General features: G+C 44.9%; 6 protein-coding genes across 8 annotated transcripts; 4 read left to right on the top strand and 2 right to left on the bottom strand.

Moving 5' to 3' along the window:
- Positions 1 to 10,253: 10,253 nt before the first annotated feature.
- On the top strand, positions 10,254 to 12,896 carry LOC123404123. Its single transcript, XM_045098047.1, has 2 exons — positions 10,254 to 10,894; positions 12,374 to 12,896. Exon 1 carries the CDS (start codon positions 10,262 to 10,264, stop codon positions 10,736 to 10,738), a length of 477 nt encoding a protein of 158 aa, XP_044953982.1. The 5' UTR covers positions 10,254 to 10,261; the 3' UTR covers positions 10,739 to 10,894; positions 12,374 to 12,896.
- A 123-nt stretch (positions 12,897 to 13,019) lies between these two features.
- LOC123404124 (glucan endo-1,3-beta-glucosidase 8-like) lies at positions 13,020 to 14,808 on the top strand. Its single transcript, XM_045098048.1, has one exon. The coding sequence runs from the start codon at positions 13,138 to 13,140 to the stop codon at positions 14,614 to 14,616; it is 1,479 nt and encodes a 492-aa protein (XP_044953983.1). The 5' UTR covers positions 13,020 to 13,137; the 3' UTR covers positions 14,617 to 14,808.
- A 776-nt stretch (positions 14,809 to 15,584) lies between these two features.
- Positions 15,585 to 18,768, bottom strand: LOC123404125 (putative F-box/FBD/LRR-repeat protein At1g78760). Of its 3 annotated transcripts, none has more exons than XM_045098051.1 (5): positions 18,544 to 18,768; positions 17,562 to 18,415; positions 16,948 to 17,001; positions 16,657 to 16,859; positions 15,585 to 16,059 (listed from the first exon to the last, which is right to left on the bottom strand). In XM_045098051.1, the coding sequence occupies exons 2-4, from the start codon at positions 18,384 to 18,386 to the stop codon at positions 16,689 to 16,691; spliced, it is 1,050 nt and encodes a 349-aa protein (XP_044953986.1). In that variant the 5' UTR covers positions 18,387 to 18,415; positions 18,544 to 18,768; the 3' UTR covers positions 15,585 to 16,059; positions 16,657 to 16,688. The 3 variants fall into 3 exon arrangements, with proteins under 3 accessions (XP_044953986.1, XP_044953984.1, XP_044953987.1); XM_045098049.1 differs by having other exon boundaries at positions 16,948 to 17,118; XM_045098052.1 differs by lacking the exons at positions 15,585 to 16,059; positions 16,657 to 16,859 and having other exon boundaries at positions 16,988 to 17,104.
- Positions 18,769 to 37,270: 18,502 nt separating this feature from the next.
- Positions 37,271 to 39,743, bottom strand: LOC123401126 (deoxyhypusine hydroxylase-B). The gene is made up of 7 exons (XM_045094851.1): positions 39,490 to 39,743; positions 38,797 to 38,930; positions 38,483 to 38,709; positions 38,257 to 38,395; positions 37,916 to 38,042; positions 37,703 to 37,821; positions 37,271 to 37,614 (listed from the first exon to the last, which is right to left on the bottom strand). The coding sequence occupies exons 1-7, from the start codon at positions 39,632 to 39,634 to the stop codon at positions 37,573 to 37,575; spliced, it is 933 nt and encodes a 310-aa protein (XP_044950786.1). The 5' UTR covers positions 39,635 to 39,743; the 3' UTR covers positions 37,271 to 37,572.
- A 229-nt stretch (positions 39,744 to 39,972) lies between these two features.
- LOC123401127 (bet1-like SNARE 1-1) lies at positions 39,973 to 44,075 on the top strand. Its single transcript, XM_045094853.1, has 6 exons — positions 39,973 to 40,080; positions 40,178 to 40,231; positions 42,462 to 42,606; positions 43,413 to 43,469; positions 43,559 to 43,618; positions 43,695 to 44,075. The coding sequence occupies exons 2-6, from the start codon at positions 40,218 to 40,220 to the stop codon at positions 43,782 to 43,784; spliced, it is 366 nt and encodes a 121-aa protein (XP_044950788.1). The 5' UTR covers positions 39,973 to 40,080; positions 40,178 to 40,217; the 3' UTR covers positions 43,785 to 44,075.
- A 2,875-nt stretch (positions 44,076 to 46,950) lies between these two features.
- Positions 46,951 to 48,409, top strand: LOC123403681 (AT-hook motif nuclear-localized protein 20-like). The gene is made up of 2 exons (XM_045097596.1): positions 46,951 to 47,087; positions 47,316 to 48,409. Exon 2 carries the CDS (start codon positions 47,321 to 47,323, stop codon positions 48,197 to 48,199), a length of 879 nt encoding a protein of 292 aa, XP_044953531.1. The 5' UTR covers positions 46,951 to 47,087; positions 47,316 to 47,320; the 3' UTR covers positions 48,200 to 48,409.
- Positions 48,410 to 71,037: the final 22,628 nt, after the last annotated feature.

Consider the following 71,037-nt stretch of genomic DNA (forward strand, 5'->3'; position numbering starts at 1 on the left):
TCCTTCCCTTCCCACCTCCTCCTTTTTTTTCTTTTCTCTTTGATTTTCTTTCCTAGGCGCATAGGGCCCTTTTGGGCTGTCCCACCAGCCCACTAAGGGCTGGTGTGACACCCTCAAGGCCTATGGGCTTCCCCAGGGTGGGTTGCCCCCCCCCCCCCGTTGAACTCCCGGAACCCATTCGTCATTCCCGGTACATTCCCGGTAACTCCGAAAACCTTCCGGTAATCAAATGAGGTCATCCTATATATCAATCTTCGTTTCCGGACCATTCCGGAAACCCTCGTGACGTCCGTGATCTCATCCGGGACTCCGAACAACATTCGGTAACCAACCATATAACTCAAATACGCATAAAACAACGTCGAACCTTAAGTGTGCAGACCCTGCGGGTTCGAGAACTATGTAGACATGACCCGAGAGACTCCTCGGTCAATATCCAATAGCGGGACCTGGATGCCCATATTGGATCCTACATATTCTACGAAGATCTTATCGTTTGAACCTCAGTGCCAAGGATTCATATAATCCCGTATGTCATTCCCTTTGTCCTTCGGTATGTTACTTGCCCGAGATTCGATCGTCAGTATCCGCATACCTATTTCAATCTCGTTTACCGGCAAGTCTCTTTACTCGTTCCGTAATACAAGATCCCGCAACTTACACTAAGTCACATTGCTTGCAAGGCTTTTGTGTGATGTTGTATTACCGAGTGGGCCCCAAGATACCTCTCCGTCACACGGAGTGACAAATCCCAGTCTTGATCCATACTAACTCAACTAACACCTTCGGAGATACCTGTAGAGCATCTTTATAGTCACCCAGTTACGTTGCGACGTTTGATACACACAAAGAATTCCTTCGGTGTCAGTGAGTTATATGATCTCATGGTCATAGGAATAAATACTTGACACGCAGAAAATAGTAGCAACAAAATGACACAATCAACATGCTACGTCTATTAGTTTGGGTCTAGTCCATCACGTGATTCTCCTAATGACGTGATCCAGTTATCAAGCAACAACACTTTGTTCATAATCAGAAGACACTGACTATCTTTGATCAACTGGCTAGCCAACTAGAGGCTTGCTAGGGATGGTGTTTTGTCTATGTATCCACACATGTAAATGAGTCTTCATTCAATACAATTATAGCATGGATAATAAACGATTATCTTGATACAGGAATTATAATAATAACTATATTTATTATTGCCTCTAGGGCATAATTCCAACAGGATACGCACTGGAGGATTTGCAATATGTTCATGATTCGCTTATAGTGGGTGGCGAGATTGACAGAAACTTACACTCGAGTAAGGGAGTTCTGCGCATATAGGAATAAATAGGACTTGATGTTTAATGCTATGGTTGGGTTTACCTTAATGATTTCTTGTAGTTTCAAATGTTTTCTAGAGGTCCAATCATAAGTGCATTTGATCCAAGTATGGAAAGTTTGTTAGTGTATGTCTCTCCCTCATTGCACATGATAAATATCTATCATGTTATATTCAATTGTCTATGGACACTATTTTTCTTGCGTTACACAAAAAGCTTTCTACTAAACAGCCCCAAACTTTTATTTCCATGCTCTTTATTTTCTTGCAAAACAGCACCTAACTTTTATTTACTTGTTCTTTATTATTTTGCAAATCTATCTATTACACCTACTAAGTACTTCTAGTTTTATTCTTGTTTTAGGTAAAGCAAACGTTAAGTGTGCATAGAGTTATATCGGTGGTTGATAGAACTTAAGGGAATATTTGTTCTACCTTTAGCTCCTCGTTGGGTTCGACACTCTTATTCATCGAAAAGGGCTACAAACGGCCCCCTATACTTGTGGGTTATCAAGACCTTTTTCTGGCGCCGTTGCCGGGGAGCAATAGCGTGGGGTGAATATTCTCGTGTGTGCTTGTTTGCTTTATCACTAAGTAGTCTTTATTTTGTTCTTGTTTTCTATCTTTAGTTATGGGTAGGAAACACAAAATACAAAAAAATAGTTGTACTATCGAACCAATGGTTGAAGAACCACCCAAAATGTATCATACTGCTGAAGCTTTCTACTTGGATCATCTTTGATCCCTATGTGCTCGTGATGATACCCCAATTAGTTTAGTTGAGGTCAAATCATTAGATGAGCATGCTTATTATGTGCGACACCACTTATCTCAAAAAGGGAAACTTTTATGACATCATATTAATACTTTGCATTACAGTGCTTGGAATTTATGTGAAATTTATGATTTTACTTGTTCTTCTAAAGACCCTAAGAAACACCTTCCCTACCAATGTGAGTTTAGTGATAATGGAATCTTATCTTATTATGCTACAGGTGTTTATAGTTATTATGATGTTGAACAGATGGAAGAATTGGTTGCTTTTAAGGGTGCTTATGAAATTGCTTCTTTGATTGAAAAGTATGATGCTACTCTTTAAAAATCTGAAAAAATTACCATACTTAAATATAGCTATGAAAACTATGCTTCTAATGCTTATGTTAAACTATATATTGAGGACTCCTCTCTTGTCCAAGAAGAGATTAATATTTTGCAGGAGCCTATGGAAGAAGAAATTGATGAAACTGTGAGTTCATTGGATGAAAAAGATGATGAGGAGAATGAAGAACAAAAGGAGGAAGAGCGGATTAGCTACACGTGCCCACCTTCTCATGAGAGTAACTGTTCAACTCATACATTGTTTAATTTGCCTTCGTGCTTACCGAAGGATGAATAATATGATAACTCCTATGATCCCATTGATTCTTCTGAAATATCCCTTTTTGATGAAATTGATGCTTGCTATGCTATAGCAATTTGATCGGTGATTCTATTTGCTCAGGCTTGGAATCTTTGGGAAGATGGAAAAGCAACCAAATTTGTGGACCGCTTGTTATAATATCTTTAATATGGATTCCTCAAAAACATCTTCAATATAGGATCAAGTTATCTTTGAGATATCTGTGAAACATATTTAATATGACATCCTACGAGAATAAGATGAGGTGGGGGCGGGGGCCTTGGCCTCCTCCCCTCAAAAGCATACACTAGGTTATTAGTTCAATTATGTTAATCCCAGTTTAGCCCATATGTTTGTGGCTCCCTGTCATTAAAATGTGCCCGGGATCAAGCCATTAGAGATATTTATAGGACACAACGAGCATCTGGAGGTTTTCATCGAACCCAAGAAGTATGGTACAACGCCGACGCGGTTGCAACTGATACGATCGATGAAGCAAAGTCAACGGGCAACGTCCATCCTCTGGATGACATGTTTAGTATATTGTTCCAAAGGAAGATGTGGATAACATTTTCGGGGCATGTGAAGATGTCTTGGGTAGTTGACCCAAAGTAGTTTTTGTCGAGGTTGATGTGATGGAGGCTGGACCTGCCATGGAAGGAAGGGAGTGGATGAGAGAGGGAGTTCTTCCTGAGGTTGATGTTCTGCAGATATTCAAGGCTGGAGATGCTTGGAGGTAGGTAGACCACAAGGTCTATAGATTGGAGGTTAATGCTTGCAACATGCCCAACAGGGTTGCAAGTGACCCCCTTGTCACCCTGGGAGCGTGCTTTGGTCGGTGTGTTTTGGCCAAGACAGAACCTATGAGTTGGTCATTGCTCTTTCAATGTCGTGGAGAACCATCACGTCACTTGGCTGATGGTGGCACCGGCATGAGGCATGGCGGCCTAGAGGATGAAAGTGGTGTGCCCTTGCGTCTACAATAGAATGGACATGCGACCATGGAAGGATGGTCGAGGCGGACATCAAACGGATGATGGACGATGAGGATAGCGGGAATAAGATGGGCGAGGAGGAAGAAGAAATCACAGGTGGTCTTGCATTCGGGTTAGGGCAGCTTCCGATCACATATTTGGGGACACCAATACATTATCGGAGACTCACAAATGCTGAATGGAAACACATTGAGGAGAGACTGCAAAAAAGACATAGCAGTTGGAAAGGTAAACTGCTGCCTCTCGATGGAAGATTGGTCCTCATAAATTCAGTACTAAGTAATATGGTACTATATATGATTTCCTTCTTCTACTTGCCGAAAGGAGTTTTACATAAATTGGATTATTTTCAATCAAGATTCTTTTGGCAAGGAGATAGCAAGAGAAAGAAATGCCGACTGGCTAAATGGAGTGTGGTTTGCCGTCCCAAAGACCAAGGCGGCTTGGGCATTCATGACCTTGAGGTTGATAATAGGGCCCTCCTCGGCAAGTGGTTGTTTAAACAGCTGACGAAAGATGGTGTGTGGCAAACCCTCCTAAGGAGGAAATATGTGGGTTCCAAGGCGGTATCCCAAGTATACTAGAAGCCTGGGGATTGTCACTTTTGGGCGGGACTAATGGCTACGAAGAAATATTTCTTCTTCTATGGATCCTTCTCGATTAATGACGGCTCGGAATTAGACTCTCAGAGGACAAGTGGCTAGGAAATTCCCCACTCCAGGAACAATATCCGCCTCTATACAATATTGTGCGCCACAAGGGTGATACTATTGCCATGGTAATGGAATCATTTCCACCAAATGTGACGTTCAGAAGAGATTTAATTGGACCCAGACTCCAATCATGGAACATCCTATTCCAGCTGTTGTCCACGGTGCAATTGTCATCTGGGTCTGATTGCTTTCAATGAAATCTCCATGGGAACGGACAATTCTCAGTGGAGTCTATGTATAGAGAGTTAATCCAGTCTGATGTGCCAGTTGATAATAACAAGAAGATCTGGAATATGAAGATACCTCTTAAGAATAAAATATTTGCATGATATCTTCGTCTTGGAGTCATTCTTACTAAAGATAACCTTATTAAGAGGAATTGGCATAGAAGTCCGCAATGTGTCTTTTGTCATCATGATGAGACAATAAAACATGTATTCTTCCGATGCAAATTGGCTCATTCTATATGGTGAGTCATTCAAATAGCTTCTGGCTTGTATCCTTCCTGTAGTGTTGCTAATGTATTTGGCAACTGGTTACATGAGATTGATCACAAGTTTAGAACTCTTCTCAGGATGGGAGCGCTTGTCGTTATTTGGTCACCTTGGTTATGTAGAAATGATAATGTTTCTAACAATAAAAGTACTTCTTCGTTGCAGGTTATCTACATATGTACCGACATTCTTCGTTTATGATCCTCTCTACAACGCGTGGAGAATCGAGACCTATTTACGGAGGTGTGTACACGATTAATTGAAGGCTACGACGAGGGATACTTTTACCCAACATGGGTGGCAGCATGATCTTAGGATTGGCCCCCTCCGCTTTAGGCGTTATATGGACTCTACATGTTTCCTTGTATTTCGCCTTTTTATTTATTGTTTGTGTCAGAGGAACTTTTTGGCTATGTGTGTCTTGATTATGCAGAGGCAGGGTATAATGCTTAAATTTTTTAAGTAATAAAATGCCTTTTTTCAAAAAAAAAGGTTTTGCATTGACAACTCGTTCCTTTTGATGGTTATATGGTTCAATCAGTCACCCATCAAAATTTGGCGCTCATCGGACTAACGCGAAGTGCGTGAAACGTAGTTTAATGACTTTAGATTTCAAAATTTTAGAGGCTAGGGCTGCTGATCCGTATCTCTTACAAACAATTACAAAAGCGGTAAATAAATGGCACATACACAAATGTTCAATTTTTGCATGATAATATGTGTCTCACTTATATTATAAGATCATAATACAAACGTTTGCACAAAGAAACAACAACCAAGAAATAAAATTACAATCAAGACTAAAGAATCATCTGAGTTTGACACCTCGTCCGTCACGTGCCTTCAACACTATCATAGCAGTTGCCTAAGAAAAAATAACTAATCGCCTCCTCATCCAAGCTTGACGCGTCTCCATCATGGATATACATAATGTTTTTGTTTTGTTACGCAACCATTCAATTGGTAATTCTTATTCATAAGTAAGTACCTATACTAAAGCGGGAAGCTTTCCTTTTTCTTGGTTTTCTTGACTTCCTTTCTTACTGCTACTTTTCAATTATGTGTTCATTAGTGAACAGTAAATACAAAAGTGTCAAGTTGTGAATGGTATCGAGTGTCAACAGTAGTCAACGGTGAACAATATTTTGGAGACAAAAATACACACTACCTCAGATAAAAACCCAGATATTTTTATAGGTTAAGATTTAGGGTTTTTCTAAATATCATTCTTCTCCGCGGCGTACAGATGAAGAGCCGCCTTGATCGTCTCCCGCTCCTTCCTGGTGATGGTGCTATCGAGGCGCAAAACTGTAAATCGGAACAATACATTTGCATGAACAGTAAACTGTGAGGAAACTAGTTCTTGGCTAGATTTTTTACACCACAACAACATTGAAAAGTGCAGCAACATTTACACGTACAGAACCAAACAATATCCAAATAAATCAAGAACTCCTAACCTAATAGCCCAAATAAACCAAAACAACAATAAATCATAATAGTAAACAGGAGTAAATGGGGATAATAACCGACATACCGTTACACCAAGTAGCAAATCACTGGACACCAATAATTGCTATTTCCAAGTGCAAGCCATAGAGAATATGATGAAGATAGAGCTTCTAGCTCAACTGCCATTAGGTAGCGATATGTATCCATGCCCAACTAAACAGTCTTCTTCGTCCAATTAAATACCAAGTATCAATTGATGCGCCACAAAATAATCTGCTTGCAAACCCAACATAAGCAAATTTGCTTCGTAGAATAACCTACCTGAAGCAAATTGGCTTCGTAGAAAAATGAAATACCTCAGTCACAAGGAAACGAGATATTGACAGACAACGTATAATTTACAATATAATTAAGAAATAATATAGCATTGATTCTGCATCCCTTAATTAATGTCAACAGGCCTCACATGGTGAAGAAATTTTACAAGGACAAAAATCTAATGATTTACCCTCAGACAACAACTAAAAAATGATTTTCGATTTGTTGCACCATATCTAGAATAATTTGTTCTACACCGCACCTGTATCATGTTACCCTTTGCCATAAATAAATCACTGTCGTTCTAATTCTTTTAACAAGGATGCTTTGTTCAAAACTCCAATCACATTCTTTACAAAAAACACGAAATGGACGGTACCGGCAGCAATCTTTTCCGCTCTATACAAAAACAAGACAAGCATTTCTACGCAAAAGGACAAAAATAGTAACTCCAAAGGATGTAAAGATTTTATAAATAAACCTATTGCACCGATGGACTTTACTAATACGAACCTACACCTCCTTTCCTTCCAATAAAATCCTAACAAAACAAAACAAGTCCAACTGACAAAACATGAAAAGAGACCTGCATGCAATAAAAATAAATTTAAAGTATTTATCAAAAATATAAACGAGGCTTGCCATGGACGCGACATGCGCCCCACATCTTTGGCGCTAGTTTTGTAATGAAGACGCTAGACCGTCCTTAAACTGCAATACTGTCCATATGTACCATATCACAAATTGCTAAGGTTCTTTGACACTATTGAGATGGTATGGTTTTATGCCCACTTAGAAAACAAATGAGGTATGGTTTTATGCTCACTTAAAAAACAAATGACTACATAAACGAAAAGATGATAATCATCATTACCTCCCATGGTTTCTCTTTGCCCTGGACTCATCTTCAATCAATCAAGCCCTGGGAAGAAACGAAAAGGATTATTTGCATATATCATATATATGAAGAGTGGCAGTACAAACTTAACTTTTTCCGAATTTTTACTTCCTCACAATGTAGGTGGTAAAGGAGTGGGGTGGTTACATAGGTTTATGACAGTTTGTGATTGGTCATTGGGTGAGGGAGCCAGCTCCACCCCCGTGAAGGGGGGGGGAGAGATTAAGGCAGCTGCTATGAATCAGCAGGATGATTTTTCAAAAATCATCCTACTAGCCAGCCATTGGATCAATGTGGTGGTGGACATTGGATCGCACGCAACACCATGGTAGCAGCAATAACACAACAACTTCAAACGAAGTGGTGCTGTCCCGGCAAAGCACCACTACAGCTCTCATGGTGCACCGATGCTTCCGATGAAGCTCCAACGCAGCACGGATGTGTCCGGCGAAGCTTCATTGCAACTCCGGAGGAGCTCCAATGCAGCACCAATTTGTCCAGCGAAGCTCTATTGTAACTCCGACGAAGCTACGTAGCATCGCCATCTATGCTTCTGACAGACCGGCGTTGCTCCATTGCAGCTTCAAGTGAATGTCGTCTGAGCTGTCGTGCCCCGGTCGTCCTCTCGACGCGGTTACCATCGCAGCATCGATCGATGCTCCATTGCACCACTGGACGGCCTTGACGGAGCTTCATCGCAATCCCCACCCCACTCCCCCGCCTAGTGAAGATCCATCGGTTGCGACGGGTGCTGCGACGCAGCATGGAGGCCATGGCGGAAGCTCCATCGCAGATGCTCGACGCAACACGTGGTGACGACGACGGAAGCTGACATGCAGCATCGGCGGCCATGGGGATGTTGCGGTGCAGTTTGCCGGCGACGAGCGCTCAATTGCAGCTCCGCCGCATGTGACTTGCAGCACCAGCCGCGTCGCCTCGAGGTTGCACCGCAGAGTTGTGCCATGGATGAGTTGCTACACCGGCGCACCAACAGCCGTCGTCGAGCACCGCATCACATCATCGGTAGTGCTGACAAGCGCCCGCCTCCCCCTGTGTGCATGTCATCTCCATGGAGTTGCAACACCCGTGGAGGTACCGCCCGGGGCTCCATCGTCCTTCATTACAGCACGGGATGCAGCAAGGTGGTTAGCGTTGTCGCTCCTCCTCGCTCGCTTCCATAGATTTGCTGCATTTTGCGTCGCTCTGGAAGCTCTTTACGAACGAAGATGGGGAATTAATGAGTGGAGGAAAGAGGACGCGAAAGGATAAGGATGTAGCTGAGGAAGGGATGGACGGACCCGCAGGGCACGTGTCGATCAGTGGGTGCGGTTTATCTTTGCATGTTATTATCTTGTACTCCCTCCGTTCATAAATATAAGTCTTTGTAGAGATTTCACTAGTGGGCTACATACGGATGTATATAGACATACTTTAGAGTATAGATTCAATCATTTTGCTCCGTATGTAGATCCTTAGTGAAATTGCTTAAAAGACTTATATTTAGGAACGGAGGGAGTAGATTTAAAACGTTTTTTCTCTTCCTAATCTCTCCCAAATGATAAAGCACGGAGTGCTTTCCGTCGTGGTCGTTTTACAGGAAACCCCTTACTGTTTTCCGAAATTAACCCGCAGTCCGAATTTAAGTGAGAAACGAATCTTTTTTTTGTATTTTTACAGGAAACCTCCTGTGGTTTTCCGAAATCAACCGCAGTACATAATTAAGTTACAGAACGAATCGTCTTTTGAAATTTTTGTAGAAACCTCCTTCAGTTTTTATAAAATAAACCCGCAATACATACTTGAGTAAAAAAACAATACATACTCGAAAACACCCCTACAGTTTTTAATTAATTCATCTATAGTTTAATTATAAGTCCAAAATACTTTAAAAAATCATATATTTTAAACGGTAACTCGAATTTTACATTATTATATATAAAATTTTATAGAAAAATATGTAAAATCTGAATATAATGCTAGTTTATCTATTTAATTTTCTTTATTCTGTTTATAATGTAATTTTAATTAATAGTGACGCGCACAATCTGAATATAATGTTATTTTATCTATTTAACAATTTTAAAATAATATTAATGCTGTAATTTTAATCAATAGTGTACGATCCATTTTTCATAACGAGGCATATCCATGTTGTTAATTAATCCACGGTCTAATTATAATTAACAAATACTTTAAATATATATATCTTTTAAACTGTAACTCTAATTTTAAATTATTACATATGAACTTTCATCAAAATATGTGTTGAATCAAAATATAATGTACCTTACCTATTTAATTTTTAAAATTTCTATTTATAATGTAATTTGAATCTATAGTGATGCGTACAATCTAAATATGATGTTATTTTACTTATTTAACAATTTTTAAATTCTATTTATGTAGTAAGTTTAAGTAAAGGTCTCAAGTCATGATTATTAGGTTAAGACGTGTTGTATGGTTTGCTCCCGTTGCAACGCACGGACTCTTTTGCTATCGATGATTATTAGTTTAAAATAAAGTATCGATGGCTTTTGTCGTCTTCATGGCAGTTTTACAGAAAAGCCCTTCTATTTCCTGGAAATCAACCCGCAGTCCTTTTGTAAGATAAAAAAACGTTTCGCTTTTACGTAAACCTCCCTCGCAATCACCACGCGTCATGGCTTATCCATTCCCATCCTCCACCGCTGGGCCGACGGGCAAGAAGGCGATGGAGCTCTGGGAGCCTCCGGAGGGGCCTTCTCGTCGGCGAAACGAGGCCGAGGGGGCGGGCGGAGGCCAAAGCGGGGCGGCACGGGTGGGCAGGGGCGATGCGGACGGTCGGGACCGCGCGAGCGCGCGGAGGTGGAGAGGGCCAGGCGTGGTGACGCGGAGAGCCAGGCCGAAGCGGGGCGGCGCGGGAGGCCAACGGGTGGGGGCGGTGCGGACGACCGGGACCGCGCGGGGCGTAGTGTCGCTGGGGCGGCCGGAGCGGCGAAGTCCACGGCGCGCACCACACGCCACCGTCAGCTGCTCGCTACCGGCTGCGTTCGGGCCGATGCTGCGCTCACGGGAGGAAGGCGCGGCTGGCTGCGGGCTGGCGCTGCGCTCGCAGGAGGCAGGCGCGTCTGCCGCCACCGGCGTTCGCCGGCCGTGAACCATCGCTAGACCATGTCTGTGCCTTTGACGAGCACCAACGGCTCGTTTTCGGGCCTTCTCCCCATGGACGAGCAGGACAACGAGTCCGGCCCCATCAGCGGTTGCTGCTGAATTACAACAACCACGGTGGTTGTTGTATGTCCCAATGTCAAAGGTTCGGCATTTGTTGCTGGTGAATTCTGAATTATCATCCTCTTTTCTGGTTGCTGTCGAATGCTTAATTCTGGACCAATATTCAGTCAGAAATCAGTAGCAACATTGTAAGATTGGAATTATGACAGAAAACTGAAGATTATCACTGAATCTGAAGTCTCCAAAATTGGAGCCTGTCAAACTATAATTGAAGTTTAACTGAATTCATCCACATAACTGAATTTTTAGCTTCTTTTTCTTCATGTAGTAGCTGATGGAGTACAGTAGCTGGCATTTTTATTTACTCCATTGGGACTATAAATTGATGAGGAGTACAGTAGTAAGGCACTGTAAATTGATCATAATTTTTTTATTACAACATGGGAGTCGTACATGACTTGTAGAACATCTAAAGTTCTGTTAGATCAACTTCTTGGAGTTTATTTGCCAAGGACCGCCACACTGAATTTTGACGTTCTTGGTTTTTAACCTTGTGAGCTGCTGGAACTAGAAGCATCCAAATTTTAGAGGAAATAAAAAAGGCCGTATTTGATATGCATCTTGAAAAGGTGCCCAGACCGGATAGTTTCACCTGTCTTTTTTCAGGAAATGTAGGGAATTCATCATGGGTGTTGTAACGCTCCATTATTGCGATTCTAACAATAAAAAAATAATCAGGCTGGTCAAGGTGAGGGGAATGTGCCCCCTCCAGTATTAAATTACATATGATACTATCTAATTAGATGCATGCTCACTATAATGCCTCATTTTTCTTGTAATTTGCAAATTTAGCATTCTACCCACAAGACTTGCAGTTATCTCTGTTTAATTTAAGATTAGGAGAGTTGGCTAATCTCTTATGCATACATACAGTGTATATTTCTCAACATGGAGAGTAACAAATTGTTTTATCTCTTTGGTGTTGGTATATAACATATTTTTTGTCTTTTGTCTATTTATTGCATGTAATGTTTTGTTACGGGATTGTAAATTTAATAGACATCGAGATCCGTTTGTATCTGTGAGCAAGAATTATCTTCACCTTGTCGTGGCAATGATCAAGATTTCATCGGAATATCTGTTCACAGAGCCTCTCAGATCAATACATATTTTATAATTCTGTAGAATAATTCTTCATACTAAAGGTGAGGAACAAGGCCTAGATTATGAGCAATCCAGTAATCCACCCTTCGTTCTAATGGTAGCAATGTGTTCTGAACTCTGATCATGCTTATATTTGAATTTTCTGTGCAAGTAGGGACATATTTGATTGATGGTGATTATGGTTTGAGCAATCAAAGCGTTCTGTCCCCTTTTCATTTTCATTTGCTTTTTTCTCTCTCTTAAGCAAAGAATAATGAATGATTCATATCTGACTGAACATCCAAATCTGTATTATCTATGTAATGTAAACTACTGATAGAATTCAAGACTAACAGTTAGGCCCTTCTGTTTGTTTCAAGACATCTTTGAACTCTGATCTGTGACTATGCATGAACAGAAACTACGATGGCGGATGGTTCCGGAAGGCAGGCCGTGGCCGGTGCCGTGGAGCTCGCCCCTCTTCATTATAGCAAGCCACATCGGTAGATATATGCTGCAAGTTGTCCAGAGAATCAACATGGTTGAGGCTAGAAGATCGGTGGCTGCATTTACAAATAAGAAATACACAAACCTTAGATTCTTGATTTGAGTCATAACAAAAGGAGGATGAGGCTAGAAGAATCAATAGAAGATCGGTGGCTGCATTTGCAAATAAGAAATAAGAATCAAGCAGCAGCCAGGAACTGAAGAAAGATCATAGCAGGTCGGAGTAACGTATTAGCCTATTGTGCAAAAAAAAGTTGATCACTTATGAATGTATATTTATATACACCTAAAAAATTCTTCCGTTGCAACGCACGGACATTTTTGCTATAAAGATTAATAGGATGGAAAGAGCCCGTATTTGCCCGTACGTCTAGCATTTTTGGTAAAGGAGACTGGGAGAGATTGATCAATATACTTGCACCAGTTTGGATTAATCAACCCGTAATTATTTCAAGTTGCAAGTGTAGCTAAAAAATAAGTTACATGCATGTGTGCATGCATGGAGGAGAAATGGGTGAGACTCCAACCGCTTTCCCCGCCATTTTCCTCTCCTCTCCTCTCCCCTGCTTTCCACAGCCCCGCGAGGAGGAGGGACACACACCACGAGCACCACCAGACCCCAACGTACCAAAACTAGCTACGATCACGCCGGAGCAAGGAATCGATCGCCCTGGCATGGCTCCGCCGCTCCTGCGGCTGCTGGCCGGCGTGGCCGCGCTGCTACTCGCCGTGGACGTGCCCCCGGCGTCGGCCTCGAGCTCCACCGTCGACCTCGGCGTGAACTGGGGATCGCAGTGCACGCACCCGCTGGACCCCTCCGCGGTGGTCAAGATGCTCAAGGAGAACGGGATCATGAAGGTGAAGCTGTTCGACGCGGACCCCTGGCCCGTCGGCGCCCTCCTCGACTCCGGCATCGAGGTCATGCTCGGCATCCCCAACGACATGCTGGAGACGATGACCAGCTACGGCAACGCCGAGGACTGGGTGGCGGAGAACGCCACCAGCTACGGGGACAGGCTCAAGCTCCGGTACGTGGCGGTGGGGAACGAGCCGTTCCTCAAGAGCTACAACGGCAGCTTCATGAAGACCACCGTGCCGGCGCTCAAGAACATCCAGAAGGCGCTGGACGAGGCCGGGCTCGGCGACAAGGTGAAGGCCACCGTCCCGCTCAACGCCGACGTGTACGTCGGCGACAAGCCGTCCGAGGGCAAGTTCCGGCCCGACATCGACGACGTCATGACCGACATGGTCAAGTTCATGCACGACCACGGCGCGCCCTTCGTCGTCAACATCTACCCCTTCCTCAGCCTCTACCAGAGCGACGACTTCCCCTTCGAGTTCGCCTTCTTCGACGGCGGCCACAGCATCCAGGACAACGGCGGCGTGAGCTACTCCAACGTGTTCGACGCAAACTACGACACCCTGGTGAGCGCGCTCAAGAAGGCCGGCGTGGCCAACCTCAAGGTCATCGTCGGCGAGGTCGGCTGGCCCACGGACGGCAACAAGAACGGCAACGCCAAGCTGGCGCGGCGCTTCTACGACGGGCTCCTCAAGAAGCTGGCCAAGAACGAGGGCACCCACCTCCGGCAGGGCAAGATGGACGTCTACCTCTTCGGGCTCTTCGACGAGGACATGAAGAGCATCGCGCCGGGCAACTTCGAGCGGCACTGGGGCATCCTCACCTACGACGGCAAGCCCAAGTTCGCCATGGACCTGTCGGGGCAGGGCAACGACAGGCTGCTCGCGGCCGTGCCCGGCGTGGAGTACCTGCCCAAGCAGTGGTGCGTGTTCGACGAGGACGCCGCCAAGGACGGCAAGGGGAAGCTGCCGGGGAACATCCAGTACGCGTGCGCCAGCGGCGACTGCACGGCGCTGGGATACGGCTGCTCCTGCAACGGCCTCGACGAGAAGAGCAACATCTCCTACGCCTTCAACATGTACTTCCAGATGCAGGACCAGGACGTGCGCGCCTGCGACTTCGACGGCCTCGCCAAGATCTCCGACAAGAACGCCTCCACCAAGACCTGCCTCTTCCCCGTCCAGATCATCAGCGCCGCCACCGTCCCGGCGAGGCGATGGCCCGCGCCGTCGCTGCTGCTGGCATTGTTGGTCGTGCATGCCCTCGTGATGACGACGACGGGCTTTATCATGTAGATGTAGAAGAGGGGGTCGGACGACAGACATCGGGGGGAGGAAATCACGTAGCGTCTAGCACCAACGATATTCTGGAAATCTTAAAATGAATCGAGAGAAATGCAAGCACCGATGCCCAGAAAATCATGAACTAAATCGAGGCCAACCTGAAGACGATGGCCATCCTAAATCGAGAGAAATGCAAGCACCAACGATATTCTGGAAAGCTTGAGTAAAATTTGTAAATACAAAAGACGATGGCCCACCTGAAGACGATGAATGAACACATCTCCATAGGCAGAGAGCATTATTGGGCTATTGGCAGAGCGGCAAGTTTTCCGCTATGCAAACATGTCCTCATATTGCCATCGTTTCCTTTGATGTTCTTCAGACACAGGTGCTGGAATGAGTAAAATGCGGACAATCGAAAACATCACAGGCATAGTGAGTAAAAATACAGTATGATCATGAACTACTAATGAATTGATGTGTTGCTGAGTGGCCATAAACAACCTATTTAGAATAAGGATACTCTCCAATCTCCATCAGTCTAAATACTACTACTATATATAGAGTCTCAAAGTCCATGTTTTCAGTGTACCTTGGACTAATGAACGAATTGCTAGCTTTTGACACTTGATTGCAGTCTAGTGATGAAACCCTGTGCAGCAAAACAAAGGGAAAACATCCATCCGGAGGACCAAATTTCATGGTCAGCATAGCATACGCTCCGGATCACCATACTGTGTGGCAAAAGAAAGAGATTCACACGCACAAGTATTTGTCCCCAATTCTGGTAACCGGAGACATACAACATATCCACGAATTCGGTCGCAATTCTGGTAACCAGAGACCTATAGTTGATTCCACCAAGTATTTACATCGACGCATCCCGAATTATGTTTCTCTTCACAAAAAAATCTAGCAACCACTCGGAAAAAATATCCAGCAGAATAGAAAGTGCAAACCTGAGCAGCAGCAGCACGACAAAAAGAAACATCTTTCATCCATTGGTTCAAGCAACTTCCACAAGGGTGCCTCTCTGTTTTTTGGGGAGAGACATAAGAAGATATGCAAAGGGTGTGGTTTTAGTTAGTATACACATGCATCTGGAAACTGATCCTCGCCACACGACGGAATTTACAGTTCTAGAATCAACCTAACGCGATCCTGGAGCAACCAAACACTAGACAGGGTCCCTGAAACATCATCTTGGCAGTTCAGGCCTGCCGCCGTGTTGAGGAAATGAGCATAAAATCACACTAGCAGGACCACGGTGACGGACACTATAACAACATGCTCTGACTGCATCCAAGCAGGCATACATACATCAGTTTACATACAAGATCATATATATGAACAGGACACAGGGAGGCGCATCCTGGGGTGGTATGGTGGAAAAAAACGCAGCAACTTCCTTCCTGGTGCGATACAGGGACAAAGGGACCAGCTCAAAATGGAAGCCTGCGTAAAAAACAGAGGAAACAATGAGAACATGAGAGCCCAACTTGGAAGAAGCGGTAGACAGATGCAGGGGAAACTGTATGAGAGATTATTCACTGATTGGATGGTCAATGGACCAGCATGCCACTTGATCTAGTCATGGGAATGTTGGAAGGATAGTTTGCTATTAACATGAAACTCAACACAAGGTTTAACTTTGTTGGTTCATAGGGTAGCGTAGCGATTGGTTATTTGCTCGATCTACAGGCAACAAAATAGCAACTGCTAAAACTGCCCCAATCCTATTACGAGGACGAAATGGACAGACACTTGCAAAGTCTTCCTGCCTTCGGTGCTGCCTCCCTTTAATACGCATATGCTAGTTTGACCAATCAAACATTTGATCCTTACTCCATACTTTCTATTATTATGAGTTTATGACTGCCAGGGATTGAAATGCATGGTGACATGGCAGGTGTAGAAATGGGGCAACAAGATCTAGTAAGGATTGTTGCTGCTTCAATAGGTTGGTCGGGACTATATATATCAGAGCACACTATGTACATACATATGCCGACTATCAAAGATATAATCGTGAAGAGTGGTCTGGTTACTTACAGTCGAACAGCAGAAGAAAGTTCTATTGGATGTCAAATTGCTCGGAAAAGCACTCCATGGGCACAGAGGATCTTTAGGATGCGGTCAACTATAACATCTTGCTTCATTGAGCTGCGTATGATTTTGACTACCTTGAGATGCTTCGATAGTGATGATTGTTCCTTTGGGTCATAGATTTCATATGTTTCCATCACATGCTCTTTCTGTAGCAAACGGAAATGTTTTACTCAAGTAAACAGGAGGTACATGGCGACTTCAAAGAAAAACCTATCGAACTTTGCGAATATATACCTCATGAGCTTGAAAATCAAGCCGAAGTGTCAGCGTCTCTAGAATTGGTGAGTGCTGGAGAAAGTAAACCAATTCAGTGAAATCATCAGCCACACACCATTTGTTCAGCAAAAGGCATTTGAGCTTGCTAAACATGGGGCACCATTTCAAATCCATTCTGAAAATAGATAACTGGACAAAATGAAGGGGGTTAAAAAAATAAAACAACTGCATGATGCTTTTTGAGATACAGAAGTACATGCTTTGGAAACTTTCTGGTGGTTCTTATTTTTCATAGAAATTAAGTTAATTAAGTGTTACAAGATAATGAGATCTATATCCAAAGTTGTACTTTGCCAGTTTCTGGTCTACTCAGAAATATTGCTCACAAATTAATCTCAATCCTACATGTTTTAATAGTACACATGACTAAAGTACCAAGTAGATGTATGCATATTGCCAGACGAGTACATGGAAACATCAAGATTCAAACATGTGAAACGGTGAAAACAACAATGCACATAATGAGCTTGTTCAATATGCTTGTACTGACGGATAACTGGATACAAAACATAAACGAGATCTAGCAGATGACAAACAGCAATAGGAATTAGCAAAAATGGGAGCATGCATACCTGATCATCAGTTGTTAACTCCAAATTTGTAGCTGCAGATAAGCCTTCCAAAACCACAGGAAATCCTGCCTGCCTATCACATCCTTCACATGGTACATCAAAACAGTAATGATACTGCTGATCAAATGATTCAACAGATGCCGTTACCAGCGATGGCATGCTATCAAGCAATGGAGTCAGACCCTGGCATGGAGCTAGTTTCAAGCTGATGAGATTTGGGGCAGAAATACGACGGCGGGTTTTATCGTCAAAACAACCGCCTTTGATGGTAAGATGCCGTACTGACTTGCACAAGATGCTCGCAAGGATGTTACAACCCTTCATCTCTAACACATCTAGCGCCTGACAGCCCGTGAAATCCACAGAGCGTTTGAACTGCATGAAACAAAGCTCCACCCTCTTGAGGTGCGAGGAGACGAGAACCAGGTTGGTCGTCAACGAACCAGCAACAACTCGTAGAGCCCGAACATCATGCGTGAAAGCGTACCGGAGCCACGGCTTGATGCGTTTGAACGCCTCCTCGCAGTGAAAAGTGTTGTATTCGGAAGAGATGTCACACACGCTGAGAGGTGTCGGGTGGCGGCGGCATAGCAGCTCGTCGACGAACTTGCTCCTGGGGCCGTCGTCGCCTCGCGGGTCATCCTCGAGGCGCAGGGCGGGCACGGACTTCCAGAGCGTGCGCCAGCGCCGGGCGAGCACGCACGTCCGCACGGAGTCGCGCGAGGGCAGGAACGACATCAGGTACGCCAGTAGGTCGTCCGGGAGGTCCCCGATGCGGTGCTCGCCGACGGCCGTGCTTCCCTCCTCCTTCAGCCTCCTGGACATTTCGTCGAACAGGCTGCCTGCGGTCCAAGCTGCAGAGTTCGTTTGATGTTCAGAGAAGGGAGCGAGTGCAAACGACGCACCGGAGAAGATGCACAGAAAAATATCTATCACCGGAGTGCAAACGACACACCGGACCGGAGTTCGCTTGCCTGCTCACCTAGCCACCGCCGCCGCAACAGCCCCTGCGTGACGAGTCAACTAAGCGAGGGAGAGGAGAAGCGGGAGTGCGATTTTGGGGGATTCTTGGGGGTGGCGCGCGGTGAGTTCCAAAGGGGGCGATCCGCGGCGAGCTCCGATGTCACGGCGGTGAGGCAGCCCGCGCGGACCGACGGTGAGGCGAGCTCGATGGCCAGAGGGACGCGGCGCTGCCGGCGCACAAATGTTTCTTTTAGGACGCAGGGTAGTCGGGAGTAGAAACATCTACAGAAATTTATTTATTTTGAAAGAAAAATAAAAAAAAAACTTGGCTAAATTAAAATAGAATTTCATCTCGCTTTATAAATAAAGCAACCAACTAGTATCACAACGAATAGCAACGCAGCACAAGGAAGTTAAAAAGAAAAACATAAGAGAAAGCATAAAAAAGACCACAAGTGGCCGTCATAATGCCGACGAAGAAAGTCGATGTGACGTCACCTATAGAGCCGCCAACATCCGCCCTAGGCGCTCCTGATCCCTTTGTCTAGTGTCAGTGCTGCAGAAACGCAAAAAAAATAAAGAACGAGTTAGATGCACGTTGTAAGAAGACTCTCTCGATCATCATCTTATTACGTGTTGTCCAGAATGTTCATGTCACGGCAGCGAATACTAGTCAAAAAAGGTGTCGTTGTTTACCGGATTGCACTGTTCTAAACTGAAAGGGCGTGGCTAGATCTGACGCCTCCCACTCAAATTCGAGGGCCTCTCGAACAAAACTCCACAATGACCTAGCCGTCGTGCACTTAAAGAGAATGTGGAGCCCATTTTCCATGACTCCACATAACGGACATAACCCACCACCTAGGCCATGCTGCTTGAACACCTCCATCCCAAATGGTAGACGATTCCTCAATAGTTGCCAAACAAAAATCTTAATTTTCAAGGGTAAAGGTGCCTTCTAGAGGGGTGCCCCCCACTGAAGCAGCGACTTCCGACAAAGCGCCCGATATGGCGATGCAATTGAAAAACCAAATCTCTTGAGGGAGAGAGATGCCAGCTAGCCTGGTCGAGGCAATGTCCACGCCCGACATAATGGTCGCTATTAGAGCACACCACTCTAACACCTCGGACGGACCCAATGAGCGACGAAATAAGATGTTCCATTGCCCACCTAAGACCGCCTTTGAGACTAGGAACGAAGGATCCACGCAGATGACAAACAGGCGAGGGAAACCTATGCAAAGAGCGGTCCCGCCTAACCACCAAACCATCCAAATCATGGCCCTTCCCCATTCCCAATCGCGAAAGATAGCCCCAAGCGAATCTCATGTTGTATCTTTTGGATGGACCGTCAGAACTAGGATCCCTCCAGGCGGTCCCACGCTAGGAAAGACACGCTCCTATGATGCCTACGTAACATTGAAATTCTAACAAATTCACTTTTGCCCACACGTGTGGCATGTTTGCACTTTGTCCACACGCGTCGATCCACGTTGATTCTGTTTTGCACGAACCTTAAAAGAATTTGTTGGAATTTCAATGCCACGTAGGCATCATCGTGTGTGGGGGATGTTGAAGAGTTCGCCCACACGACACGCAACGCGGTAGACAGATGCGTCGTGTGGGCGAATCAGTTTATGCCCACACAATCACCACCTAGTCCACGTGTGTGTGGGCGAACAGTTCTTCACCCACACGACGCTCGTACGTTATTAGATGGCAATTGCAGTTGCGCGTATGTAGCAACCAGGTAAACATACGCGGCAACTATGATTAATCATACATGGCAACTATGATTGGACCACATGTGGCAACTAGATAAACACACATGGCAACTATCCTCGGACAAATAAAGTGTCATTCCACAGGTAACTATAGTTAACCAAAACAGAGAGAGTTGCCATATTTTTTCAACTACATTTCCCATCCTGGGGGTAACTAACGTGTCATCCCATGGATAACTAACGTAGTTGCGTCATGTGTGTGGACATATTAGATTTGCTTCATGCCACACGCGAGGGTGTGGATGAGTAGTACTTGTTAAACGTGTGGCACGAATTAGCTACGCCCACACGTGTGAACAGTTCTAATGTTCGACCACATACGACCCACATGGGATGCCTCGTGCATACATCACACACGGTGTGTGAGCGGATATCTAATGTGCCACACGTGTGGTGAATATCGGGGCCCAATATCTATCACCGGAGACCGGATGGGCTCACCTCGCGCCGTCGCAGCAACCCCCGCATGACGAGTCAACTAAGGTAGGGAGTGCGATTTTGAGGGGTTCTGGGGTAGGGGGCTTGGGGGTGGCGCACGGTGTTAAGAGTGTCTCCAGTCGTTCGGTCTCCCAGGGCGTGAAATAGCGTCGACCGGGGCGCACCGGCGAAAAAATCGACGGGGCTCGGGTTCCCAGTCGCCCCCCCCCCCCCCAAGGTCGGCCCAACTGTTTTTCAACAAAAAAAACTCGGTACAAATTCGGCCAAAACGATCCAAATTTAAAGGAAATTCATAGTTTTTCATTGAAATTCGTACAGAAGTGAAATAAAAACATAACTAAACCCTAAATGGAAACTACGTCGTCGCCGCCCGCCGTTGCCACCCGCCGCCGCTGCCTTTTACATGTCGAGAAGCTTGTATAAGTTGGTCTAGTCACTACCGTCGTCGTCCTGCGCTACACTGTCGTCCTTGCTGCACCTCTACCCTGGGTCGCCGTGGCGAATGGGGTTGGAAGGCTCAAGCGCCTCCTCGTCGCTGTCGTGGAGGATGACGACGCCGTCCTCCTCGCGGTTGCGGCGCCGGACGGCGATCTCCTCAAGGGCGCGGCGCTGGCGCTCCATCTCCTCCCGAACATAGTCGTCCCGCGCCCATTTGAGGGTGGTCTCGTCGTCGACAGCCATGGCCAGGTGCTCCTGCTTGAGCGTCGACTCTTTCTTCGGCTTTACGAGGCAGGAGGAGGGGTCGGGCTCGTTGATGACGATGCCACCGCTGCGCGTGCACCGCCCTAGCGGCGTCTCCTGCGGCTCCGATCTTGGAATCATAAAACCCATCTGGAATCACCCCACCTTCTAAGAAACTACACATTACATAACATATTTCCCCACCAGATAGCTACTAGTGATGTAGATAAACAATACTGGAAAACCCATTCGATATAGGAGCTTTCTAGGTCCCATCAAGAACAAAGGCATGTCTAGTCTCATCATTGGTATAAGGCTTACCGAGCTCGTCATTTTCATCCGTAATTCTCTTGGAAACCACATTAAGCACATTTCAGCGCACCGGGATGTGAAAAAGGGCAAGAAAGATATCGTGTTCCGTCCCAAGAGACCGACCTGGTCTTCACATGTGTCATCAGAAGGTCTAAGGCGTCAAATCTAACTAGTCCTTCTCCAAGCTGATGCAGGAGCATGGAAGGAGTATTCAGGTCTCCCTATCGGAACCATTCGTGTGATCTTTGTCAGGCCATTATTTCCTCCTTCTGGAATAACTCAAAGAGGATTTTCAACCTGTAATTCTCCGGCAATATCTGCGGTCCTATGGGGGCTAGTTTGAAGTCTGTCTCGGTTGTTTCTCCCTCTTATCGTTTTTCCGCTTGGCCGAAACAAAAGCCGCTCTACTCTAGGAATTCGGTGAATACGAGAGAGAATTCAGTTTCACCCATGTATCCTGTATCGACAGCCCCCTGTGCATTTTTCAGTCCACTCCATAATCTCCCCGTAACCTAAAACCCGCACCCAGCCACGACACCTCAAAATAGATATTGATGTTTGAGGCCGATTTTAGAATGTGCCAAGGGTACCAAGATATCGTACTGATCAGATGAAGTGATGGTTGTTAGAGTTTCTTATGTCTGATCTTGGACCTCTTCGCTATTTCTTTGGAATTGAAGTCTCTTCTATCTTTCAGGGGTTTTTTTTCGCACGCGCAACTCGTGCTTTTTCCTCCTTCCCGACGCTCTCGCTGCAGCCTCTCTCGCCGACGCTTCCTCCCGCGTCGTGCTCGTGCTACAACCGCGTCTCCAGCCCGCCCCACCCCGCCGCCGCCCCTTCCCGCCTGTCCGCCACCGCTGATCTCGCTGCTGTCCGCCGCCAGCTCGGGCTCTAGATCGAGGTGCGATCTCGCGCCGGATCCTGCTGATCCACGTATATCGAGAGAAATCATCAATAAAGATAATATAGTAGCGATGGCCTCCCTTCGAGGAAAAGGGAGTTGTACCCCAAACATCCGAGTAAACAAGGTCAAAAGGACGCTTAGACACAGTATCGCTATGAGGATAAGGTAACTGGACCTGTTTACCAAGCTGGCAGCCCTGACAGTCTAAAGACACACCACCGGAGACGGATCCAAGAAGACCACGTCGAACTAAGGATGAGAGACGAGAGCCACATAAATGACCCAGACGATGATGTCACTCTTGAAAAGAGCTGATAGACAAGGCAGTAGAGGAGGAGAGACTGGCTGCGGTGGCAGCGGATGGAAGGTGAAGCCAGTCAAGCTCCCAGAGCCCCTGAGAGTCACGACGCCGGGGGCCAGCACCAAGAAGAGCACCAGTGTGACGGTCCAGAATTGAACATGAGTCAAAGTCAAGAATGACCCGACAATCAGAGTCAACAATCTGACCACCAGAAAGGAGCTGCATGGTAAGCCGAGGAACATGAGCAACATCGGGAACATGAAAAGATGAAGTGCTAAGAGTGCCTCGGCCAGTAACCGTGGAGATAAGTACCATCAGGAGTAAGAACATGAACAGGAGAATCAAGTGGTCGAGTAGATGAGAGAGTGGATGAATCAGGAGTCATATAAAAAGATGCTCCAGTATCAAGAACCCACGGAGATGTACCTGCGTGTGTAGAAGGTGGTCTTGTTGGAATTATGCCCTAGAGGCAATAATAAATGTATGGTTATTATTATAATTCCTGTATCAAGATAATAGTTTATTATCCATGCTATAATTGTATTGAATGAAGACTCATTTACATGTGTGGATACATAGACAAAACACCGTCCCTAGCATGCCTCTAGTTGGCTAGCCAGTTGATCGATGATAGTCAGTGTCTTCTGATTATGAACAAGGTGTTGTTGCTTGATAACTGGATCACGTCATTAGGAGAATCACGTGATGGACTAGACCCAAACTAATAGACGTAGCATGTTGATCGTGTCATTTTGTTGCTACTGTTTTCTGCGTGTCAAGTATTTATTCCTATGACCATGAGATCATATAACTCACTGACACCGGAGGAATGCTTTGTGTGTATCAAACGTCGCAACGTAACTGGGTGACTATAAAGATGCTCTACAGGTATCTCCGAAGGTGTTAGTTGAGTTAGTATGGATCAAGACTGGGATTTGTCACTCCGTGTGACGGAGAGGTATCTCGGGGCCCACTCGGTAATACAACATCACACACAAGCCTTGCAAGCAATGTAACTTAGTGTAAGTTGCGGGATCTTGTATTACGGAACGAGTAAAGAGACTTGCCGGTAAACGAGATTGAAATAGGTATACGGATACTGACGATCGAATCTCGGGCAAGTAACATACCGAAGGACAAAGGGAATGACATACGGGATTATACGAATCCTTGGCACTGAGGTTCAAACGATAAAGATCTTCGTAGAATATGTAGGATCCAATATGGGCATCCAGGTCCCGCTATTGGATATTGACCGAGGAGTCTCTCGGGTCATGTCTACATAGTTCTCGAACCCGCAGGGTCTGCACACTTAAGGTTCGACGTTGTTTTATGCGTATTTGAGTTATATGGTTGGTTACCGAATGTTGTTCGGAGTCCCGGATGAGATCACGGACGTCACGAGGGTTTCCGGAATGGTCCGGAAACGAAGATTGATATATAGGATGACCTCATTTGATTACCGGAAGGTTTTCGGAGTTACCGGGAATGTACCGGGAATGACGAATGGGTTCCGGGAGTTCACCGGAGGGGGGCAACCCACTCCGGGGAAGCCCATAGGCTTTTGGGGGACACACCAGCCCTTAGTGGGCTGGTGGGACAGCCCCAAGGGAGCCTATGCGCCAAGATAAGAAAATCAAAGGAAAAGAAAAAAAAGAGGGAAGAAGTGGGAAGGGAGGGGGACTCCTCCCACCAAACCAAGTCCAACTCGGTTTTGGGGGGGGGGGGGTCCTCCCCCCCTTGGCTCGGCCGACCCCTTGGGAGTCCCTTGGACCCCAAGGCAAGGTCCCCCTCCCTCCTCCTATATATATGGGGCTTTTAGGGCAGATTTGAGACGACTTTCTCACGGCTGCCCGACCACATACCTCCATAGTTTTTCCTCTAGATCGTGTTTCTGCGGAGCTCGGGCGGAGCCCTGCTGAGACAAGATCATCACCAACCTCCGGAGCGCCGTCACGCTGCCGGAGAACTCTTCTACCTCTCCGTCTCTCTTGCTGGATCAAGAAGGCCGAGATCATCGTCGAGCTGTACGTGTGCTGAACGCGGAGGTGCCGTCCGTTCGGTACTAGATCGTGGGACTGATCGCGGGATTGTTCGCGGGGCGGATCGAGGGACGTGAGGACGTTCCACTACATCAACCGCGTTCTCTAACGCTTCTGCTGTACGATCTACAAGGGTACGTAGATCACTCATCCCCTCTCGTAGATGGACATCACCATGATAGGTCTTCGTGCGCGTAGGAAAATTTTTGTTTCCCACGCGACGTTCCCCAACAGTGGCATCATGAGCTAGGTTCATGCGTAGATGTCTTCTCAAGTAGAACACAAAAGGTTTTGTGGGCGGTGATGTGCGTTTTGCTGCCCTCCTTAGTCTTTTCTTGATTCCGCGGTATTGTTGGATTGAAGCGGCTTGGACCGACATTACTCGTACGCTTACAAGAGACTGGTTTCATCGTTACGAGTAACCCCCTTTGCTCAAAGATGACTGGCAAGTGACGGTTTCTCCAACTTTAGTTGAATCGGATTTGACCGAGGAGGTCCTTGGATGAGGTTAAATAGCAACTCATATATCTCCGTTGTGGTGTTTGCGTAAGTAAGATGCGATCCTACTAGATACCCTTGGTCACCACGTAAAACTTGCAACAACAAAATTAGAGGACGTCTAACTTGTTTTTGCAGGGTATGATTGTGATGTGATATGGCCAATGATGTGATGTGATATATTGGATGTATGAGATGATCATGTTGTAATAGAAATATCGACTTGCACGTCGATGGTACGGCAACCGGCAGGAGCCATAGGGTTGTCTTTATACTAACATATTTGTGCTTGCAGATGCGTTTACTATTTTGCTAGGATGTAGCTTTAGTAGTAATAGCATAAGTAGCACGACAACCCCGATGGCAACACGTTGATGGATGATCATGGTGTGGCGCCGGTGACAAGAAGATCGTGCCGGTGCTTTGGTGATGGAGATCAAGAAGCACGTGATGATGGCCATATCATGTCACTTATGAATTGCATGTGATGTTAATCATTTTATGCACCTTATTTTGCTTAGAACGACGGTAGCATTATGAGGTGATCTCTCACTAAAATTTCAAGACGAAATTGTGTTCTCCCCGACTGTGCACCGTTGCTACAGTTCGTCGTTTCGAGACACCATGTGATGATCGGGTGTGATAGACTCAACGTTCACATACAACGGGTGCAAAACAGTTGCGCACGCGGAACACTCGGGTTAAGCTTGACGAGCCTAGCATGTGCAGACATGGCCTCGGAACACATGAGACCTAAAGGTCGATCATGAATCATATAGTCGATATGATTAGCATAGGGATGCTTACCACTGAAACTGTTGGGTAACGTAGCATAAATTCAAAAAATTTCCTACGCATGTTCAGATCTTCCTATGGAGAGACCAGCAACGAGAGAGGGGTAAGAGCATCTTCGTACCTTTGAAGATCGCTAAGCGGAAGCGTTGCTAGAACGCGGTTGATGGAGTCGTACTCGCAGCGATTCCGATCTAGTGCCGAACAACGGCACCTCCGCGTTCAACACACGTGCAGCCCGGTGACGTCTCCCGCACCTTGATCCAGCAAGGAGGAGGGAGAGGTTGGGGAAGAAGACCAGCAACACGACGGCGTGGTGTTGGTGGAGAGACGAGGTCTCCCGGCAAGGCTTCGCCAAGCACCGGCAGAGAGGAGGAGGGAGAGGGCAGGGCTGCGAGAGAGAGATTAAACCGTGTCCCAAACAGCCCCGAACCTCATCTATATATAGGGGGAGGGGGAGGGGGCGCAGCCCTTAGGGTTCCCACCCCTAAGGGGTGCGGCAGCCCTCAGATGGGGAAGGGGTGGCGGCCAGGGCAAGGGGGAGGGGTGGCGCACCCCTCTGGTGGGCCTAAGGCCCACCTAAATTAGGGTTCCCCCCCTCTTTTCCTTTCCCTGCGCCATGGGCTGAGTGGGGAGGCACACCAGCCCAACTAGGGGCTGGTTCCCACCCCCACTTAGCCCATCTTACCTCTTGGGGTCGCAGCCCCCCTTCGGTGGTCCCCCGGGACCACCTTCGGTGGTCCCGGTGGTCCCGGTACGTTACCGGTGATGCCCGAAACACTTCCGGTGTCCGAAACCATCCGTCCTATATATCAATCTTTACCTCCGGAAAATTCCGGAGCTCCTCGTGACGTCCGGGATCTCATCCGGGACTCCGAACAACTTTCGGTAATCTCGTATAATAATTCCCTATAACCCTAGCGTCATCGAACCTTAAGTGTGTAGACCCTACGGGTTCGGGAGACAGGCAGACATGACCGAGACACCTCTCTGGCCAATAACCATCAGCGGGGTCTGGATACCCATGGTGGCTCCCACTAGCTCCACGATGATCTCATCGGATGAACCACGATGTCAAGGATTCAATCAATCCCGTATACGATTCCCTTTGTCTGTCGGTATAGAACTTGCCCGAGATTCGATCGTCGGTATACCTATACCTTGTTCAATCTCGTTACCGGTAAGTCTCTTTACTCGTTCCGTAGCACGTCATCGTGTGACTAACTCCTTAGTCACATTGAGCTCATGATGATGTTCTACCGAGTGGGCCCAGAGATACCTCTCCGTCACACGGAGTGACAAATCCCGATCTCGATTCGTGCCAACCCAACAGGCACTTTCGGAGGTACCCGTAGTGCACCTTTATAGTCACCCAGTTACGTTGTGACGTTTGATACACCCAAAGCACTCCTACGGTATCCGGGAGTTGCACAATCTCACGGTCGAAGGAAAATCTACTTGACATTAGAAAAGCATTAGCATACGAACAATACGATCTAGTGCTAGGCTTAGGATTGGGTCTTGTCCACCACATCATTCTCCCAATGATGTGATCCCGTTATCAATGACATCCAATGTCTATGATCAGGAAACCATGATCATCTATTGACTAACGAGCTAGCTAACTAGAGGCTTGCTAGGGACACATTGTGATCTATTCATTCACACATGTATTACTGTTTCCTGTTAATACAATTATAGCATGAACGATAGACGATTATCATGAACAAGAAAATATGACAATAACCATTTTATTATTGCCTCTAGGGCATATTTCCAACAGAAACTACTCTCGACTCACGTGATGATCGGACTTGGGATAGTGTAAGTGGATCATGAACCACTCAAATGACTAGAGAGATGTACTTTTTGAGTGGGAGTTTAGCATATAATTTGATTAAGTTGAACTCTAATTATCTTGAACATAGTCTAAGTCCACTTTGAATATATTTGTGTTGTAGATCATGGCTCACGCAAGTGTCATCCTGAATTTTAATACGTTCCTAGAGAAAGCTAAGTTGAAAGATGATGGAAGCAACTTTGTAGACTGGGCTCGTAATCTTAAGCTAATCTTACAAGCTGGAAAGAAGGATTATGTCCTTAATGCTGCGCTAGGATATGAACCACCCGCTACGGCTGATCAGGATGTTAAGAACGCTTGGTTAGCGCGTAAGGAGGACTACTCAATAGTTCAATGTGCAGTCTTGTATGGCTTAGAGCCGGGACTTCAACGTCGCTTTGAGCGTCATGGAGCATTTGAGATGTTCCAGGAGTTGAAGTTTATCTTTCAGAAGAACGCCCGGATCGAGAGGTATGAGACCTCCGATAAATTCTATGCTTGCAAGATGGAGGAAAACTCGTCTGTCAGTGAACATGTGCTCAAAATGTCTGGGTACTCAAACCGTCTAGCTGAACTGGGGATTGAACTCCCGCAAGAAGCTATCACTGACAGAATCCTCCAATCACTGCCGCCAAGCTATAAAGGCTTTGTGTTGAACTACAACATGCAAGGGATGAACAAGTCTCCGGGCGAGTTGTTTGCGATGCTGAAAGTCGCAGAGTCTGAACTCCGTAAAGAGCATCAAATGTTGATGGTGAGCAAGACCACTAGTTTCAAGAGAAATGGCAAAGGCAAGAAGGGCAATTCGAAGAAGAGCGGCAAGCCTGTTGCCAATCCGCCGAAGAAACCCAAGGCTGGACCTAAGCCTGAAACAGAGTGCTTCTATTGCAAGGGTATGGGTCACTGGAAGCGCAATTGCCCCAAGTATCTGGCAGATAAGAAGGTGGGCAAAGAAAAATCAGGTATATTTGATATACATGTTATTGATGTGTACTTAACCGGCTCTCGTAGTAGTGCCTGGGTATTCGATACCGGTTCTGTTGCTCACATTTGCAACTCGAAGCAGGAACTGCGGAATAGACGAAGGCTGGCGAAAGACGAAGTGACGATGCGCGTAGGAAACGGTTCCAAGGTTGATGCAATCGCCGTCGGCACCGTGTCACTTCAACTACCATCGGGATTAGTGATGAACTTAAATCATTGTTATTTAGTGCCTGCGTTGAGCATGAACATTATATCTGGATCTTGTTTATTGCGAGACGGTTACTCTTTTAAGTCTGAGAATAATGGTTGTTCTATTTCTATGAGTAACATCTTTTATGGTCATGCACCGAATGTGAGAGGATTGTTCATATTGAATCTCGATAGCGATACGCATATACATAACATTGAGACCAAAAGAGTTAGAGTAAACAATGATAGCGCCATATTTTTGTGGCACTGCCGCTTGGGTCATATTGGTGTAAAGCGCATGAAGAAACTCCATGCTGATGGACTTTTGGAGTCACTTGACTTTGATTCACTTGACACATGCGAACCATGCCTCATGGGCAAGATGACTAAAACTCCGTTCTCCGGAACAATGGAGCGTGCAAGTGACTTGTTGGAAATCATACATACCGATGTGTGTGGTCCGATGAGCGTGGAGGCACGCGGCGGATATCGTTATTTTCTCACCTTCACTGACGATTTAAGTAGATATGGTTATGTCTACTTGATGAAGCACAAGTCTGAAGCATTTGAAAAGTTCAAGCAATTTCAGAGTGAAGTAGAAAATCATCGTAACAAGAAGATCAAGTTCCTACGGTCTGATCGTGGGGGTGAATATCTGAGTTTCGAGTTTGGTACTCACTTAAGACAATGTGGAATTGTTTCGCAGTTAACACCGCCTGGAACACCACAACGTAATGGTGTGTCCGAATGTCGTAATCGTACATTGTTAGAGATGGTGCGATCTATGATGTCTCTTACTGATTTGCCGTTATCATTTTGGGGTTATGCATTAGAAACAGCTGCATTCACTTTAAATAGGGCACCATCAAAATCCGTCGAGACGACACCATACGAACTGTGGTATGGCAAAAGACCAAAGTTGTCGTTTCTTAAAGTTTGGGGATGTGATGCTTATGTCAAAAAGCTTCAGCCTGAAAAGCTGGAACCCAAAGCGGAAAGGTGCGTCTTCATAGGTTACCCAAGGGAGACAGTTAGGTACACCTTCTATCTCAAATCCGAGGGCAAAGTGTTTGTTGCTAAAAACGGAACTTTTCTCGAGAAGGAGTTTCTCTCGAGAGAATTGAGTGGGAGGAAGATAGAACTTGACGAGGTTGTCGAACCTCTCATCCCTCTGGATGGTGGCGCAGGGCAAGGGGAAACCTCTGTCGTTGCGACGCCGGTTGAGGAGGAAGTTAATGATGATAATCATGAAACTCCAGTTCAAGTTTCTGTTGAACCACGCAGGTCGACGAGATCACGCGCTGCTCCAGAGTGGTACGGTAATCCCGTCTTGTCGATCATGTTGTTAGACAACAATGAACCTGCAAATTATGAAGAAGCAATGGTGGGCCCAGATTCCAACAAATGGCTAGAAGCCATGAAATCCGAGATAGGATCCATGTATGAGAACAAAGTGTGGACTTTGGAGATACTACCTGAAGGCCGCAAGGCTATTCAGAACAAATGGATCTTTAAGAAGAAGACGGACGCTGACGGTAATGTGACCGTTTATAAAGCTCGACTTGTGGCAAAGGGTTTTTCACAAGTTCCAGGAGTTGACTACGATGAGACCTTCTCACCCGTAGCGATGCTTAAGTCCGTCAGAATCATGTTAGCAATAGCTGCATTTTTCGATTATGAAATCTGGCAGATGGATGTCAAAACGGTGTTCCTTAACGGTTTCCTTAAGGAAGAGTTGTATATGATGCAACCCGAAGGTTTTGTCGATCCTAAAAATGCTGACAAGGTATGCAAGCTCCAGCGATCCATTTATGGACTGGTGCAAGCATCTCGGAGTTGGAACAAACGCTTTGATGAGGTGATCAAAGCATTTGGGTTTATACAAGTGGTTGGAGAATCTTGTATTTACAAGAAAGTGAGTGGGAGCTCTGTGGCGTTTCTAATATTATATGTGGATGACATATTACTGATTGGAAACAACGTAGAGCTTTTGGAGAGCATAAAAGGTTACTTGAATAAAAGTTTCTCTATGAAGGACCTAGGAGAAGCTGCTTACATTCTAGGCATTAAGATCTATAGGGATAGATCAAAACGCCTGATAGGACTTTCACAAAGCACATACCTTGATAAAGTTTTGAAGAGGTTCAAAATGGAACAGTCCAAGAAAGGGTTCTTGCCAGTGTTACAAGGTACGAGATTGAGTAAGACTCAGTGCCCAGCAACTGATGAAGATAGAGAGCATATGCGCTCCGTCCCCTATGCTTCAGCCATAGGCTCTATCATGTATGCAATGCTGTGCACTAGACCGGATGTTAGCCTGGCCATAAGTATGGCAGGTAGGTTCCAGAGTAATCCAGGAGTGGATCACTGGACGGCGGTCAAGAATATCCTGAAGTACCTGAAAAGGACTAAGGAGATGTTTCTCGTGTATGGAGGTGACGAAGAGCTCGCCGTAAAAGGTTACGTCGATGCAAGCTTTGACACAGATCCGGACGACTCTAAGTCGCAAACCGGATACGTATTTATTCTTAATGGGGGTGCAGTAAGCTGGTGCAGTTCCAAGCAAAGCGTCGTAGCAGATTCTACATGTGAAGCAGAGTACATGGCTGCCTCGAAGGCGGCTAAGGAGGGTGTCTGGATGAAGCAGTTCATGACGGATCTTGGAGTGGTGCCAAAGTGCACTGGATCCAGTAACCTTGTTCTGTGACAACACTGGTGCTATTGCCTTAGCAAAGGAACCGAGGTTTCACAAGAAGACCAGACACATCAAACGACGCTTCAACCTCATCCGCGACTACGTCGAGGAGGAGGACGTAAATATATGCAAAGTGCACACGGATCTGAATGTAGCAGACCCGCTGACTAAACCTCTTCCATGGCCAAAACATGATCGACACCAGAACTGTATGGGTGTTAGATTTATTACAATGTAATTCACATGGTGATGTGAGGGCTAGATTATTGACTCTAGTGCAAGTGGGAGACTGTTGGAATTATGCCCTAGAGGCAATAATAAATGTATGGTTATTATTATAATTCCTGTATCAAGATAATAGTTTATTATCCATGCTATAATTGTATTGAATGAAGACTCATTTACATGTGTGGATACATAGACAAAACACCGTCCCTAGCATGCCTCTAGTTGGCTAGCCAGTTGATCGATGATAGTCAGTGTCTTCTGATTATGAACAAGGTGTTGTTGCTTGATAACTGGATCACGTCATTAGGAGAATCACGTGATGGACTAGACCCAAACTAATAGACGTAGCATGTTGATCGTGTCATTTTGTTGCTACTGTTTTCTGCGTGTCAAGTATTTATTCCTATGACCATGAGATCATATAACTCACTGACACCGGAGGAATGCTTTGTGTGTATCAAACGTCGCAACGTAACTGGGTGACTATAAAGATGCTCTACAGGTATCTCCGAAGGTGTTAGTTGAGTTAGTATGGATCAAGACTGGGATTTGTCACTCCGTGTGACGGAGAGGTATCTCGGGGCCCACTCGGTAATACAACATCACACACAAGCCTTGCAAGCAATGTAACTTAGTGTAAGTTGCGGGATCTTGTATTACGGAACGAGTAAAGAGACTTGCCGGTAAACGAGATTGAAATAGGTATACGGATACTGACGATCGAATCTCGGGCAAGTAACATACCGAAGGACAAAGGGAATGACATACAGGATTATACGAATCCTTGGCACTGAGGTTCAAACGATAAAGATCTTCATAGAATATGTAGGATCCAATATGGGCATCCAGGTCCCGCTATTGGATATTGACCGAGGAGTCTCTCGGGTCATGTCTACATAGTTCTCGAACCCGCAGGGTCTGCACACTTAAGGTTCGACGTTGTTTTATGCGTATTTGAGTTATACGGTTGGTTACCGAATGTTGTTCGGAGTCCCGGATGAGATCACGGACGTCACGAGGGTTTCCGGAATGGTCCGGAAACGAAGATTGATATATAGGATGACCTCATTTGATTACCGGAAGGTTTTCGGAGTTACCGGGAATGTACCGGGAATGACGAATGGGTTCCGGGAGTTCACCGGAGGGGGGCAACCCACTCCGGGGAAGCCCATAGGCTTTTGGGGGACACACCAGCCCTTAGTGGGCTGGTGGGACAGCCCCAAGGGAGCCTATGCGCCAAGATAAGAAAATCAAAGGAAAAGAAAAAAAAAGAGGGAAGAAGTGGGAAGGGAGGGGGACTCCTCCCACCAAACCAAGTCCAACTCGGTTTGGGGGGGGAGTCCTCCCCCCCTTGGCTCGGCCGACCCCTTGGGAGTCCCTTGGACCCCAAGGCAAGGTCCCCCTCCCTCCTCCTATATATATGGGGCTTTTAGGGCAGATTTGAGACGACTTTCTCACGGCTGCCCGACCACATACCTCCATAGTTTTTCCTCTAGATCGTGTTTCTGCGGAGCTCGGGCGGAGCCCTGCTGAGACAAGATCATCACCAACCTCCGGAGCGCCGTCACGCTGCCGGAGAACTCTTCTACCTCTCCGTCTCTCTTGCTGGATCAAGAAGGCCGAGATCATCGTCGAGCTGTACGTGTGCTGAACGCGGAGGTGCCGTCCGTTCGGTACTAGATCGTGGGACTGATCGCGGGATTGTTCGCGGGGCGGATCGAGGGACGTGAGGGCGTTCCACTACATCAACCGCGTTCTCTAACGCTTCTGCTGTATGATCTACAAGGGTACGTAGATCACTCATTCCCTCTCGTAGATGGACATCACCATGATAGGTCTTCGTGCGCGTAGGAAAATTTTTGTTTCCCACGCGACGTTCCCCAACAGGTCTCACAATGTCAGAAGAGTCCGTAGCAGAACCAACAGAACCTGTTGATGAAGAAACAACAGATGGAGCTAGCAGACATTGAAATCGTCCAATCTCCTGCTCAGTCAGGTGCACAGCTGAAGATGTCGATGTAGACACACCCGACAACGGAGAGTCGAAGGCAAGCAACAGGGCACGAAGTCGCGCAATCTTTTCCTCAGTGTTACACTCGTCGTTCACGTCATGTGGATGCCTCTGTGGATGTGTCGTCATCCTCATCTCAGCCTCCCTATGCCTTGCGTTCTCTCCCTCGTCCGCTTGTTGATCGCCTTGGATTTCCCACCATTGGTGCTGCTGTTCTTGAGCCGACTTCCTATCATCAGGCTGTTGTTCATCCTGAATGGCAGTTTGCGATGGCAGAGGAGATTGCTGCTCTTGAACGCACTGGTACGTGGGATCTTGTTTCACTTCCTTCCGGAGTCCGTCCCATCACTTGTAAGTGGATCTACAAGGTTAAGACTCGCTCCGATGGTTCTCTTGAGCGTCACAAAGCTCGTCTTGTGGCTCATGGTTTTCAGCAGGAGCATGGTCGTGATTATGATGAGACTTTTGCTCCTGTGGCCCATATGACCACTATTCGTACACTTCTTGCCGTGGCCTCTACACGCCACTGGTCTATATCTTAGCTTGATGTTAAGAATGCCTTTCTTAATGGTGAGCTGCGTGAGGAGGTGTACATGCAGCCATCACCTGATTATTTTGTTCCTGATGACATGGTATGTCGTCTTCGTCGCTCTCTGTATGGCCTTAAGCAAGCCCCTCTCGCCTGGTTTGAGCGTTTTGCCTCTATGGTGACTGCCGCTGGTTTTTCAGCGAGTGCTCATGATCCAGCATTGTTTATTCACCTTTCTCCTCGTGGTCGGACTCTTCTTCTTCTCTATGTTGATGACATGATCATCACTGGGGATGACCCCGAGTATATTGCCTTTGTAAAGGCCCGTCTTAGTGAGCAGTTTCTTATGTTTGATCTTGGACCTCTTTGCTACTTTTTTGGGATTGAAGTCTCTTCTACCTCTGATGGTTTTTTATATCCCAAGAAAAGTATATCCAGGATCTTCTTGCTCGTGCTGCTCTTACCGACGAGCGCATTGTTGAGACTCCTATGGAGCTCAATGTTCACCTCCGTGCTACTGATGGTGATCCCCTGCCTAACCCGACGCGTTATCGTCATCTTGTTGGCAGTCTTGTCTATCTAGCTATCACTCGTCCGGATATCTCTTATCCGGTTCATATTCTGAGTCAGTTCGTCTCCGCTCCCACATCGATTCACTATAGTCATCTCCTTCGTGTTCTCCGATATCTTCGAGGCACGATCTCTCACCGTCTATTCTTTCCTCGCTCCAGTTCTTTACAGCTTCAGGCATATTCGTATGCTACGTGGGCTAGTGATCCTTCAGATCGCCGTTCACTTTCTGCTTACTGTGTTTTTCTTGGTGGTTCTCTCATTGCCTGGAAGGCGAAGAAACAGATTGCAGTTTCCCGTTCGAGTGCAGAGGCTGAGTTGCGAGCGATGACTCTTTTGACGGCAGAGGTGACTTGGTTACGGTGGTTACTTCAGGATTTTGGTGTTTTTGTCACTACACCGACTCTGCTCTTATCTCACAGTACAGGTGCTATTAGCATTGCGCGCGATCCTGTAAAGCATGAGCTCACCAAGCATATTGGTGTTGATGCTTTCTATATGCGCGCTGGTGTGCAGGATCAGGTCATTGCTCTTCAGTATGTGCCTTCCGAATTACAGTTGGCGGATTTCCTGACGAAGGCCGAGACTAGAGCACAACATGACTTTTATCTCTCCAAACTCAGTGTTGTTCATCCACCATGAGTTTGAGGGGGGTGTTAGAGTTATAATATATAATATAAGTCATGTACCCTTTTGTATTTATCATAATATATAAGGTTTCCTGCATATAGTCCACCACCTGTACATGTATATATACCGGCCTATGGCCTTATGGAAATACAAGTTGCTTTCCTAACAATGGTCACATTGCAAATTACTCCCTCCGTAAAGAAATATAAAAGCGTTTGTAAATGCTTTTATATTTCTTTATAGGGGAGTAGAGTACACACGGAACAATCACCAAACATGTTGAAAACAATCACCATCCGTAACAGCACGGTTGAAGAGAACTTTTACATCATCATCGCATCTCCATCCTCTCTGTTGGCCACGTGAATCCCAAACCCCGCAGGCCGCAATCAGTCAGACGATATCTGAACTACATCAACTGAGCATCACTTGTGTCTGAGTGCCCAAAGTGTTCTTCATGTTCTAGCTCCTCACTGAAGTCACCACAACAAATCCAGGGACCAGACCCATGGGTACTCAACCGACAAAGTAGGCTCCAGAATTCATGTGTCTCTGATCTTTCTCCAAGGCAGAGATTTTCCCTCCGTCACTTCAAAAACCAAAAACACAATATGCATGGTAGCGCTTCGGAGAAACCAAAACAGTACTTTGCCAAAACAAAAACAAAACCAACACAATGCCCATCACGGCTTACACCGAAACTACCAGTAAAACCCATAGGCCTCACAGAATCCCTCGTTTCAGTTCCAGAAAGGAATAAGAAGGTGGGACGGTATCGCCGCACAAGCCTTTCAGTTCCAGAAAGGAATAAGAAGGTGGGACGGTATCGCCGCACAAGCCACCACGGCAGTGGCATCCATCCATCCCAAGACCACGACAGTTCCAGCATATGAGACTCATCACGTCTGTTGGAGATAGGAGACCGATCCACCGATGTGGTTGGTAGCATCACCCTTTTGTTTTATATTTGATGAATATGGCACCCCCTGTCCTCCTCAACCGTCACATAGTCGCAACATCAGGTCGTTTACAGGAAGCCTGAGCCTTTTATATACAACAGCAGGGGCTGTTTTCTTTACTTGATACATAAACTTGCTTGCATTTCTGCCCATATTCATGAAAACTACAAGTTCAGCAAGTGCATAACACAAGTCAACAAGGTCCCAACGGAAATTCGGTACAAAAGGAAAGGCAAACAGAATGGACAAAACCTGGAAGAATTTAAACAGGAACACATATAGATGAGGAGGCTACTATACTGCAACCCAAAGCCAGAGGCAAGAATGCCTTTTTACCATGAACAAACAAGCCACAAGAGAAGCAATAAAAGGGAAGCCTTTCATATCGAACACCATGCTCATGTGTTCTTTGCGCCTCGTCCAATACAACTACATGACACACATCATGCAAGCAGCAATATCAAACAGAAACCAGAATTCTACTCGCCAGTTCAAATACAACCCGTGTGGAGGCCAACTTGAGATTTTGAAGAAATTACAGACTCATGCAAGTCCATGTGAATATATTTAGCTCATACGCATATCAGAATCTAATGATATTAGGCCTATATTTTCCCCGGGCCTTGGGGCATCGCCCTTCTTGCCCTGGACCTGGCTGGGCTCAGGACTCCTGCTGTACCTGAGGAGTCTGTAGGAACAGGAACTGCATGGAAAAACCACACAGGTTAAATATCTATTTACACGGTATTCGAAACGTTTCCTTTGCACTGATCCAGGCCAAGGTGTGTTACCTCGAATGACTTCCCCGATCTTTCGTACTCAAGCATGCTGAGAGCTACCTCACAGCTCTGGGAGACGATGGGCTCAGGGTCCTTGGCGAATTGCTCTAGAAGTGCAATGCTTTCTTGATCTACAACAAACATACCATAATCTCAGCAACATAATGTATGCACATGGAAGGGAGAAGTAAACACCATTGTGGCAAATAATGTGGTATCATTTACCTGCAATCGAACCAAGGGCCTCGGCAGCTTCATGCCTGACCATTGGGTGCTCATTAACATTCTGGAGAACACCAGAAAGTGCATCTGAAGCTGCTTTGTTCTGCAGCTGACCCAACACATAAGCGACCTGCAAGAGATCAGAAGAAGAAAACTCATAAACAATCTACACTAGAATAGCAAGAACATTAATGGTTATGTTACAGAAAAAATTCTTGGCGATTCTAGTTACTACAAATTTGAGATGATGCAGCATAGTTTTGCTTTATTCATCTGTGTTCTTTAGCAAGAATTATGCTTCTGGTACAAGAGCAAACAGAAAATTGGTTAAAGTTCAAGCAAACCTCGTGGCGCAGAAGAGCACTTTTCACACCTAGAGATTCAATGATAGCAGAAACAGCATAATCTCCGCCGTCATTCCTAAGCGCAAAAAGAGCTGCATAACGTTCATACATCTTTTCTTGCTCATTGAGGAGAAGCTCCCTGAAAAATATCCATCATGCTAATAACATCAAGATGATGCATACTAGAGACAAAAAAAAACAGGCAGAAGTGTTTTCAAAGACATACCTTAGTTGTTCTACCGAAAGTCCTTGCTTGGCAGGGAGTGCTGGATCAACAGATAGATAAGGAGAAATTGTTGTGCTTTCAGCGCCACTAGCATTCTTCTGCCCTTCTATCCGTCTAAGAGCCAACTCGCATGTTTCTTGCACCTCCACAGCAGGATCAGCTGCTAAACTCTCTTTCAACAGGGAAATGCTCTTTTCCAAGCCAATAGCTCCAAGGGCTTCAGCAGCCTGATCAATAAACATATAGAGCTTCTCAAATGGATAGCAAGGTACTAGAAAGGGCAGATAACATTAACTTCTGCGACGGTGAACTACCTCGTGGCGGACGATTGGATGCAGTGAAAGATCCTTGAGAACTCCCTCTAATGCAGGGATAGCCTCAGCGTCCTGCATTTGTCCAAGTGCAAATGCAGCCTCATGTGCAAGCAAGTTGGAAGGATCCCTTGCAGCTGAGCATTCAAGAAAATACATCAGATTTCTTAACCATTTCATTCTGGCACATAATTTTCAATAATGGATTAATTAAACAAACATCAATAGAATTTTAGAGCTAGGAGATTTATCAGTACGATCTGCTACTAGACAGCAGATCTGAAGTAAAATACCATATAATTTCAAAAGTAAGCAAAATGAACAAGTAAATCCTAATGGAATATCATGTAGAGAGAAGCCCAGAAAAAAAAAAGGTGGTAGACGCTGGAACTTTGAGTAAATCATGATAAACAACCTAGAGATAGGAACCATATAAGCAAGGAGCTGCTGCTAACACGAAGCTGCCGACCAAACAGCTAGCCCAGGGCCATACAATTGGGCAAATGACTAATACCCGCAGCATCGAAGCTACTATAATCGATGAAGCACAGAGGTGTGGCCGCGGGGATCCCCAATCCCTCTGTACTGGCAGCTTGTATTTTTTTTTTTTGGCGGGTGAGTACTGGCAGCTAGCTGAAACTAAGCTTCGAAGCCAGTGCAGAGGCTAAGGTTGCGGCAGCAGCGGAGGAGGTCTACCTTGGAGGAGGGCGCGGCGGGGGCCGTCGCCGCGGAGGTTGCGGAGGGAGAAGAGCGCGCGGAACCGCTCCGCGATGGGCTGCGCCCCGTCCAGCAGCCGCTCGCACAGGAACCGCTCCGTCTCCGCCGACGACTCGAACGCCATCGAGCCCCTCCGTACGACCTTCGGACGGCGCTCACGCTGCTGCTCACTCCTCCCCCTTCGTCGTCGTCGTCGTCGGCGGCGGCGGCGGCGGTAAGAGAAGAGGAACCGGAAAGAAAGAAAGGAAGAAAGGAAGAAAGAATGTGCGCGTTAGCTCCACGCAGGCCCGCGCGATCCTGGCCGTCCGATCGGGGCGGGCCACGTCACCGCCCCCATCCAGAGGCCGCCACCTAATCCGAGCAGCCTGCCCTCGCTGCCAGCGGGCCCCGCCTCGCCCGGGCCCGCGTGGCAGTTACGAGCTAGTACGGTAGTACCACCACCACTATACCGCCTCCCTCTTCCTCCTCCCCTCTGCCTGCCATTCTCCCTCCTCCTCCTTCGACGCCGACGCCGACGCCAGCCGCCGATCCGCCGCGAAATCGAGAGGCAGACCCGCCTGAGATCCGCCGGTACCCCGAATCTGCCTGCCTCCGTGTGTTTTTTCCGGATTTTCCCCTTGTTTTTGGCCGGGTTTCTGATCAGGGGCGGTGCTGGGTTCTTCTGCAGGGGCCGTGGAGAGGGGGTGCGAACCGCGACGGACGGCGCCATGAACGCGAGGGGGTAAGCTCCGGCGCACCGCTCGGTCATTATATTGCGCCCTTCCGAATTTCGGGGCGGCTGATTAGGGGGGCTTAGGGTTCACGAGGGCGGGCGAGATTTGTTGTTCCTGCGGGCAGGCCTCGCTTCATTCGCTCAATGGGTTGCCGTGATATGATACATAGGATCGTCGTGCGGTCATGGAGCTGGTAGGGGGATCATGCGTGCTGTCCGTTTGTCAAATTACAGCGGATTGATGAGGTGATCTGTTGCTCTGCTGGTCCGTGTGCCATGGTTTGACGGTTTGGAATTGCAGTGGATTGGTTAGGTTGCTGGGAGCGGCAGACGGCGGCGTGCCGTGCTGAACCCGATGTGGTCACGGGGGGATACCCTTGCCGGCTGATGACTAGTTAGTCGCCACTGGCAGCTCAGTGTTCTAGTTATGCCGACTGTATGAGGCGTCCGCAGCCGACGGCTTATGTTGAGTAATTGGAACAGAGATCTATGTGCTTAGGTTCATGTGTCTTTGAACTTGGAGATTGGTATGCGCAAAATAGTCATGCAAGTGAGGCTTCCTTTGGATGCTGTTAAACCATTTCTTGTAAGAGAGTGGTTGGATCTTGCACAGGAGGGCAGTTTAGATTTTTCAGTTTCACCAAATTCTCAGTCAATGCCCAATGCCCCTTTCCTGGCATTGCCAGGATCTCACCGTTTATTTGTCTACTCTAGTTGAAGGGAGATGCACGTAGACTTAGCAGGCATTGTGGCTTGCTGCCATGGCATTGGTCTTACACCCCCGTCAGATCAATGAACCAAGAACCTGGACTCTTGGGAGCTACTGTTCTGACATTATAGGCTATTGCAAAATGGGAGCTACTGTTCTGACATTATAGGCTATTGCAAAATGAAATATTGGTGGAACTGATGTATTGTGTATTCCTGCATTTCATTCTTATTACAAACTGTTATGAACATGGCATCCTGTTAGCCACTCTTGTTAAAAAAGATGGAAATTCAAATGCTATCTCGTTGTAGGAAATGGATACAAGGCGTGGTAGACTCTCATTCGAATCCCTTTTCCGTGACAGGATTATTCAATTTTGCACAGGCAGTTCCTATTATTCAGTTCCACCCGATTTACTATAATGCCCCACTCCTGGCATTGCCATCATCCAACTGTTTATTTGTCCATTCTAGTTGAAGGGAGATGCATCTACGCTTAGCAGACATTGTGACATACTGGCATGGCATTGATCTTACCCTCCCATCAGATCAATGAACTAAGAACCTGGACTCTCCGGAGCTACTGTTCTAGCATTATAGGCTATAGCAGAATGAATCCCATTATTGTGTATTCTTGCATTTCATACTTATTACAAACTGTTATGATAGGGCATGAAGATAACATGCTGTTAGCCACTCTTATTAAAAAGGAAATCCTAATGCTATATAAGGAAAGCAAAAGGCATTATAGACTCTCAGTCTGAATGTCTGATAGCATGAATCTGTTGCTCTGTTTTTTTTCGTACATGGGTTAGAGGCATCCCAATGTTGATCCAACATGGGTTTAAGGTGCCCCGAATCTCGAATGGAATGAAGGAGCAAAATACTGAATGAATGTAGGATGACGGTAGAGAAAATAAATTAGGGTGGGCAGATATTCTATTTAGCTGCAAAGACTGAACTTGGTGCTAAACATCGCGGTGTCAAGTAAACGCAGCAGCCTGCCTGTTGTGGCGCTGTATATACTTATATAGCAAATGCCCTAACAAGAAATCTGCTAACACAAACAACTTCTGTCAATTCCAGGTGTTCATAGCACATCTCATGTCTTGCACTCTGTCGCCGGGTGTGAGTTGTACTGTAACATCTATGCCCTGCGACAGCTTTATGAGCAGATATCCTTATAAATAGGAGAGAGGGAACATTGTGTTATACATATTTGTGGACCTGACCATCATCAAAAGCTTGGTGATGGGAGCTCTGTCCTCTAGGGCAGCGGATTTATTTAATAAACATACAGTTATGCCAACTTTCTTTATCTGATCAAATGATTTCCCCCTCAATACATTTGTTTTAGGAAATGATGTGTTCAGAATATATTGACTTGTAAATTTACCAAAATATAAACACTAGTCCTTTTCATATGCAGTCTGCATACGCACTTGTGTGTTCTTCTGGACATTATGTTTTTCTATGCACTTGTCAAACTCTGTATGAATTCTTATACAACTATACTCTGCACTTTTGATAGTTACCGAAGCACCAGAACCGCTCTCTTTGATGGCATTGAAGAAGGTGGAATCCGAGCATCAGCTTATTCCTCACATGAGATAGATGAGCATGAGAATGAGCGAGCTATGGATGGATTGCAAGATCGAGTCAGCATTCTCAAGAGGGTGAGTGCCACATAATGATTGAATATCTGAATGCTCTGTCTTCGTTTCATGTAAAGAGTTGGTGCATTCACATATTGATTGTGCTTATTTATCTTTTAACTGTATCGCTTAGATAAGATCATAGGAAGGTATTTGTAGTTGTACGCTTTCTAAAAAGGAACATCTTTTCCTCGCAAAACTAAGAGACGAACAACTTTAGGAATTGAACTTTATAGACAGCACTAGTCTAGACTGGCATCCATGGTAACCATGTGCATTCCTGGACCATTTAGTTTGAATAGCCAGTGAGGAAATAAGCATAGATTTTCGGCATGAGTTTTCCCCCTTTAAATTGCTAGATGAGAAGGAATCTTAACTTAACGGGTAATATACTATTTGGTTGAACTGATGCAATTTGACCAGCCTCCTCATATAATACGTATTGGATCAACTCCTTTTGGTGTGGGGATACATTTGGCTCTACGCGTTGTAACCTAGTGAGCTGTTGACGGAATCTTTTGTTGTTTGATGTGCTACTGGGAGTAGCTTGCAAAGTAAAAAGCTTGAGGAACATTTGGACCCAGAATGTGCGATGATTCTTGTCTAACTGTTGGTGTTCTCAGTCTGAATTTTGCTTGCGAAACTCGCTGTGAGCAATTAGGCTTGGCCAGCTTTAAGGAGTAGAGTTGTTGAAGGAGTTCTCAAATGACAAATGAAATGAGTAGCAGTCGCTTCCATAGTTCATGGTGTTCTGCTCAAATGTATGTATCTGCCTGCTGGCAGCCTTTCCAGCTTGAAGATTACTGAAGCTGTTTACCATTCTGTAGATATCAGGTGATATAAATGAAGAGGTGGAGGCTCATAACCGAATGCTGGACAGAATGGTATGTTGTATCGACTCTGTGAACCTCTTCTTCCTTGAAAGATCTGAATCTACTGCTGCTGGTATCTTACCATTACATGTCTTATTCAGGGGAATGACATGGATTCATCAAGGGGGTTTCTCTCTGGAACAGTGGACAAATTCAAGACAGTAAGCGACCAGATTAACCAACTCCCCGTGCATCTTCTCCTCGCATTCTCCTGAAACTCACTCATGTTGAACTTAGGTGTTTGAGACCAAATCAAGCAGGAGGATGGGGACTCTCGTGGCATCGTTCGTCGCGCTCTTCATGCTGGTGTACTACCTGACCAGGTAGAAGGGTCCTTGGGTTGGATCCTGCCCTACCTTGGACTGGGGGTGCTCAAGAACATGCTGAAAATGGTTGCGCCGGTCGATCTACATGCCGTGTGTACTTAATCTGTCAAAAGTATGTCGATCTGAGTGTCGCTAATTTGCACTGTGTGTGTGTGTGTGGATTACAGCCCTTTCCTTCTTTTTTTGCTCTGGTGATGTGTAATTAATTACAGAATATGGAGTCAACTTGTTGCCTGTTTGCACTGTCATGCTATATCTATGATACCCAGTGTACCTGGAATGCTTGCTACTACAAAGTGCCTCCAGTTCAGTGTATTTTTTTTTTTTTGCGGGGTTTCGGCAACCAGTAGGCGGAGTAGCTGCGAGGCCGACACGCGTTAATGCAGCTGCCGCATTGTGTAAGCATAGTTTTTAGGCCAAGACTTGAGGTCAGCGGGCGGTTTAGTCGCGTGATTAACAACTGGCGCAGCGCAATTATGGAGGCATTAAGATGCCCTAATCGCGTGGGAACAAGCGCCCGGACACCTGTCATTAGCATAGATAATAGCATGCACCAACCAATCTTAACCAGATGCATGACACCTCATTTCTTTACCAGCAGCACCAGATACATGCATGTGAACAACCCTTAATCTACTCCTGCCTGCTAATTAGTGCCTGATTTGCATTTGTAAATGTTAGGGATGTGTTAGATATGTCATGCACACCACCCCATCCAAAGTTTGACAAAGCTTAGGTTATCCATCCATCCCTGGGGGTGTCAGGTGTGCCACCATCCTGATTGATTAGTGAGCAGTGCTAAGTGCTTTACAGAAAATAAAGATTAGGGGTTTGCTTACTTAATTAACTGGTTGCATTTGGCTTTTGCCCTGTCCTTTTCCTTTTGAGCTTGGAGTGGTGTGGAGGCATAAGCATGGCAGGATCTCCACTGTACTTTGCATATCTTGTATATCTATATATGTATTTGATGCATCTCATGCATGGACCACATGAGTTAGGCGTGCATCTCTATGATTTTTTCTTCTCCTCTCCAAATCAACTGCGGGTTGCTTGGAAATGCTACGCTCTGTAATTAATCAAATGTGATTTCCATGGCGTAGCGGTGTGATTCTCAATTTCTGCAGCAAGTATACATGTTAAACAAGTTTCCCTTTTTTTAATTAAACATAGCATGAAGATTTACTTAATTATGTTGTGAGAGTATTGCTGGAATGAGTTGGGCACACATTGAGAATTTCTAGAGCATGTTGTTCACACCGGGCGCATCTTATCTGACCCAAGATCACAATGATTAATTTCGTGAAACATGTTATGATTAATGGGAATCTTCTGTCGTGAAGCTCACCGATTAGTTAAAGCACGTATATATTTCAGCATCGCAGGGCAGGATATCATCGTCTGTTTGTTTGCATACAGAGAGATCCAACATAAAAAGCATACATGTTTTTTTTATACGTTGCCATGATTAGTGAAAGCATGCCTACCTGTAGGTAGCTTCAAAAATCTCAATACTCTGCCAGCCTGAAGTACACATTGTATATATCTTGCCTACCTGAGTACTTATACGTTGAATAGGCACTTAATTAGCTCTAGGCCTCAACAACATATTTGGCAATAAATTCCATGGCATTTTCTATTGCCATTGGAGAAACCATGTATATGCAGATATGCTAACTCATGTTGGAATAAGTGACCAGTAGTTGAAGCCCTTGACTGCTCTATGAATATATGTAGAACATGTTTAATTAAGAGTTCCAAGTACTGGTTGAAGATGTTCTTCATGAGCATGTCATCTGATTGATTGATTACTTTGTCTCCAACTAACAGGAAACATCAAACGGAGAAAAACTTGTACACATTATTGTAGAATGATTCCTAATGCATAATGATATTCTTGTCATTAGTTGACAACGACAAGGAAGGGTATCAAACTACAACTAATCTACTTCTGTGAAGCTTCTCTTAACAAAATGAGAAGTCAATAACTGATGCCTAAATAAATATGTCTATGATTAGCAAAGTGCACACAGATACCCCGCAACAAAATCCAAATTATAACTTAAGACTCGTACCTACTTAATTAAAAATTTAGAAGCAACTTATCACTGGATTATCGGAACAAATGTGCAATGCACTGGATTTTTTTAGAGGTCAATTTATTTATTTTTCTTCGGAAACAAATTTTAGGTTGAAGATTATACGGTTACATCTTAACACTGTAAAAGGCAATTTTCAATTTAATTATTTCATGTGAAGAAATATATCGCTTAATATGGACCCAGGAAAGAAATATATCAATGAAATCAGTTTGGCTGCAAGTGAGGCTGGTTTTGTTTAGTTGGGATGTCGGGAGCTTTGTGAAAAGGACATGCACCGTACATGCACCCCACCAGCCACCCCAACGCACAAAAAAACCCTAACACCCAACTAGACACATACTTCCATCTAGCACAGTCCTAATTACCATCCATAATACCAACAAAAAATAACACTATGGCCACCCCACCCTTATCATGTACCATACCATTTCAGGACAAAACTTTAGACCTACAAGTTAAAATAGTATGGTGGTAGGAAGCCAAAAATGTCACACCCGATTAAAATTTGTTGGGGACGTCGGGTAAATTGGTCATTTCACATGAGAGCGCTAGCTACTACGGATGGACCTGTTAGATTCTTACTCGTCACAACTTACACATATTAACAATCAGCGGGCATGTCCAATTCTCTCAGCCACGAATAAAGGGAGCAAAACTTTGGGGATTATTCTTTACGCCTACCGAACGGCCCACCGCCACCTCGGTAGGGGACCAGTCCAAGTGTGCGATAGAAACTAATTTATATGGAGTAAAGAAACGAATAGGGACCGGCTAGCCCAAACGAATAAAAAAACAATCTCTCCAGAGTAAAATGTTAACGTGTATCGGCGATTTGAAAATAGCTCGCGATTCGAATTCACATGGGCAATAGGGGACCAATGGCCAGCCAGATCAAAGCAAAAATCCGAAAAACCCCTAGGAGGAGCATGCATGGAGGGTAGTGGGGGTAAGTTTAGAAGGGTGCACCTTGGATAAAAGGCTCCCTGCTTAGTTAATTATTGTTGATTAGTTTATGGTGGCACCCAAAGTCTCTCCCCGGCCTCCATCAACCCTCTTTCTCCTCCTCCTTTCTTATACCCACTTGCATGCCTCAGAGGAAGCTCATTATCTCTCTCAATGCTTGTGTAGCTAGCTCATTATCTGCCTCTCTCTAGCTAGCTAGCTAGATCACAGGTGCAACTTGGTCTCCTAGATTCATCATCAAGGTATGCAAATTGAATATGTGCTCATGCTTGTGCATTAGATCTCCTCAAATATTTGTATCCATACAAAAATCTCTTCTTGTTTTCTGCCCTTTTCTTATTGGGAGAGGAGAGGAGAGGAGATGATAGACAAATTCATCTTGCTGTTTTTCTTATGTGTTCTGCTTGTATATGGATATGGAAGGAAGCTTACATGATCTCTGTGTTTGTGCTTGTATGTGGTGACTGAAGGCTTGATGGCGAACCGGTGGTGGGACGGCCATTTGGGGCTGCCGGGCGTGGCGCCGGAGCAGCCGTCCGGCTCGTCGGGCCCCAAGGTCGAGTCGCTCGCCCTCGTCGTCAAGGACCCTGAGACCAGCCCCACGTCCGGTGGCGGCGAGCATGCGGACGACAACAAGGAGGGTGTCGGTGGCGGCGAGCCGCGCGATCTGGGCGCGGTGGTGCCGGCCCCGAACCGGCGGCCCCGTGGCCGGCCCCCGGGGTCCAAGAACAAGCCCAAGCCGCCCATCTTCGTGACGCGCGACAGCCCCAACGCGCTGCGCAGCCACGTGATGGAGGTGGCCGGCGGCGCCGACGTGTGCGACGCCATCGCGCAGTTCTCGCGCCGCCGGCAGCGCGGCGTGTGCGTGCTCAGCGGCGCCGGGACCGTGGCCAACGTCGCGCTGAGGCAGCCGTCGGCCCCCGGCGGCGCCGTGGTGGCCCTCCACGGCCGCTTCGAGATCCTCTCGCTCACGGGCACCTTCCTCCCTGGCCCCGCGCCGCCGGGGTCCACGGGGCTCACCGTGTACCTGGCCGGCGGGCAGGGGCAGGTGGTCGGCGGCAGCGTGGTGGGCTCGCTCGTCGCCGCGGGCCCCGTGATGGTGATCGCGTCCACGTTCGCCAACGCCACCTACGAGCGCCTGCCGCTGGAGGACGAGGACGAGGGCTCGGGCCCGCCGATGGCGCACGACCCGCTCATGGCCGGCGGCGTCCACGGGCACGGGCACGGGATGCCCGACCCGTCGGCAGCGATGCCGATGTTCAACATGCCACCAAACAACGGGCATCTCGGCGGCGTTGGCGGCGGCGGCGGCGACGGGTTCCCGTGGGCGCCGCACTCTCGCGCTCCCTACTGATGGCGCGGCAATGGCGAAATGGCGTGGTGCACTAGTGCATGCTGCTGCATGGTTACTGTTCCATTGGAGTCACTTGGCGCCATTAGCTAGGTTAGTACATATGACGATCCAAGCTACTATCTACTAGTGGTGATTAATTAGACCGAATTCGTACTGCTGCTACTTAATTAGTTTTAATTGTTGTTATGGTCAAATAATTTTCTAATTAAATTTGCTGGTGTGTGTGTTTATTCTTGTCCACTTGAATCGACCGAGCTAGAGATATAGCTAGCTCTGGCCAATTCATGCAATGTTTGGCTCTGCTTATTAGTTTCTCCAAATGGTCAGAGGTGATCGATCGATGAGCCGCGAAATTCAGAGCAAACTTTTGTTTCTTCTCTTGTTCGGAATTGTTTACTGCTACTTGTTCTAGTCCCAAGCCTACTCCCTGGCATGTGATTGTTGCTAAGTTATTCCCATGGAACACACACATTCATACATACATGCATGATAGTAGTAGCAAACAGTATAAAACACAACACTTTTAGTGTAGCTAGTTTGTTGATCAAGTATAATTAGTAAGTACTAGCTTGGTGTCAGTTGGTCCAAGATCTCTCACACTGTTTCGATCGAGTGCAAGCTCTTTTTAATGGTCCCCCATGACTTTTTTAGTTTGAACTTAATTTGATTGGATACGGCGACGAATGTGAAGGTGCATCTGCAGCTGGCTCGTCGGCGATGGCAATGGAGATCCAAAGCACAAATGGCAATGACATGTGCATGCATGGTTACTGTTCCATTGGATCGGAGAAGATAGACCGATAGGAAGTACCTTCGATTGATGATCAGATGATGATTAATTAGGCTCATGTGTAGTCGTGCCACGTTGTTATGGTGAAACAGATAATTTGTGGGATGTTTGTGTGTTTATTGATAGTTTACTTAGTTAGCTGAGTTAGCCAGAGATCAATCATATTGCATAATGACTGTAGATATAGCTATCCCAGTCGGATCAATAATCAATATATATAGCACAAATGTTTTCTATCACCCAAATATTATTATATATACTACATAATACACATACATAATCTTAATTTGACAGATACCACATACAACATACTAAACTCACACTGGGTGGTCGGATGTATTTTTGCTTAATTTCTCTAAACGGTTAGAGGAACTGCAAAGTTCAGAGCAAACTTTTGTTTGTTCTCTTATTTGGATATGTTTCATGTTACTTGTGCTGGTCTCTACTCTCTAGCATATGGTTGTTGCTAAATTATTCCAAAATACCAGCATTTATATGTGCATGTTGTAACTATATAACACAACACTTTTAGTGCAATTAGTTTGTTGATCAAGTCTAGTTAGTAAGTGGCTTGGTGTCAATTGGTCCCAGGTCGCTCACTCTTTCCCTGAATGCTAGCTCTTTTTGTTGGCCCCCCATGCTTCCAAGTTTGAACTTAAGTTGCTTGGATACAAGGCCAAGGTCAACTAGCCAAGAAAATCTATAGCAGTTGTGCATCTCACTTCTGCAGCTCGGCCGCGATGTGGTAATGGCATGTGTGTGCGTGGTTGCTGTTCCGTCGCATTGGAGGAGATAATCCGATGTATGGATTGGCACGCGCCATAAGCTAGGTTAGTACATATATATGATCCATGATCAAGTCTGAATTAAGTAGGCTCTTGTGTCTTCGTGCTACTTTCTTATGGTGAAATGATAAGTGAAAATGTTTGTGTGTTAGTAATTGTGTGCTTACTTAATTAATTGAGTTGGCTAGATAGAGGTCTGTCATATTGCTAGCTCGGGATCGTTCATGCATGCAATGTTTGGTTCCTGAACTAACATGCTTCATGTTGAGCTGATTTCTAGGTGGTTAATTTTTTTTCTACCGTTGGGGGCAAGTGCAGTGCAGACTTAATTAACTGTGTTAAGTCTCTCCTCCATCGTCCCTTTCTTTGAATCCGTTTCCTACAAACACGTGCTTGTGATTATATATGACTAAGTTATTGCTTGGGAACTCACGTTCATAATCATACATGCATTCTAATCAACAAAACAGATGATTTTAGTGAAGATCATTTCTCTAACCCTTTGATTGTAAAGATTAAGTAGCTTGGCTTCGTTGGTCCCAGACCTGAGATTGTCTAGAGTGATCTGTTTATTGGTCCCCCATTTTCTCCAAACTTCTTTTGAAAAAGGAGGATAACCCCCGGCCTCTGCATCAGGGTGATGCATGCAGCCATAATTTTCTCTAAACTTGAACTTTGTTAATTTGGATATCGCAGATCAAGAGGCGAATTAAGAAAATCCCCACCACAGGTGCATCCATCTACACAATTTTTTAGATCTAGTAGTGTAATTAAGTTAGGAGAGCACTAAGTATTACCAGTAAACTGAACTATATGTGCACTCTAGCAAAGCAACAATTAGTTCTGAATATCACTAGTGAACTTGCATGAAATATGCATGCATGCCCAGTTAGCTGCAGACAATTCTGGACTAGTTGGCATATATGTTTTTATTGTAGTAGTAGCTAGTGTGATTCCAATGATTTTGATAGGTAAACCTTTTGGCGTTTTTTCTTCTAGATACCATTTGATTATTTTGTGTTCTTTGAATCAATTTTAATTTGAACATCTTTGCAAAATCCATCTACCAATTTAGCGATGTTATTATCATAATGGTTATCATCACGTTGGACTTAGTCAGTCTTCAAACAAAATATGCTCAACAGTAATGTGAGAGATTTCATGTTTTTCGTAGAAGATCTTTCGGATTCCATACAATAAGGACCGGATAATTTGAAAGCTATTAGATACCCAAATACATTGCAATATTAATTGGCGAGGCGAGATTAGTGTTTTCTTGCACATAGTTGATGCATGTATGGATCAAATAAAACATGATTAACCAACTAAGCTAAATTAGAGTAAATATTGGTGTGTTGTGGCCATTTATGCATGGTATATGAAAAATATCTAATACAGATTTGTTTATATATGAGACTGGATATTTGGAGTAGGGGTGCATTGGAGAAACTTATTTTAAATAGTTCAAAAATAACATTTAAATTCTCAAAAAAACTGAAAAGAATTCTACATCATCATATGCATGTATATTACACACTTGTAAAGTTTGGTGATGGAATAAGTAAACATGTGAGATATTCTAAAATGACAAAGTGTGAATTCTTAGTGAATAATACATGCACTGTTCATTTTTCCAAAACCATGATTTTATCATTTTGGTCTAACTCACATGGTTACTTATTTCATCATCAGAATTTGCACATGTGTAATATACATCCATATGAACATGTTGCATTTTTAAGATTTTTTTTAGAACTTCAAAATACCGGTTCGATGCCATTCAAAATATAGGGCTCACTCGAGTTCGTGCACCAAAATGACTTTCTGTTTATTTACTAGTATGGCTCTTTCTTGCCAGGGCGCAACGGTGCAATTATCTTTTTGACAATGAAACAAGAATATTAATAAATATATGTTTCGGTGATGATTTAAGAACCTAATTCTTTTTTATAAAACCGTATCTAAGGGTCTAACTAACTCAAGAAGCTAAACCTACATACAATGTAATCATAATGTTCGTCCATACAAGACCACGTGCCGCGGAAATTGACAAAATTTCCTCGTACGAGATATTCTTCAAACTTGATATTTCCATGCTTATCATATAAGAGTTATCATATTATCCAACCGATGAGATGTTTTTGCTCAACAATGTATATTTTATGCATATTTTTATATCTAAAATGATATTGTTTATCCAATAATTAACGAGGAACTTAAATGTGCGGTTATTTTTCATTTGCCATATAAATAACAAAACAATTAATAGGAGTTGCATGTTTTTATGTTTTAATCCCTTTTTGCTGAACTTGGAGAACCATTTTTCAATATAGTGATATATATGGATGCATTCATCTGATCTACCGAGTGTATCCTATTTGTACTTTGCCAATGAAAAAAATATTTTTTCCTTTTGCTCGAAAAATAAACAATACTTCTATCATGCATCTGAAATATTGTGCTTGTCTTCATCCAAAAACATCTCGAGTGAAGATTGGTAGTGATATATGGAATGTGATCGAGAAGATCAGAAGGATGATGGTGGAGTATAAATTAGCATGGTTTTCATCAGACATGCAGTTTGTAGGCTCAAGCTCACATGAGCTTGAGTGAAAGGCAAATTATAAAAAATAGTAAAAAAATAAAAAATGATCTGACTTTTTTCGAGAGAAACAACTCGAGCGCACAATTCCACTTTTGGGTTTTCACCTTGATACTAATAGTCTAGTTCTTGGCGTAACTATATAAGACTAACTATGGTCAATTAATCCAAGCCACATGCATGGATAGATCTAATCGGCTAACAGAACATGGTAATAAGAAAATCACAATAAATTACATGGATAGGTTATCAAAAAACTGTCACCTTTATTTTTTACACATAACCACCACTATGAGGGCAAGGTCATGACATAAAGCATTGATCCATGGCTAAGCATGTTTTGATAGCCAATATGGTCGGTGGGTGATGGGGCACTCGATACACTACTCTAGTGCATAACAAAAAAAAACTATCGTGCAACCAAGAACATATTGTTGGATATAGATCACGGGATCAACTTTTACCACTAGATGTGCAATGAAGGTGGCGAAAGGAGAGTATCGATGTGCATCCCTATCTCCTCCTCGTGGATCCCTTGTATAGTTGTTCATGGTTCCTTCAAATGGTATGTCAGAGCACTGTAGGTGCAACGCCCCCAAGGTATACGCATGTGTAGGAAGGAACAATGGACGACAGACTGCTAGATCCGATCACATGACGTGAGAGCGTGGAAGTGGTGGTGTCTAGCTCATGAGACTGGTCAAACCCATTTAAGGATGGCAATGGGTAGGGTATGGGCAGGGTAGAGCAATACCATACCCATACCCGTATAGTTAATGGGTACAAAATTCTACCCATACCTATACCCATGGGTATAAAACTTTACCCATACCCATACCCGACGATTACATGTACCCATTGGGTACCCAGCGGGTAGAACAAATAGTACACAAGTTGTCCACAATTTTACACTCACTGATATCACATTTGACACAAAATTGAATTATCTTGGCTCGATAAGAGGTAGATGAGTACATGAGAACGAGCAAAATTGAGAAATCACAACATGCTCATAAGTCAATAGGAGTAGATGAGTCACATGACAAATTAATGATTAATTGGCGATAACATAACATTAGTTCACAAATGGGTAGGGTATGGGTATACCCACGGGTACAAGGCTATACCCGTACCCTACCCATGATTTAACGGGTAGGGTATGGGTATTATCCATGGGTATAAAAGTGTGCCCATACTCTGCCCATGCGGGTACGGTACCCGCGAGTACCCGTACCCGTGGGTAAAACTTCCATCCTTAAACCCATTCAAGGATATCACCCCTCCACTTATATAGACGTCTGAGGTGGGCAAGCAGTTGAGGCCCATTAGGTTTCCACACCCAATTTTGATTCAAATCTTAAACCGGGTTAACACTTAACCCAATTCGCATGCTTATTGATAACCCAGAAGTGTAGGAAGTCGTTTGTATCCTTTTAGGTCAATAAGAGTGTTGAACCCAACGAGGAGCTAAAGGTAAAATTAATATTCTCTCAAATTCTATCGACCACCGATTCAACTCTATGCGCAACAATGTTCATTTTACCTGGTACAAGAATAAAACTAACTTTACTTTGCAAAAATAAAACTAGAAGTACTTTCCAAGATAATAAATTTTAATTGTTTAGTAGAAATGTTTTTGTAACACAAGATAATGATTTGTCCCTAGGCAACTGATAACTAGATTGGCCGTTGTTGTTGCAATTTTTTATGAGGAAGAGGCATAAGCTAACACACTCTCCTTACTTGGATCGCATGAATTTATGATTGGAAATCTAGCAAGGTGAAACCCAACCATAGCATTAAGTGTAAATTCTCGTTTATCCCATACGCAACAATTTCCTTACTCGGGTTTAAGTTCTTGTCACTCTAGCAACCCACGAATCATGAACATATTGCAATACCCTACATCAGTAATCCCCCATGTGTGCGTGGCACAGAAGGTTTGTAGGAATATTGTAGGAATTGTAGGAATCCCAATTAGGACTCCTTTGGTTTGTAGGAATATTGTAGGAATTGTAAGGATAGGAACTTTGTAGGAAAAATCGTTTGGAGCCCTTTGGTTTGTAGGAATGGATTCCTATTCGTATGTAGGATAGGAATCAATCCTTCACATTTCAAAGGGAAAAAAGATAGGTGGGTGCGCCCTATTGGCTTGGCAGCCACAGGTGGCCCCCTCCGGTAGATCTTCACTCAAATATTTTTTTTATTACAAAAAAATTATCTAAATAGTTTCGTCCAATTCCGAGAACTTATATTTCTACACAAAAACAACATCATGATAGTTCTACAAAAACAGTGTTATCCGGATTAGTTTCATTCAAATCATGTAAATTAGAGTCCAAAACAAGAGCGGAAGTGTTTGGAAAAGTAGATACGTTGGAGGCGTATCAAGTCCCCCAAGCTTAACTCATTGCTTATCCTCAAGCAGTTTAGTTGACAAACTGAAAGTGATAAAGAAAACTTTTACAAACTCTTTTGTTCTCATTGTTGTATATATACTTAGCTAGTGTTCAGGTTTTAGCATAAATCATAAATAACCATATCGATGACAACACTTAAACATTATATTCACTCATGGTAATAACATAACCAACTAGCGAGCAATAATAATATATCTCACATGCCAATAATTGTCAAAACAATCATGATATAATATGATGATATGGTATCTCACTAGCCCTTTCTCAGACCGCAAAACATAAATGCAAAGCATATGTGAGGTTAAAGCAACGACTAAACATTGTAATTCAAAGTAGAAAGATCCAGTCATGCTCACATCGAGCATTAACTAAACTCAATGCATAAGAATGACAATAGTGCTCTCAGGTCTCGTGCTTTTAGTAAGAAGATGATGACTCAAATAAAAGAAAATAACATGAAATTAAATAACATAAAAGTAAGTAGAAAGGCCCTTCGTAGAGGGAAGCATTGACTTGTAGAGGTATGGGAGCTCATGGTTTAAAACTGAGATGAAATAGTAATTTTGGGTGGTGTGCTTTTTCTGTCAATGTCACAACAGAGATTTCAATATCTTCCATGTTAAACACATTATTGGCGGTTCCCAAGTGGAAATATAAAGTTTACTCACATCCACCATACAGACACAAGCCATGGCTAACTGAATCCTCGAGCTCCCTCCAACATTTCAACTGTCTCGGGAGTTTTGTTTAATTATTTTTGATTATGCAGGACTGGACATCATTTTTACCAGCCTCTCTCGTGCATTGACAGGCAAATAAACGTCCATCTTGAGAATAACCCGCTTAGCATTGAAGATACTGACCGCCCTGTCGGTCCATGAGCGGTAGGAGCACACAAAACAGATGTTTATTTGAATGTTTAGAGGTGGCACGAGCAAATTTACTTGGAACTGCAGGGAAATATTGCATATAGGTAGGTATGGTGGACTCATTTGGCACAACTTAAGTTTAGGAGTTTGGATGCACAAGCAGTATCCCCACTTAATTAGTACATGTGAAGACTAGCAATTGATTGAGAAGCGACCAACTAGAGAGTGAAATGGTCATGACCATTCATTAAGAATAATTAACATTGAACACTAGCATGAGTGGGATATGAACACTCTGAATTTAAATATCATGAAGGCTACTTCGGTTTTCAATCAACTACATGTTTGCACATGGGCCAAGTTAAGCCACTTGAATTACTCACATGAGGATACCATACTAACATACTACATCACAACCATTTTAATGCATGTTTACAGATAAGATAAATTATTATCCATTCCTAGCTATTTAAGCATGCCGTGAGAAACTATAATCTGTAATTGTCATCATAAACATGTTTACTTGTAATATGTTGAACCAAGATCGAACGAGCTAAACATATTTAAAAAATAGAAAACAAGAAGAGTTCATACGAGCTTCCTTTAACACAACACTTTAACAAATATCGTCATTATTGCCTTTCACTTGCATGATTGAATGATGTGAAAATAGTAATAGTGCATGTGTGCCATGGACAAAGCTGGAATCTACGAAACAATTTATACAAAGGAGAAGCAAGGTAATATTGGCTCTTTGTTAGATCAACAATAATGCATATGAGAGCCACTCAACATTTTTATCGTGGTCTTGTCCTTTCAACGACTCTCCAAAAAGAAAAGAAATTCAGAGACACACACTAAAATATTTATGGAGTTTTGTTTTTTCTGAAGAAAGCAAATAAATAAAGGAAAAACGAGAACGAGACAAGCTATTTACACGGGAAAGCTCCCAACAAGCAAAAAAAATGGGGGGTTTTGTAAGTGCATCTAGTGCCACCCCTTGTTGGTTTTGGAGTATTGAAGACAAATGTGGTTGAGGGAGAGTTCACAAGTTAACATAGATAGAAGTCCGTGGAGACTTAGTTTAACCGTCGAAGACGACCCCCATAAATGTACGAAGACATTGATGATGGCCGAAGCCATGGGTGGTATGGGAGGATAAACTCTTGAAGATAATGAAACGCAAAGCCGAAGTCTTTTGGTAGTTTTGTTTCTTCTTTCCTGAATCATAGGAACCACCATACTATTAAGTGGGGTCGAGGTGATCGAAGTCATACACTGATGTGATGCTCAACCCAAAATACCTATGTCTTCGAACAAAGACAATGAGAGGAAATCTCTTCCAGATTTGGTTCAGACAACATTGGTTGTGGCCCAATTAATGTTGCCCGCGTGCGTCTTTGAAATCTGACCGTTGGAACACGTGTTGGTTGGCCATTAACCTAGGGTCATTTCAGTCATATCATGTCAGGTTGCCAATTGGCTATAAATAGCCCACCCGCTCCACCATATGTTGGTGGCTGCTTAGAGGTAGATACGGTTTTTGTTATTTTGGAGCAACCCACCTCGAAGACATTGAGAGAGAACTATTATGTGAGGATAAACCCAAACACGTAGAGCGAGAGTGTTTGAGCATCGCCAAAGTCATTCTATTCCGAGAGAACTGAAGTCTTATTACATTTGAACACTATGATCTTACAAAAGGTTAGGCGTCGTGGTATAGTGCATCCAATAGTCATTGTGTATTGTCGGGTGACCATGATATAGAAGAATCCAAGAGTTATTATGGATTGTCGGGTGATACGTCTCCAACGTATCTATAATTTTTGATGGTTTCATGCTATTATCTTGTCAAACTTTGGATGTTTTGTATGCCTTTTATATCTTTTTTGGGACTAACTTATTAACTCACTGCCAAGTGCCAGTTTCTGTTTTTTTTGTGTTTTTGACCCTTTTCAGAGGAGGATTTTAAATGGGGTCCAAACGGAATAAAACTTCCGAAAAGATTTTTTCCGGAACAGAAGATACGCAGAAAGCTTGGGAACCAAGGCAGGGAGTCCCGGGGGAGGCCACAAGCCCCCATGGCGCGGCCAGGGGGGCCCGCGTGTCCGAGGCTTGTGGGCTCCCTGGGCCTCCCCTGCCCTAGCTCCTTAGCCTATGAATACCCTAAAATCCCTAAAAAAATCAGGGGAGCCACGAAAATACTTTTCCGCCGCCGCAAGCTTCTGTCTCCGCAAGATCCCATCCCGGGCACGTTTTGGTGCCCTGCCGGAGGGGAGATTCGGATACCGAGGGCTTCTTCATCAACACCATGACCTCTCCGATGATGCGTGAGTAGTTCACCATAGACCTACGGGTCCATAGCTAGTAGCTAGATGGATTCTTCTCTCTCTTGGATCTTCAATACAAAGTTCTCCATGATCTTCATGGAGATCTATCCGATGTAATCTTCTTTTGCGGTGTGTTTGTCGAGATCCGATGAATTATGGATTTATGATCAAATTATCTATGAATCTTATTTGAGTTTCTTCTGATCTCTCTTATTCATGATTTCATATCCTTGTAATTCTCTTCGAGTTGTGGGTTTTGTTTGGCCAACTTGATCTATGATTCTTGCAATGGGAGAAGTGCTTGGTTTTGGGTTCATACCGTGCAGTGACCTCACCCAGTGACAGAAGGGGTAGCGAGGCACGCATCGTGTTGTTGCCATCAAGGGTAAAAAGATGGGGTTTTCATCATTGGTTTGAGTTTATCCCTCTATATCATGTCATCTTGCTTAAGGCGTTACTCTGTTCGTCATGAACTCAATACACTAGATGCATGCTGGATAGCGGTCGATGTGTGGAGTAATAGTAGTAGATGCAGAAAGTATCGGTCTACTTGTCTCGGACGTGATGCCTATATGTATGATCATTGCCTTAGATATCGTCATGACTTTGCGCGGTTCTATCAATTGCTCGACAGTAATTTGTTCACCCACCGCAATATTTGCTATTTTGAGAGAAGCCTCTAGTGAACACTATGGCCCCCAGGTCTACTTCACACCATATTGTCAGCCTTACTCTTTTACTTCGTTGCACTTTCCGCCTTCAGATCTCACTTTGCAATCAATCTTGAAGGGATTGACAACCCCTTTATAGCGTTGGGTGCAAGCTCTTTTGTGTTTGCGCAGGTATTCTAGACTTGACGCGATTCTCCTACTGGATTGATACCTTGGTTCTCAAACTGAGGGAAATACTTACTGGTCCTGTGCTGCATCACCCTTTCCCCTTCAAGGGAAAAACCAACGCAAGCTCAAGAGGCAGCAGAAGGATTTCTGGCGCCATTGCCGTGGAGGATCAAGTCAAGAACTCATCCAAGTAAGTGTCGCAAACTCATCTCTTGCATTTACTTTTTTGCCTCTCGTTTTCCTCTCCCCCGCTTCTGAAAAACAAAAATTTACAAAACATTTTCCTTTTTCGTTTGCCTTTTTCATTCGCCCTTTTCTCTCGCTTGCTTTCTGTCTGCTTGTGTGCCTATTAAGACCTGTATGGCCCAACCAAGGGATTTTGATGCTTACTATGCGAGGTTGGAAGATATTGAAACTAGTGTTAAAGGCTTCATGTCTACACAGTTTGATTACAACAGTTACTTTCGTAGGGAACTGAAGGAGCAAAATTCTTTTTTGGCTTTTATGAATAAAGAAGTTGATGATATGGCCAAATAATTCCTTGCGCTAAATTCTCAGTTTGCTCGTCTTGAAAAATTGGTAGGCCATATTTCTGATAAACAGTCTACTTTAGTCAATAAAATGGCTGCTAAACCTGAAATTTGTGATGAGAATCACGAAGATCTTAAAGTGCTTGGTGTGACTCCCATTGAATCTTTGTTTTCTTGTGTCAAACCTAATGATGATGGGGCTGGATATGAATCCACTTTGGTTGAAAAACGCCCCAATGATTCGGAGTCCATCTATCTTGATGCTAAAAGCATTGAAAGTGGAGTAGAAGATATTAAAACTTTGAGTAGTAATGAAATTACTACTTTGGATTTCAAGGAATTTAATTATGATAGTTGCTCCTTGATTGAATGCATTTCCTTGATGCAATCCATGCTAAACTCTCCACAAGCTTATAGCCAAAACAAGGCCTTACCGATCATATCGTCGAAGCTATGATAAAATCTATTGAAGAGAAACTTGAATTGGAAGTTTCTCTCCCTAGAAAGCTTCATGATGATTGGGAACCTACTATCAAAATCAAAATCAAAAACTATGAATGCAATGCTTTGTGTGATTTGGGTGCTAGTGTTTCCGCGATTCCAAAGTCTTTATGTGATGTTCTGGGTTTTAATGAGATTGAGGAGTGTTCTCTTAATTTGCATCTTGCGGATTCTACTGTCAAGAAACCCATGGGAAGAATCAATGATGTTCTTATTATTGCAAATAGGAACTATGTACCCGTGGATTTCATTGTGCTTGTCATTGATTGCAAGCCTACATGCCCTATCATTCTTGGTAGACCTTTCCTAAGGACTATCAGTGCTATCATCGATATGAAGGAAGGGAATATTAGATTTCAATTTCCTTTAAATAAGGGCATGGAGCATTTTCCTAGAAATAAAATAAGATTGCCTTATGAATCCATGATGAGGGCTACTTATGGTTTGAGCACCAAAGACGACGATACGTGATTCTATCGCCTTATGCCTAGCTAAGGGCGTTAAACAATAGCGCTTGTTGGGAGGCAACCAAATGAATTTATCTTTTTCTTTCTGTTTTGTTGCGTACACACCATCATAATTCTGTTATGATTGTGTCTTTTGTGTTTCTTTTTGTGTTTGAGCCAAGCAAAACCTTTATGACTAGTCTTGGTGATGGTTGTTTGATCCTGCTGGAAAAAGACAGAAACTTTTCGCTCACGAGATTATTTTTCATTTTTATTCAGAATGAGATTTGAGTTGATTCTTTTTTATGCTGGTTGATATTCCTTTTTCCCAGGCATTCGTAATTTTTTCAGAATTTTTGAGGTAACAGAATTATATGAAGTATACAGATTGCTACAGACTGGTCTGTTTTTGACAGATTCTGTTTTTTGTTGAGTTGGTTGCTCGTTTTGATGAAACTATGGATAGTATCGGGGGGTACTAGCCATGGAAAAGTGACAATACAGTAATCTAACACCAATATGAATAGAAATCAAGATTGCTACAGTACCTAAGGAGGTGGTAGTTTGTTTTCTTGTGCTAATGATATCACGAGTTTCTGTTTAAGTTTTGTGTTGTGAAGTTTTCAAGTTTTGGGTGATGTTCTCATGGACAAAGGGATAAAGAGTGGAAAGATCTCAAGATTGGGGATGCCCAAGGAATCACAAGCCAATTCAAGGACACCAAAAAGCCTAAGCTTGGGGATGCCCCGGGAAGGCATCCCCTCTTTCGTCTTCAATCCATCGGTAACATTACTTGGAGCTATATTTTTATTCACCACATGATATGTGTTTTTCTTGGAGCGTCTTGTATCGTAGGAGTCTTTTCTTTTTGTTGTGTCACAATAATACTTGCTGCACACCTTTTGAGAGAGACATGCACTCATCGTGAATTTGCTAGAATGCTCATTGTGCTTCACTTATATCTTTTGAGCCTAGATAATTTTGCTCTATGTGCTTCACTTAGATCTTTTAGAGCACGGTTGTACGTGACTTGGTAGTTGGTTTGTGCTATGAAAGTAGTCCCAAAGGTGATAGGTACCCAAAGAGTATACAAAAACTTCCATCTTTATGTGCATTGAGTAGAAAGAGAAGTTTGATTCCTCTCAATTAGTTTTGAGACGTGGATTTGGTAATATTAAAGAGTTATGTTAGTAGGGTGTTGTGAATCTAGAAATACTTGTGTTGAAGTTAGTGATTCCCGTAACATGCACGTATGGTGAACCGCTATGTTTGGAAGTCGGAGCATAATTGATCTATTGATTGTCATCCTTTGTGTTGCGGTCGGGATCGTGCGATGGTTAACACCTACCAACCCTTCCCCTAGGAGTATGCGTTTAGCACTTTGTTTCGATTACTAATAAAAACTTTTGCAATAAGTATGTGAGTTCTTCATGACTAATGTGAGTCCATGGTATAGATGCACTTTCACCGTCCACCATTGCTAGCCTCTCCAGTACCGCGCAATTTTCGCCGGTGCACAAACCCACCATATGCCATCCTCAAAACAGCCACCATACCTACCTACTATGGCATCTTCATAGCCATTCCGAGATATATTGCCATGCAACTCCCATCGTTCCGTCTCATGACTTGTGTCGTCACTCTCATGTTGCCATTGCATGATCGTAAGATAGCTAGCGAGATGTTTCAACGCCATACGCCAAGCTAGATCGTTGCACATCACGGTACACTGCCGGAGGCATTTCCTATAGAGTCATCATCGTTCTGAGCTTTGAGCTATGAATAAATAAAAGTGTGATGATCATCATTATTAGAGCATTGTCCCATGTGAGGAAATAAAAAAAGGGCCAAAGTTTCCCCCCCCCAAAAAGAGAGGCCAAAGAGCCCAAATAAAAAAGAGAGAAGGGACAATGCTAGTATCTTTTTCCACACTTGTGCTTCATAATAGCACCATGTTCTTCATGATTGAGAGCTTCCTATTTTTTCACCACCATATACTAGTGGGAATCTTTATTTTATAACTTGGCTTGTATATTCCAATGATGGGATTCCTCAAAATTGCCCTAGGTCTTCGTGATCAAGCAAGTTGGATGCACACCCACTAGTTCTCCTTTTGAGCTTTCACATACTTATAGCTCTCGTGCATCCTTTGTATGGCAATCCCTACTCATTCACATTGATATCTATTGATGGGCATCTCCATAACCCTTTGATACGCCGAGTCAATGTGACCATCTCCTCCTTTTTTGTCTCACAACCACCACCACACTCTATTCCACCTATAGTGATATATCCATGGCTCACGCTCATGTATTGTGTGATAGTTGAAAAAGGTTTGAGAAAGTAAGAGTGCGAAAACAATTACTTGGCCAATACCGGGGTTGTACATGATTTAAATTAGTTTTATGGGGATGATGGAGCATAGTGAGACTATATGATTTTGTAGGGATAACTTTCTTTGGCCTTGTTATTTCGAAAGTTCATGATTACCTTGCTAGTTTGCTTGAAGTATTATTGTTTTCATGTCAATAGCAAACTATTGTTTTGAATCTTACGGATCTGAACATTCATGTCACATGAAAGAAGTTACAAAGGACAACTATGCTAGGTAGCATTCCACATCAAAAATTCAGTCTTTATCACTTCCCTACTCGAGGACGAGCAGGAGTTAAGCTTGGGGATGCTTGATACGTCTCCAATGTATCTATAATTTTTGATGGTTTCATGCTATTATCTTGCCAAACTTTGGCTGTTTTGTATGCCTTTTATATCTTTTTTGGGACTAACTTATTAACTCAGTGCCAAGTGCCAGTTCCTGTTTTTTCCGTGTTTTTGACCCTTTTCAGAGGAGGATTTTAAACGGAGTCCAAACGGAATAAAACTTCCGAAAAGATTTTTTTCCAGAACAGAAGATACACAGGAAGCTTGGGAACCAAGGCAGGGAGTCCCGGGGGAGGCCACAAGCCCCCATGGCGCGGCCAGGGGGGTCGTGCCTCCCAGGCTTGTGGGCTCCCTAGGCCTCCCCTGCCCTAGATCCTTCGCTTATAAATTCCCTAAAATCCCTAAAAAAATCACGGGAGCCACGAAAATACTTTTCCGCCGCCGCAAGCTTATGTCTCCGCAAGATCCCATCTGGGGCACGTTCTGGTGCCCTGCCGGAGGGGAGATTCGGATACGGAGGGCTTCTTCATCAACACCATGACCTCTTCGATGATGCGTGAGTAGTTCACCATAGACCTACGGGTCCATAGCTAGTAGCTAGATGGCTTCTTCTCTCTCTTGGATCTTCAATACAAAGTTCTCCATGATCTTCATGGAGATATATCCGATGTAATCTTCTTTTGCGGTGTGTTTGTCGAGATCCGATGAATTATGGATTTATTATTAGATTATCTATCAATCTTATTTGAGTTTCTTCTGATCTCTCTTATGCATGATTTCATATCCTTGTAATTCTCTTTGAGTTGTGGGTTTTGTTTGGCCAACTTGATCTATGATTCTTGCAATGGGAGAAGTGCTTGGTTTTGGGTTCATACCGTGCGGTGACCTCACCCAGTGACAGAAGGAATAGCGAGGCATGCATCGTGTTGTTTCCATCAAGGGTAAAAAGATGGGGTTTTCATCATTAGTTTGAGTTTATCCCTCTACATCATGTCATCTTGCTTAAGGCATTACTCTGTTCGTTATGAACTCAATACACTAGATGCATGCTGGATAGCGGTCGATGTGTGGAGTAATAGTAGTAGATGCAGAAAGATTGGTCCACTTGTCTCGGACGTGATGCCTATATGTATGATCATTGCCTTAGATATCGTCATGACTTTGCGCGGTTCTATCAATTGCTCGACAGTAATTTGTTCACCCAACGTAATATTTGCTATTTTGAGAGAAGCCTCTAGTGAACACTATGGCTCCCGGGTCTACTTCACACCATATTTTCAGCCTTACTCTTTTACTTCGCTGCACTTTCCGCCCTCAGATCTCATTTTGCAATCAATATTGAAGGGATTGACAACCCCTTTATAGCGTTGGGTGCAAGCTCTTTTGTGTTTGTGCAGGTACTCTAGACTTGACGCGATTCTCCTACTGGATTGATACCTTGGTTCTCAAACTGATGGAAATACTTACTGCTCCTGTGCTGCATCACCCTTTCCTCTTCAAGGGAAAAACCAACGCAAGCTCAAGAGGCAGCATCGGGTGATCAAGTTTGTACGGGTTCCGGAAGTCTCCTGTGAAGACTTACCTGCGTGATTAGCTGTGGTCTAAGTGACCTTGACTCAAGGGCAACAAGGTGAAGACGAGGTCTTCAGAGTTCAATCTCAGCCTCCCCAACCAAACGTACAGTTGTCACATCAACTGGAACTGGTCCAACAAATCATGTGTCTTCGTCAAGATACTGGTTCTATCTTTCACTCTCTTACTTTTTGTACTCTATTGTAAGCCATAGCTTGATCACTTCAACTCGAAGACATTCGCCGAAGACATTCTTAACTATCATTCATCTTCATACTACCTGCTTTATCCTTGATATATCTTAGTGTGCATGATGACTATGCTCTTTTAGTCTGAGTGTCTTCATAGTATTGCATGCTATGTTTAGATCCCTGATTGTTATCGCTACTTGATCCTATATTGCTTCCGCATACTTTGAATACCTGTACTATTTTGAAGATTTTCATAAAAAAATCCTATTCACCCCTCTAGTCGACAACTAGCACTTTCAATTGGTATTAGAGCAAGGTACTCCCTTGTTCTATGTTTTGGTTTTAACCACCTGCAGTTTTAGCTATGTCAACTACAGGGATAATCAAGGTCTCCGCTGCGTGCCCTGTCTTCGATGACACTAATTACCCATACTGGAAGAACAAGATGCGCATGCATCTCTAAGCCATTGACAACGACCTCTGGTATGTTGTCATGGCTGGAGTTCCCAAGCTTGGCGATGGCGTCACTGTTGCTTATGTGAAGTGATTTCCTCAACTGGACTCAACTTCTAAGAACATCATCTATGGTTATCTGACCAAAGGACAATATGGCTATGTGAGTGCTCTTGTGACCCCGAAGAAAATCTAGGAATGGTTATCTAAAGTCAATCAAGGTGTCTCATCAAAGAGAGACTCACGTGTAGATGTGCTTCGCAACCTGTTCAACCGCTTCAAAAGGCTTGAAAATTAGAATGTCCAGCTCGCATTTGATCGAATCATACGTCTCAACCTATCTATAATTTTTGATTGTTCCATGCTGTTATATTATCATTCTTGGATGTTTAATGATCATTTTATAGCAACTTTATATCATTTTTTCGGATTAACCTATTGACATAGTGCCTAGTGCTAGTTGTTGTTTTTTGCTATTTTTTTGCTTTGCAGAAAATCAATATCAGATGAAGTCCAAATGCCACGAAACTTTTTGGAGTTTTTTCTCGACCAGAAGGAAACTTGAGGACCAAGGATGATCACCACAGTAGGCCAGGCGGCCCACTAGGCACCAGGGCACGTCCAGGGCCCCTGGCATGGCCTGGTGGGTAGTGGGGGCCTCGGGCACCTCCTCCACCGCCTCTGAGGTTTATAAATACAACAATATTCCAGAAACCCTAGAGGAGAAGACGAAAAATCATTTCAGTCGCCGCGGTTTCCAGAAGCCACGAAATCAAATCTAGAGTCCGTTTCGGAGAGGAACACGATCACGAAGGGGTTCATTATCCTCATTGGTGCTCCTCCAATGATACATGAGTAGTTCATATCAGACCTACGGGTCCATAGGCAGTAGCTATATGCCTTTCTCTCTCGTTTTGCTTCTCAATACAATGGTCTCTTAGAGATCTATTTGATGTAACTCTAGCTTTCGCGATGTGTTTGTTGGGATCTGATGAATTGTGAGTTTATGATCAGATCTATGAAATTATATCCATTCTAGATTATTATGGCCTCATATATATTCTCTAATATTTGGGTTTTATTTGGCCAACTTGATCTTTTTATCTTGCAATGGGAAGATGTGCTTTGTGATGGGTTCGATATTGTGGTGCTCAATCTCAGTGACGAAAAGAGACATGACACGCATGTATCGTTTCTATTAAGGATAAAATGATGGGGTCTATTCCTACGTGAATAGATCTTGTCTAAATCATGTCATCGTTCTTAAAGCACTACTTCGTTTCTCCTTGAACTTAATACACTAGATGCATCGTGGATAGCGATCGATGTGTGGAGTAATAGAAGTAGATGCAGGCAGAAGTCGGCCTACTTGTCTTGGACATAATGACTATATACATGATCGTTGTCTTGGATATCGTCATATTTATTGGCTCTTCTATCAATTTCCCAATAGTAATTTGTCTACCCACCGTTTTCTATTTTCTCGAGAGAAGCCACTAGTGAAACCTACGACTCGGGGTCTATTTTACATCATCTATTTTGATATTCGTGTTTCCATTTTACTTGCTCCTTTATTTTTATATCTATATTTTCAACAAACCCAAAAATACCTTGATGTTTTTTATTTACCATCACTTTATTTGCATCTATCAATATATCCTTTCCCTTTGCCCACGAGGGATTGACAACCCCTACACGCGTTGGGTTGCGAGGATTTGTTATTTGTGTGCGGGTGTTGCTTACATAGTCTTGTGGATCTTCCTACTTGATTGATATCTTGGTTTCTTAACTGAGGGAAATACTTGCCGTCACTGTGCTACGTCACCCTTTAAGCTTGGAGGGAAACCAACACAAATCAGCAGGGAGTCAAGAATTATGGCGCCGTTGCCGGGGAAGATCAAGTCAAGATCTATTAGGTTCCTACACATAAACTATCATCTCCTTGCAATTACATTATTTGCCATTTGCCTCTCGTTTTCCTCTCCCCACTTCACAAAAAATGACCTTTTTATTCGCCTTCTTCCTGTTTGCCGTTTTCTTGCCAATCTCTTATTTTCTTGTGTGCTTGCTTGCGTAGACATGATGCCTCAAAGGAGGTATTATGATGTTCCGTATCCCAACATTTTGTTAGAGATTGAGAAAAGTACCAAGGAGTACATGTGAAAGGATCGATATGGTTGACTAGAGGGGGTAAATAGGCAACACCCGAATTTTAAGCTTTTCTATAAATACTTAGAATTAGCAACAAATAGGTTGACTAAATATGCAACTAGGTGAGCAACCTATATTATGCTAGCAACAATAATAACAACAAATAACTTTGCACAAAGTAAAGGTTAGAAATAACCACAAGAGGAACCGTTGGAGACGAGGATGTGTTACCGAAGTTCCTTCCCTTTGAGGGGAAGTACGTCTCCATTGGAGCGGTGTGGAGGCACAATGCTCCCCAAGATGCCACTAAAGCCATCGTATTCTCCTCATGCCCTCACACAATGCGAGGTGCCGTGATTCCACTATTGGTGCCCTTGAAGGCGACAACCGAACCTTTACAAACAAGGTTGGGGCAATCTCCACAACTTAATTGGAGGCTCCCAACGAGACCACGAAGCTTCACCACAATCGAATATTGCTTTGAGATGACGTCTTCCATCTAGGGTGCTCAAACACCTAGGAGTAACAAGATCCGTAAGGGATTAGTGGGGGAACCAGATATCTCTTGGTGGAATTGTAGATTGAGGCCTTCTCCTCCAAACCCTAGAAAATCAACAAGGATTGTCGTGGGTATAAGCCTGACAGTAGATGTGTAGGGTACGAATGAGATGGGCAGAGTCCTAGCTACGGCGAGGTTGTATGAGTTCAGGCCCCTCTGCGGTGGAGGTAACAACCCTACGTCTCAGTGCTCTCGGAGCTTGTTACCGAGTGTAATATGGAATACAATGATTTGCTAACCCCTTCACCAATGGGGGAGGGCGGCTTATATAGAGTGCGCTGCCCTCCACAACGGTTCTGATTCAGGGGAGGAGTAGTGGCGATTGAATGTGTACGTTACAGGTAACGTATGATCTAAATGTTAATAAATGCACCTGGAAACGTACGGCAGTTTCCCTCCAGGGAGGTTACGATGCACCGAGTGTATCCAGTCGGTTAACCTGGTGTCCTCCGAATGCTAGTCTCCGACTGGATGATTCAGGGCCTGTTACCGACTGGATGATGGGGACTCCTTAATTCAGTCGGGGCAGACTCAGGGTCCTGTCCTTCGTGTGGGGTAGTCCTTGGGTAGGACCTGTATGGCAGGCCTATGACCCTACCCTAGGACTATGACCCCATCATTAGTCCCCGAATGGATTGGGGTTGAAACGCCGAAGCGGTGCTTGAGGTTCAGGTCCGACTGGACTAGATTCGGCTTTGGTGTTGCTTGCCTCTATCCATTTTATCTTTCCTGACCAGCGATACGAGTGGAAGTGCTTGCGAAACCGACTGTCGTGAACCGAGTGTTTCTGCGGCATCTTCTGACACGACCGGTCAACTGACAGCAGCGGATTTTCCGGGATCTCAAATTTCGGGTTCCGCGCGCTCAGCGGGGATGACGCCAGCGCGCTCGAGTAGCGCCTGACGCCTCGATTCTCGCTCCTTCAACTCCCCCACTGATATCGCCGCGGCCGGTCGGGCGGATAAGATTTCGGGCCCATTCACCAGTGACCCAGTCGGCACTCTATTTAACTCTGCGCGGCGAGTCTCCTCCGTTACGCTCGCCGAATCTTTCGCTCTCGCTTGCTCCGTCCTCCTCGCCACCCCCTGCGCTCCTACGCACCTTCCTTCTCCTCCCTCTCGAGGGTTCGCCATCGCCTCCATGACCAAGGGTCAGACCAGCAAGATGGAGGCGAGGAAGAAGAAGAACAAGGCGGCAGCGCCTGCTCAACGGCGGCAGCGGCCGCTGCCGGCGGGGTGGATCCAAGGAGACTTCCTCCCCTCCACGGTGACGGAGGGGGATCTACTGGAGCTGGTGGAGCACGGAATGCTCGTGCATAAGTCCTGGAGACTGCCGGCGGACGACGAGGTCGAGCCAGCGCCTCGGGAGGGGGAGCGCGTCCTGCTCCTCAGCCATGTTCACACAGGTTTTTCTCTGCCCCCACATCCCTTCTTTAAAGGCATCATGAGTCACTTCGGGGCCCAACTTCACCACTTTCCACCGAATGCCATCGCCCATCTTTCTGCCTTTGTTGTTTTGTGTGAGTGCTTCATTGGTTGTCCTCCACATTGGGGTTTGTTCAAACACATCTTCTCCGCCCGATCCCAAACTATCAAACGTCTTAGTCAGTCGGACGATAAGACGCACCTCCTCCAGCTCTGCGGAGGTTTAGGATTCCAGAAGAAGAGTCGGAGCAGCTATCCTGCTCTCCAGTTGAGTGAGTCAGTTAGGAACTGGCAGTCGACGTGGTTCTACTGCCAGGACATCGCATGTCCGAATGCATCGACTGGGCTGCCTCCGTTTAGTCTAGACCGGCCCGCTCCGCCTAAGCAGCTCGCGCTCTCGAAGGCCGAGAAGAACGACATCCAGCCTTTGGTTGAGGCACTCGTGGATGTCGTCAGGAGGGGGGTCACCGGTATAGACCTGTTGGAAGTCTTCCTTGGTCGGCGGATCCAGCCGCTGCAGGCTCGCGAGCATGCTATGTGGCACTACACAGGGCCCGAGGATTCCACTCGGACCAACGTGGTGGGCGTACCCGAGGAGAGGGTGACCTCGTGGGTGCTCCAAATCACGGGCCCCTGTGAGAACCCCAAAGGAGCTCGCCGAGTGAAGCCTTACAGCGCGGACCACCCTCCACCGAATCAGGTGAGTGGCACTAGCCGAGTGCATTGAACTGTCTTAATTCCGGTCGTTTACTTATATATCCGTGTGATGCCTAATGTTTCTGACTGAACTTCATGCAGGCGTGGACCAACTGGTTCTCCCCTGTCTCGAATGGGAATCCGGAGGAGGAAGAGGAGGAAGGCAGTCAGGAGGGCAGCGTGGAGAGCGTCGAATACGTCTCCGACAGCGGGGAGTCGGAGGAGGAGGACAGCGAGGAAGAGGAAGAGGATGAAGAGCAAGACTCGCCACCTCCACGACCAGAGCATCGGACCAAGCGCCGACACGAGCCCGCCGTCCCTTCAGCTCCTCCTGCGTCGTCGAGTGCTCCGTCTGCTGTTCCGGTGGCCCCGAGTGTTCGAGGCACCAAGAGGGCCAGGGACGCCGCCGCTGAGCCCGCAGGCCAGTCTTCCAGGGCATCCAAACTGAGTGGGCCCAAGCCTCGGAAGGCTCTGCCGCGAATGAGGGTTGCTATCCCTGTCACCTCCACGTAAGTGAATCTAGCTTTCGGCTCTTTCTGTTATCCGAGTGAACCCCTGTTTATAAGTCGGATGGATTTCATTCGACAGGGTCGCTACCTCTGCAACCTCTCCGGCCCGCCAAGGGGATGACCCCATGGACACGGACAACGTCGTTTCGTCCCAGCCAGGTGTGTTGTAGGAGAGTCGGGTGTTTTATCCCCACGGACTGCGCCATTCTTTCTTTTTCTGAGACATCATGTCATTCGGCTTGTCAGGGGCGATTTGCCTGGACGAGGATGACCAGGGGAGAGCCGACCCCGCCGTGGAGCCTGTCCTGGAGCCTGTCCTTGAGGCGGCTCCTCCTGCTGCCATCCCTGCCGCCGACGCCCCACCGACTGAAGCGCCGCCACCGACTGAACCGGTGCTGGTGGGGGAGGAACCTACTGGGGCAGACCTTGGGATGCCCCAGGAACCTCCGATGATTCCCGGTTCGTCGAATGCTGAATTCAGCATTCGGCGTCTTCCGGAGGAGCAGGTGG

This window comes from Hordeum vulgare, chromosome 6H, assembly GCF_904849725.1.
Source record: "Hordeum vulgare subsp. vulgare chromosome 6H, MorexV3_pseudomolecules_assembly, whole genome shotgun sequence".
Lineage (NCBI taxonomy): Eukaryota > Viridiplantae > Streptophyta > Magnoliopsida > Poales > Poaceae > Hordeum > Hordeum vulgare.

Excerpts from the sequence above, each read along its gene's own strand:
- LOC123404123 (XM_045098047.1), top strand. The coding sequence starts at position 10,262 with ATGGCTTATCCATTCCCATCCTCCACCGCTGGGCCGACGGGCAAGAAG.
- LOC123404124 (XM_045098048.1), top strand. The coding sequence starts at position 13,138 with ATGGCTCCGCCGCTCCTGCGGCTGCTGGCCGGCGTGGCCGCGCTGCTA.
- LOC123404125 (XM_045098049.1), bottom strand. The coding sequence starts at position 18,386 with ATGTCCAGGAGGCTGAAGGAGGAGGGAAGCACGGCCGTCGGCGAGCAC. Across the intron at positions 17,119-17,561 it reads AGTTAACAACTGATGATCAG|TTATCTATTTTCAGAATGGA; the intron begins GTATGCATGCTC and ends CATTTTGTCCAG. Across the intron at positions 16,860-16,947 it reads TTGATTTTCAAGCTCATGAG|AAAGAGCATGTGATGGAAAC; the intron begins GTATATATTCGC and ends CGTTTGCTACAG.
- LOC123401126 (XM_045094851.1), bottom strand. The coding sequence starts at position 39,634 with ATGGCGTTCGAGTCGTCGGCGGAGACGGAGCGGTTCCTGTGCGAGCGG. Across the intron at positions 38,710-38,796 it reads ATCCAATCGTCCGCCACGAG|GCTGCTGAAGCCCTTGGAGC; the intron begins GTAGTTCACCGT and ends TTTATTGATCAG. Across the intron at positions 37,822-37,915 it reads GGCCCTTGGTTCGATTGCAG|ATCAAGAAAGCATTGCACTT; the intron begins GTAAATGATACC and ends TGTTTGTTGTAG.
- LOC123401127 (XM_045094853.1), top strand. Across the intron at positions 42,607-43,412 it reads GAGTCAGCATTCTCAAGAGG|ATATCAGGTGATATAAATGA; the intron begins GTGAGTGCCACA and ends ACCATTCTGTAG. Across the intron at positions 43,470-43,558 it reads ACCGAATGCTGGACAGAATG|GGGAATGACATGGATTCATC; the intron begins GTATGTTGTATC and ends TGTCTTATTCAG.
- LOC123403681 (XM_045097596.1), top strand. The coding sequence starts at position 47,321 with ATGGCGAACCGGTGGTGGGACGGCCATTTGGGGCTGCCGGGCGTGGCG.